The sequence below is a fragment of the Cryptomeria japonica genome, chromosome 11 (genome assembly GCF_030272615.1).
Source record: "Cryptomeria japonica chromosome 11, Sugi_1.0, whole genome shotgun sequence".
Taxonomy (NCBI): Eukaryota; Viridiplantae; Streptophyta; class Pinopsida; order Cupressales; family Cupressaceae; genus Cryptomeria; species Cryptomeria japonica.
In genome coordinates this window covers 683757143-683829231 of record NC_081415.1, presented here as the reverse complement: position 1 = coordinate 683829231, position 72089 = coordinate 683757143, and positions in this window count along the sequence as shown.

Sequence of the window (72089 nt, the reverse complement as noted above, 5' to 3'; positions counted from 1 at the left end):
CCCTTTGTCATGTTTAACAAATGGATCCTTAAAGATTGTATGATTCGTGTTTGCTGAAATTTATCGGTATCAATCGTGATGTCACCTTGATCAATCATATCTTGGACCATATTTTTCAACTTATAACAACTCACCATTTTGTGACCTTATGTACAATGATAATCACAAAAATCATTATGATTCCACCATGTAGTTTTGAAAGGACCTGGTTCATATACTTTTATTTACGGCAAAGTGATCAATTTTGTCTGTATTAACTTTTTTAGTGCCGATTCAATAGGTTCCCCTAGAGGTGTGTAATTTCTTCTTGGGGCATTTACCATGGGGTATTTTGTGTTCACATTTTGTGCATCATTTACATTTGTTGAGACATTGTTGTTGGCATTATGTGAACCAGTATGAGGACATGATGACATTGTATGTTGTCATTGATGTCAATATGCTAAAAAAGAGAGAACTGGTATGTTACCAAGAACTGGTATATGTGAGAAACGGTATAACATTGTGAACCAGTATATGTGCCAAAGTGAAGTGGTGTGTTTGTTCAAGATGAACCAGCATGTGGTTATGGGAACTAGTACATGGAAGCTTTGTATGACTATCGGTTGGTAGTCTCAACTTCAAGGTTTTCGGTTGAAGTGCTCCAAGCTTGTGTGACTCAACCGGTGACTTTGTGTGATGAGTTAGCATTATAACAAAGAACAGATCATGTTGCCACATCAGCCTTGTGCACGTGAAGGATCTTGCATGAAGGAGATTGTTCCTATCTACCTCGGGAATGTGCGAAGTCTATAAACGGTGAAAATGCATGATGGGTTATCAGCCGCCATGAAAGCAGTGGAAAATGAATGATGGAGAACATCTTGAGATCGGTTCAAGACTGTTGGATTTAATGCAATGTGCTCAATGGTCAAGATTGAACTGTTTGAATTGCTTAACCTAAATAGGTTTAGGGTTTAGGGTTTATGCTACCAACCTATCTGTTTCCTATAAGGTCGATGTTGTGTTTTTTTCTAAGGCTGTTGGAAAAAGTTATGTGTGTGTATCCAATAGAAGAGATACGTGATTCTTGATAGACCAGAGGAGAGAAGTGATACCTGCAGAGTGTAAGTGCAGAAGGTGAAGAGGAGCCAAAGTGAATCTGCATTGGCATTGAGTGTTGTTACTAGATCATTATAATACTTGTTGATCTCTAACCACTTCAACAGTTGGGAAATCCCTTAACAGGGTAGCTTTAACTGGCTTACTATAAATCCTTTAACAGGGTAACTCAAAACCATTGAGTTCTTGAAATCCTGTAACAAGGTAACCTTTAACAGGGTTTAACCCTTAACCGGGTATTCTAGCCATCCCTTAACCAGGTGATCCCTAACAGGATCAGTTCCTAATAGAACCTATTGTATCAGTCTTTAATCGAACAAGGCTCCTAGCAGAGTGGAATTCTAAAGAGTTCAAAAACATCTTGTGGGTATTCATCCTCACCGTGGTTTTTTCCAGTTGGGTTTCCATGTGAAAAATCTATGTGTCATGTGTGGTGTTATTCATGTGATGGTTTAAGTGATTTGTGTCTGAAGGTAAATAATGTTGATCTAGCTGTTTATATATCTCTGATGATAGATTACCTATTCATGCACTAGGGTGAAATGGAAATAAAGTATTAGATTATATGAAAAGATAAGTGTCAACCGGTTTATGCTTGTCTCGGTTATTCTGGGTTTTGCCGGTTGTACTTTGTTTAAGACCAGTGTTACTATTTGTCTACCAAAGCATAGTGTTTACTGACAAACCGGCTTTAGGATTGTGTTTTTGTCTATATTGATTCACCCCCCTCTCAGTACTAGTTTGGTACTATCTGTTCATCATTGAGTTATCAATTGGTATCAGAGCGTCCTCCAGGTCCTTTGTGTTATAAGCTTAACCGCTTGAGGAAAAGATCCCAGTCTAATGATGAAGAGGGAAGGTCCGAAGTTCAATAGGGATAATTTTAGTATATGGAAAGACAGAATGAAGATATACATCAGAAGCATGGGTGCTCAACATTGGAGCTATGTTGAGAATGCTTATGTTTCCCCTACCAGTACTCTCACTGATGACCAAAAGAGAGAGACGCAGGAGAATGGGCAAGTCATGGAAGCCCTAGTTAGTAGTTTATTTGACATTGAGTTATTGATGTCCAAGATAAAGTAAATCCCAAAGAAGTATGGGATACTCTTGAAAATATATATGGCGGTGATGAGCATGTAAAAAAAGCTAAGGAACAAAGCCTTAGAGGAAAGTTTGAAGACATGCGGATGGTTGAAGGTGAGATCATTCAATAGTATGGAATAAGAATCAAAACTGTTGTCGAAGATATCAAGAGTGCAGGTGGTAAAATGAAAGATTCCACTATGGTAAGCAAAGTTTTGAGATCCTTATTACCGGTTTATGCAATAAGGGTTGCTGCTATTCAGGAGTTGAGATCAATAGACAAGACTAAGGTATCCCTAGACTCCATCATTGCAAAGCTGATAGCCTATGAGCTAAATAGTTTTGATGGCGGTGTTCAAAAGACTGAATCAGCTTTTAAAGCTTCTATTGTACCATCCAGAAAAGGAAAAGAAGCAAGCACCAGTGGTGAACCAAGATAGAGTAGAGAAATGGATGATGAGGAGATTTTGATGACATTTGAAGCTCTTCTTGTCAGGAAACTTCCTAAAGGAACTAGTAAATACAAAGGTAAGCTCCCTTTGAAATGCTTTTCTTGTAACCAAATAGGACATATTGTTGTAAACTGTCCTAATGGTGACAACAAGGACAAACTAGAAAGGTTCAAGAAGTTCAAAGGAGGAAACCGGAGAAACTATTTTTTGGTAGTTGATGAAGGTGTCACAGATGAAGAATCTGAAGATGAATAAAATGAAGATATTGTGTTTGTTGCTATCAAGGAAGATGTGTCAGACAAGAAGGCTCTTGTCTCCCGCTTTGATAATTCCAATGAGTGGATTATTGACAGTGGCTATTCTCACCATATGACTAGTGACCAGAGCAAGTTTCTATCCTTGAAAGAGTATGATGGTGGTGTGGTTCACTTTGGTAATGATGCACCATGTATGGTCAAAGGCAGAGGGTCCATCTCTCTAAATGGAAAGAGTAGTGCTGACAATGTGTATTGGGTTGATGGTCTCAGACACAACCTTCTGAGTGTTGCCCAACTGAATGATAGTGGTCTCACTCTAGAATTCAAGAATGGATTGTGCAGAATCAAAGGAAAGAATGGTGAATTGGTGGCCACCGACATGCAAACCATAGGTAACCTATTTCAACTGACTGCAAATATAAGTACATGTCTTATGGCTAAATTCGATGATAGCTGGATATGGCATAGGAGACTCTGCCATGTAAACTTTGATAACATTATGATGACCAGTAAGATCAAAGTAGTTAGAGGGTTGTCGGTACTGAGTAAACCAGAAAATACCTTGTGTGGAGAGTGTCAACTGGGGAAAATGTCTTCCTCAACCTTTAAAGGTAAACCTTTCACTGCTGACAATTTACTTGATCTTGTGCTTACTGATTTGTGTGGTCCTATGAAAACTAGGAGTGTGCAGAGAGATAGGTATTTTATGATTCTTACAGATAATTTCTCAAGAATGATGTGGGTAACATTCTTGAAAGACAAGTCTGAAGCCTTTGGAAAGTTCAAATCTTTTAGAGCATTAGTGGAGAAGGAAAGCGGTAAAAGGATCAAGTGCCTTAAAACTGATCAAGGAGGGGAATTCACTTTCGGTGAATTCAATAAGTACTGTGAAGAATGTGGCATCAAGAGGCAACTGTCTACCCCCTAGACTCCACAGTAGAATGGCCTAGCAGAGAGGAATAATCAGACTATGGTCAAAGTAGCAAGAACAATGTTGATTCAAGGAAAGGTTGCTCACACCTTTTGGAGAGAAGCGGTGAGCACTGCAGTCTACACAATGAACCAGGTACTCATCAAGAAAGGTAAGGATAAAACTCCTTATGAGTATTGGACCAGTAAGACACATGTGGTTAGCTACTTTAGAGTGTTTGGTAGCAAATGTTACATCAAGAGGAGTGAACACCAGAGCAATTTTGATGCGAAATGTGATGAGGGAATATTCCTAGGGTATTCCACCAAGAGAAAAGATCTCAAGTGTTTCAATAATAGGACTCACAGAATTATGGAAAGCATCAATGTAAGAGTTGATGAAACCTCTGAGAAAACTGAGGAAACCGACAGTGAGCAAGCGATAAATGAACCGGTTGTAACCTTCTAGGAACTAGTTGCCAGTCAACCAAGTACCAGTAAAAGTGTTCCTACACTAGTAGATGTAGATGAGGATGAAGAAGAAAAGAAAGAGGAATCTATTAAGACCATTCCTTGGTATGTCAAGCTGAATCATGATCCTAAGTAGATCATAGGAGATAAGGATGCAGGAATCATTACATGAAGAAAGGTCAGAGAAAACTCATGTATGATCTCTGAATTTGAGCCTAAATCATTCAAAGAGGCACATAAAGATGAAGAATGGATCAAGGAAATGGAAGAGGAACTTGACCAGATAGAGAGAAATGGTACATGGTCTTTGGTACCCAGACCGGAGCATAAAAATGTCATCAGTACCAAATGGGTTTTCAGAAATAAGCTGAATGAGGATGGCACAATGATCAGAAACAAAGCTAGACTGGTGTGTAAAGGATATGCCTAAGAAGAAGGAGAAGACTATGGAGAAACCTTTGCTCTTGTAGCCAGATTGGAAGGAGTTTGTATGCTTCTTGCAGATGCAGCTTTTAAAGGATTCAAAGTATATCAAATGGATGTAAAATATGCATTCCTAAATGGTGTTCTTGAAGAGGAGGTGTATATAGAGCAACTAGATGGGTTTTCCCTATCTAAAGATAGTGACATGGTGTGTAGGCTACATAAAGCCTTATATGGTCTAAAGCAAACACCTAGAGTATGGTATGAATGCTTGCACTCCCATCTTGTGAAAATTGGATTTGAGAGAACAAGCGAAGATAGCAATATCTACTTGAAATCTGAAGGAGATCAAATCCTGATCTGTGAGGTATTTGTTGATGACATTATCTCTGGTGGAGATGACAAGATGAGTCATGAGTTTGCAGATGAGATGAAGAAAGAGTTTGAGATGTCACTCATAGGGAAGATTAAGTTCTTCATTGGACTATAGATTGAACTGATGAAAGATGGAATATTTATCACTCAATCTAAGTGTGTCAAAGAGGTGTTGAAGACATTTGGCATGGAAGATAGCAAACCAGTTGGTACACCAATGGTGACTGGTTGTAAACTATCCAAAGAGGTTGACTCAGCATTGGTTAATGAGAAGGAATACCGATCAATGATTGGTAAGTTGCATTATGTAGTGCATATCAGACTAGATATTGCACATGTAGTTGGCATTACTACAAGGTTCCAGAAAAGTCCAAGAGAATCCCACTTGGTTGTAGTCAAGAAGATTCTTAGGTATCTGAAAGGAACTATTGATTATGGATTGTGGTATCCATATAACAAGGATTTCAACTTGAAAGTATTCACAGATGTTGATTGGGCAGGTAATGTGGACGATTGGAAGAGCACAATCGGTGGTGCTTTCTTTCTTGGTGGTAGACTGGTCTCATGGATGAGTAAGAAGCAGAGTTGTATCTCTCAGTCAACAGTGGAAGCAGAGTATGTTGTAGCTTTCATGAACTGCACTCAGACAATTTGGATGAAGCATGTATTAAATGGATTCAAAGTTCCTGTATCTAAACCGGTAAGTATATTTTGTGACAATACTATTGAAATTAACATCTCCAAGAATCCAGTTTTACATTCTAGAACCAAGCACTTTGAGCTTAAGTATTATTTCTTGAGGGAAAAGGTTCAGAACAAAGAGATTGCACTAGAACATATTTCCAGTAAGGAGCAGTTAGCAAACATATTCACCAAGCCTCTCCCAAAGGTTACATTTATGTACTTAAGAGGTGAATTAGGGGTGCTACCCCTTTAGGAGTTGAACTAAAGGTATATGCTCCACATTAGTCAAGTATTGCATAGTCAATTTTTTTTTTGGATTGATGTGTTGAAGGATGCTACTCCTCGGGGGGAGCAACATAATGGAATAGGGAAACTTGTGCCTCCACTTTGGCATTGTTGTCAAAGGGGGAGAAGAAGTTAAGCGGAGAAGATATCTACAGAAATTGGGGGAGAAGATGTGAAGTAGAGAGATATCTTTGTATATTGCCATCAATACCAAAGGGGGAGATTGTTGGCATTATGTGAACCAGTATGAGGACATGATGACATTGTATGTTATCATTGATGTCACCAAGAACCGGTATGTTACCAAGAACCGGTATATGTGAGAACCGGTATAACATTGTGAACTAGTATATGTGCCAAAGTGAAGCGGTGTGTTTGTTTAAGATGAACTGGCATGTGGTTATGGGAACCAATACATGGAAGCTTTGTATGACTACCGGTTCGTAGTCTCAACTTCAGGGTTTTCGGTTGAAGTGCTCCAAGCCTGTGTGACTCAACCAGTGACTTTGTGTGACGAGTTAGCATTATAATGAAGAACAGATTGTGTTGCCACGTCAACCTTGTGTGCGTGAAGGATCTTGCACGAAGGAGATTGTTCCTATCTACCTCGGGAATGTGTGAAGTCTGTAAATGGTGAAAACGCATGATGGGTTATCAACCACCATGAAAGTGGTGGAAAACAAATGATGGAGAACGTCTTGAGATCGGTTCAAGACTGTTGCATTTAATGCAATGTGCTCAATGGTCAGGATTGAAATATTTGAATTGCTTAACCTAAATAGGTTTAGGGTTTAGGGTTTATGCTACCGACCTATCTGTTTCCTATAAGGTCAATGTTGTGTTTCTGTCTAAGGTTGTTGGAAAAAGTTGTGTGTGTGTATCCAAGAGAAGAGATACATGATTCTTGCCAGACCAGAGGAGAGAAGTGATACCTGTAGAGTGTAAGTGCAGAAGGTGAAGAGGAGCTAAAGTAGATCTGCATTGGCATTGAGTGTTATTACCAGATCATTGTAATACCTATTGACCTCTAACCACTTCAACAGTTGGGAAATCCCTTAACAGGGTAGCTTTAACTGGCTTACTGTAAATCCTTTAACAGGGTGACTCAAAACCATTGAGTTCTTGAAATCCTTTAACAAGGTAACCTTTAACAGGGTTTAACCCTTAACCGGGTATTCTAGCCATCCCTTAATCGGGTGATCCCTAACAGGATTGGTTCCTAATAGAACCTATTGTATCAGTCTTTAACCAGACAAGGCTCCTAACAGAGCGGACTTCTAAAGAGTTCAAAAATAGCTTGTGGGTATTCATCCCCACCGTGGTTTTTCCCAGTTGGGTTTCCACGTAAAAAATCTATGTGTCATGTGTAGTGTTATTCATGTGATGGTTTAAGTGATTTGTGTCTGAATGTAAATCATGTTGATCTAGCTATTTATATATCTCTGATGATAGATTACCTGTTCATGAACTAGGGTGAAATGGAAATAAAGTATTAGATTATATGAAAAGATAAGTGTCCACCAGTTTATGCTTGTCTCAGTTATTCTAGGTTTTTCTGGTTGTACTCTATTTAAGATTGGTGTTACTGTTTGTCTGCCAAAGCACAGTGTTTGCTGACAAACCGGCTTTAGGATTGTGTTTTTGTCTGTACTGATTCACCCCCCCTCTCAGTACCGGTTTGGTACTATCCATTCATCATTGAGTTATCAATTGTTATTCTCTGTATGTGGATATAAGGATTGACTTGTGCCTAAAGATAAAACTAGTTGAGTTCTATTCATCATACGAGCATCTACAACACCATCGTTGGTCACATTTATGTTTTCGACCAAAACTCAAATTTATTATTGTTGTTGTTGTTGCCATACTTAATGAGACCTTGTTCCACTAGTCCTTTCTCACACTTTAGAGATTTTTATAGGATTTGTTTAAATGTGGTTATATTGCATTTGTATTGGGTATTTAATCTCTGGGATTAAGTTTTCTATGAACATATCCACTTGCTTTGTTTTTAGAATAATAGTCTTGCACCTCCTATAGAGATCTCTCCATCATTATATGAAGGATGCAAATGTTTCATTCTCATATTGTTTCACGGTGCATAAGTCCATCAAAGTAACTGGGGTTTCAATGTTATGTGAAAAAATTGGAATAAATTGTTTAGCTAATTCTCCCAGGATGTGATAGTTGGTGGTAAATGTGAGAACCACTCTAAGGCTGGGCCTCCTAGTCTTTTAGGAAACAACCTCATTAGGTAATTGTCTTTTGTTGCAACCTCTATGCATGTCATAAAAAACTCTTTGATGTGGTATCTAGGATCACCTCTCCCTCGATATCTGCCAAATTTTTACATTTCAAAATATGGTGGGAAAGGCGACATGTATAATGTGTGATCAAAAGGATAAGGATGCAAATCCTGCATTGTGTAGCTCTTTTTCTGCATTGTGTAGCTCTTTTTATCATGACCGGTTTGCATAGTCCTCACCTGTTGTTGCAAATTATATAATTGTTGTGACAAAATATCCTTTTGAGTCAAAGGTACACTTTGTGCCTGTGTATGTCCCACAAAAGGATTCATGGTAGCATAACTAGGAGGTTGTTGGAAGGTACCATGATTAAAATTTCGCGTGTTGCATGTTCCACTAGGTATTGTGAAATAAGTGATATGTGAACCCATGTTTGGATGAGTTGTACTCATTGTATTGGCAAGACCTAGATTTGCATTTTGATGACTATATGTTGATCCCATAGAATAGGAAACCAAAGGTTGGGTTGCGCTTGTTGTATGAGAAATATGTGTTTGAATAAGTGCTGATACACTTGATATTATTGGTATGGTCTATGTTGGTGTGCTAGCATTTATCATTGAAGATGATGTAGTTGATTGAGAGTTCATTGTTGTATTGCCATTTGTTTGTATAGGTGCATTTTGAGAAAAATTGGAGGTTATTGTTTGCATTTGTGTTATATGTGGTATTTGACTATTATCTTGACCTAGAGTATTTTTTAGGGGTAAGATTTTTGTGACATCAAATTTTTTAGGTAATTTCGCCCCATTTTGTAATAACAACGAGAGATATTTGTCCCTATCACTATGTATAACTGCATCTAATATCATAAGGAAATGTGGATCTTGCTGAGCTGATTCAATTTCTTCTCGTGTTAAACATTGTTGTAGTTCATGTATTGTAGACATTGTCTGAGAATCTGACTATTAACTAGCTGATATGTCCATATTCTAAGTTGGGTTTACTGACAAGTCGTTGTTTGGGTCCTTTATACCTTTTACCTTCTGTGACCTTGTGATGGGCATTTAAGACTTCTATATGAGGATGATTTTAGAACCTTATGCAATACGACAACTAATGCTAGACTCTAGACCTAAATATGAGATATGCAAGACTAGACTAGACTCTCTATTGGGGATTTTGATCTAAGACTTGTTGAGTATCTCGAGATTTCTGCAACGCAAGTTTTTCAAGTTATTCTCTTAGACATTTTGCAGCAATTTCTCTATCAATCCTATGGGAAATTTTATACTTGATATTTATCTCATACTCGACTCCTATATACTGGGGTACATTTCTCCTTGATTCCCACACTAAGTTAGCTATACCTTCAATGATTTCTCATTGACCACCATTTGGCACTAGATTAGGTTGCTTGAAGGGGAGAAAACCATCACTTGAGAGACCCATTAAGACGCATGCTATGACTTTGTAAGATGATTATGCAAATGATGATGGACTAAGACAAACATATATGAGGTCTAGACAAGGACTTATATGAGGATGATAATAAGGACATGAATGAAGACTATGAAATGACTTAGGATGATAATGAGGACGTAAATGAGGACTATGCAAGGAATACCTATGGTCACAAGTATGTAAAACCTTGAGTTTGAAGGACTGTCTGACGTTTCAAAATGGACTTTATTTTTATTAATTCTGTGTGTAGGACAAGTTTTGTGGTTTTCCAAGTCTGAGAACAATTGTTTGGAGGTAGATATAGTTGACTGAACTAGTTTTTCAAACAATCTCAGAGAATTCAGAGATACGCAGGATAGGGCTTGAAATAGCCCAAATAACTGACTCAATACTGGTATGATACAACGACATAAAAAGACATGAAAGATAATCTTAGGCTGGAAATTGGAAACCATTCAAATGAGGCCCTTACAATAAAATACTGAAACAAAATGAACAGATAGTGAGTCTGGTAGCACTAGCTCCACTCCATGGCACACACTTCTCGGACATGCCAGTCTCTCTTACCCTGAAAATCTGAAGATCTTATAACTGGGGGATTTCTATATCATAATGCAAGGTACATGAAGGGTATCTATGGGGTATGATCCACACTCTCAGAATCATTGAATGTAGGGTTTTGGGCTACTAAGTTGGTTCTTATTGTAAAATTTTGAGGGATCTCGATCTAATGATGGATTCTCAGAGCAAACCACTTAAGACTTTAGTTGAGCTTATCGGTGCAGTGAAGGCCCCATATACTTTGAATTCACTCAACACTCTAGCCGCCTAACCAATATGTTTATATAGCGGCTCCAAAAACCCACTCGAGAGTACGTTGGGAGAGATGATATCCCCAATGCATCCCAATTTGAAGTACCTCTATGGGGTGATGAAATCCCCAGTCAAAGATACCCCTCTCTACTTGAAATAAAATAAAATTGAGTGTTGTTGTCACCTCCTTCCTTTCTCCCAAGACCCCGAAGGTGGGTGGAAAGGTAGTTAATACAATAGTAGGTGCACCCCAAACACGATAAAAGATTCTTTCCTTTAAGAAAATTAAATGTGATTTAATCTATGTGTAGCTTGATTCTGGGTCATTTTAAATCCCAAATTGAGGTGTTGAATACGCATGTGCATGTCAATTTTAAACACCAAACTAAAATGTGAAGGCATGCATGCCTATTTTAACCATTGTTGATTTTAAGTCCAAACTCAAGTGTTATACATGCATGTCAATGTTAACCATTGTTGATTTTAAGCCCAAACTGAAGTGTTATACATGCATGTAAATTTTAACCATTGTTGATTTTAAGCCCAAAAAATGAAGTGTTATACATGCATGTCAATTTTAATCATTGTTGATTTTAAGCCCAAAAAATGAAGTGTGAGAGCATGAGTGTTTATGATCTAATGTTAATCCGATTCCCTCTGTAAATTCACCACAGGATGCAAACAGATGATTAGTAACCCAGTAAAACCAACAGAAAATAGAGAACTCAAATATAATAGAACTGAATGCGTGATGATACCCACGCGATTGCGTGATTCTGCATAGGCAATTGCATGATTTTGTCAGAGCGATTGCATGATCCTGACAGAGTGAATGCATGATCCTAACAAATCAATTGCATGATGATAACAAGGTGAATGCATGATTCACAAGCAGACAACACAAAAAATAAAGATTGAAGATTATTTTGACCAGAAACCTGCAAAACAAATTGTGAGGCTCTAGCTAGGTCTCTCATAATCCATTCAATGTTAACCAAATCATATTTCACCCGATATGAGAGAACTAAGATATTGTATCTATCGATGGTTAGTTGGTCTTCAAGATCTTGTGTCTACTTTTCCACTTTAAGAATTTGCTGATGGCATCTGGCTTGTCTTCTTTGCTCCTTTGTCCTCCTGACACTTGAAATTTTGAATTGTACCTTACGTGCCATAAAATTTTATAACAAAAACATGCAATAAAAATAATTGATTTCTAGATTTACCCAATTTTATGCAGAATTACATAGATTAGAGAACATAAAGAAAATAAGAACAAAAATAACAGAACAACAATATTCCTAACGAATGCGTAATAATCTCAAAGTTAATGCATGATCCTATGTAGGCGATTGCGTGATCCTGTAAGGGCGATTGCATGATGGGTTCTGCATGAATGTCTAACCATATCTTCTCGATTATGTGGCCCTATCTATGTGATTGTGTAATGATGTAAACGCAAATGCATGATGAAGAGATCTGCTTTGAAATCCGTGCAAAACCTGCAAAAAAGGAAAAAATCCGTACAATCTGCAAAAAATAACACAGAAAACAGAGAATGTTAATTAGTTGTTGTTCATGTCGGGTTCACCAAAACATGCTATGCTCAAATTCATCATTGCTAAATAGGAAATAAGGAAAATCACAAATACCTTAACTATCTAAGCAATTCGAACACAAAACCAATGAAATAGATGCAAAATAGACTAAAATTAAACAATATAAAACTCCCTATTGTGCATCATGGCTTCCATTGTTCTTCTCCTCTTTATGGTATGGTGTCTCTTAGATATTATGCTGGCAACCTGCAAATGACACAAAGATTCAAAGTTCATGATTGTTGAGAATGGAGATTGAATGCTCAATTTATAGATTTTTGGAGAGGATTGATTGAAAGGTAGAACAGATTGGTCAAGAGGTGGAACTCAAGTGAGCTCACATATTGATTGATAGTTGAACTAGTGATTTACAGGTGAAACATAATAGATTGAATAGATAAATTGAGTTAACTGATTGAGAAAAAGCTAAATGAGGGAAGAAAAAGAATGATTGGAGTAAATAAAGAGGATGACATAGTTAACTGATTGAAAGATTTTTGAGAGCTTTATTTAGAAAAAGCTAACTAAAAGATGGAAATAGGAATTGAAGAGATAATTGAATTAATTAATTACTTTAGCATGTGCTTGCCCTTTGACTTAGATTTCCAATTTAATCTTTGCATGAGATTTATTCAAATATTGAATTTATTTTAATTTCAACATATTATTTGTATATATTTAGAACTTGACTTTGATTTTTGTAATCATGCACATGTATTGAAATTAGAAGAAATTAGAAATTAAATAAAATTAGAAGAAATATGAAATTAGAATTTGAAGAATTAAATAAAATTAGAATTTGGGGATTTGGAATTTGAATTAGAGGAAATAATTAGTTAATTAAATTATTTAAAGAAACTACTTAATTATTTAGAAATTGAATTTAATTAAATAATAAAGATTATTTGAATTAAAGGATTAAAATCACAATTAATTAAATAATTTAAAGAAACTATTTAATTATTTAGAAATTGAATTGAATTAAATAATAAAGACTATTTGAATAAAAGGATTGAAATCACAATTAATTAAATAATTAATATTTAGAAGAGGGCTGAATGATTAGATGATTAGAGATAGAAATTGAAAATAAATTTATATAAATAATAAAGATTACTTAAATTGGGGAATTAATCAAAATTAATTAAATAATAAATATTTAATTAATATTAGAACATGGTTAAATGATTAAATGATGAAAGAATTAGAAAGAATAATTAGTAAGATTATGAAGAAATATGAAATTAAAAGAATAAGATTAAAATAAGATTAATTAACTTAATTAAATAATTTAAAGAATTATTTAATCAATTAGATGAATAATTTGTACATGATCAATGAGACATTTTAAGGTGTCTACATTAGTTGCAATAGTCCAAGCTCAAGCTAGTCAGGACTTGGTAAATTCAAAGAATGAGGACAAGAAGTTAATTCAAATGTCTATTAATGTTCTATAGAAGGTAGTATTGGACTTGCAACTAGATCCCAATCATAACCCCTCTGATAAATTATTATAGTTGATTAATAATGTAAATACCAATTTTTAATCACTGGAGAAGTCTACTACCAAGCGAGTATTAGATAGATTTAAGGAGGTTCGTATGTAGACATTCTAGAAGATGATAGAGGAAGTGAGAGTGAGATTAGACAAGGGTCTGCAAACAATCTCTGAGGCACTGTCTGAAGGTGGAAAGATATATAAGTCTTGTCTTATTTTGCCCAAATTCACAGTTGATATAGACAAGAAGATTGGTATTTGTTAGGGTAAGCTAGCTGGAATTTCATAGTCATTTGACTTAAATATAGCCCTAACCAACAACATAGAGGGCAATTAATGGCTCTAAATGATCAAATCTCAAGCCTTAATGCAAATAAAGACATAAATTTGAGGAGAGTTGGTAAACTCTAGAACCTGATTGTCCCCCAGATGGACATGTTAAGTAATAAAGTAGATTGTATGAAGGCTATGGAGCAACATGTTCCAACTGAATTGAATGATGTGGAGATACATGCCTATGGTTTCAGTGCATTCATCATAGTTTTGGACAACTTGAAGAATGGGTGCGATACTCACCTAGGATTTTCGAAGACCATTTTTGCTGATTTCTTCAAGTATGTATAATATATTCGATATACACTCTTGTATATAAGTTTTTGAGGAGCACCCCATCTTTCGCATTACTGTCAAAGGGGAAGAGTAGAGTGAAAAATGTACAGAAGGATGCAAGTTTTTGGGTTGATAGTTTGATACAGGTTTAAATTGATTTCTTTATCTAAGGGGGAGCCTTAGAAATTTTGATTCTGTGTACAGGTTTCAATGCTTAGTCTATTTGAATCCAAGAACACTGTAAGGTGGGGGGTGGGGGGTGAATCATTTTTCTACCAGAATGTTCAATTTTAACCTTATTATAATATGCATTCACCAATCGGTAAATCGGTACATATAAAAATGAAACAAGTAAAGTAATCAATAAGCCAATCACACAAATGAATACCATAACACAGAGAATTATGCGGGGAAAATATCAAAGAGGAAAAACCATGGTGGAATTTGTGACCCACAATATCAATGCACTGGCCATATGAAAAGATATTACATAATATGGGGGTCTGCACATCCAAGAAGGCTTACAACCTAGAGCACACTGCTCAACACAAAGGAGTCTCATTGAATACAGTCAATTTGAATAATAAAACATAAGTCTGAACTCATTTAATGCATCTGCTATGCCTAATTGAGTTTCGATTCAAGCTCTAACTGTTCTGGTTCTGAAACCCTATACCCTTACCAGAATAACCTTTGCATCCAAAATCATCTACAGATCATTACATAATATCCTCATTACATTCATATCTCTCATATTCTAATATATCATAAATTGACTTTTAATCAATTGACCTATATACCCTTAGAATCCTTCACGACTCATGTCAGCTTACATAGATAATTATAAAATGATTATACATGTCAGCTCATTACATATATACATGAATTACACAATGAATTATCAATTGCTGGATCTTAGAATGATGTCAGCCTCCTATACCAGTATCTTGTATGTGAATAATGTCAACCTTCAATGTTGGTACCCATAGAATCCTTCCTACCGGTGAAGATACCTTTCAGTGCCGGTGAAGGTTCCAGTGAAGTGTCTGCCAATGAAGAACTAAACCAAAGAATGAAGTCAGAACATGTTGCCATCAATGAAAATATATGAAACCAATCAAATGAGTGTCAATTGCCAAAAATCTCCCCCTTTGGCATTGATTGTAACACTCATGTGAAAAATGATAATGGTTTCCATCTGTTGGTATCACCTTGAGACTGCTCCCCCTTAGCTGAATATCCATCTGCGATCATGATCTGTATAAATAATCCATATATCCTAATAAAAAGAATATATTTTTCACCTATACCTCCCCCTTTGACATAAATGCCATAAAAAATACCAAAAACTAGGACGAAGAATGACATTCTGTACAAAGAGTGTGTCCCAAAATATCTTACCGGAGCTGAATATACTTGAAAATTTCCAGATAGGCTTTCCCCAAAAGCTCTAGATAAGTGTCCCAACAAGATTTGAATATGTTAGATATTGATACAAGTCCATTAAGCATATGAGTATATGATTCTTTCTCTTTAAACTCTATCGGTATGAGCTTACCAACCATATCAATGCATTCCTTCTTATTTACACTCAAGGAGTCCAACCGGGGACTCACCAATCCTCTAAGCCCTTTAGCTCTCTTAATAATTTTGTCTTTTTCCCTTTCAAGAGCTGAAACTTGAGCTTCTAATACCAAAATCTGTCCATTAATAGATGTGGTCAAAGAATTGGAGCCATCAAAAGAATTGACTATACCGACAATTTTATCCTGTGAATTCTTAATCCCTTTATCTATATCTACAGTAAGTAACCTTGTATTACAACATAATCTTTATATATTAGTACATTGCCTTAAAAAAATATCAATTAGCTTCAATTTGTTAGTAATTTCTTTTTTCTCTGTTTCAATCATCTGATCAAAAGTGGCTCTCTTGGCTTGTATGAATCTCTCCAATGCTTGTCGGTTAGATATATGATGCAGTCATTGAGAATCCTTAGAAATGTGCTTAGTAATTATTTTGAGCTTGTCAGATGGGCTTGCTCCTTTGTCAAAATGGCACTCTGGGACAAGTCTATGAAAAATTGGAATTGATTGATCAATAATTCCTTTGTCAACTGATCCTTCCTTCATCATCTTCTGAGAAGCCATCATCATGAGCTCAGTAGAACTCATCTTCGTTATGCTCTTCTGCTCTACCTGGGAGGTGTCAATTGACAATAATGATGTGCTCACTACAGGCTCCCTATCAGATTCCTCTCCCTTCTCCTCTAATGATTAAATACCTTTATTAACATCCTATATTGTAGTGGTGGCTTTGTCACTTGCTGTAGTATCAGTTACTGTCAGTTCTACATGAATTGTATCTATCATGCCTAAACTTTTGGGCAAAAACACAACAACAATAATTTTTTATATATCACTTAATTACTTGTGACCTATGTTTAATTAGGTGATAACTTAATTATTTCACACTAAAGGTTTTCTCACGTGACATTAAGAATGGTTTCCTAAAGAGAGCGATAGTATATTTAACTTAATTAGGAGACTTAAGTCATATCTCAATCTCCTTAGATGGATAAATAACAAAGTAGAATTAAATTCACTCATCAATTACCATTACTTAAATTGAATCATTTAACCCTATAAATTCATCACATCTCTATTTATTGATTAATTAATTAGCCCAAATAAATCTCCAATTTTTAATTAAGAGATAATACTAATCCCTAGTAGTATTAAAATACTTTCAAATATTTATAAAATTAATATTAATACAATTCAATTGTATTAATAATAATTAATTGATTAATAAGACTAATGTTTCAAATTCGTCTTTTAAAATTAACTATTTAATATTTCTTAACAATTAACCTTCCACTATTGTTGAAACAAATCCCCCTCCAATATTTACTACTCATTATCCCTTTAAATTAAACTATTCATTATACCTAACAATACCCATTAATAAATAAATGTTAATAAAAAGAAATTAAACATATAGATATATATACTTGCATATATATATATATGCAATATTCCATTTACTTAGAGCAGGTTATTATCATTATTATTATTTTAAATAGAATAGATTGCTCAATAACATGTAGTTTTTTTTTTGAAACAAGAATGCATAGATTTAATATTTGCACTAAATGTGTATTTCCAGATTTATAAATTTAACATAAATGTTTTATTTTACAGCAGCATTAATCTGTCAAATTTCTTATTTATTCATTAAACAACAAGATGCAAACATGGAATAAGATTAAGACTAACTCTAAGAAGTATTTTTTTTTTGTTTAATCTATAATTAGAAATAAACATTTCTTCCGTATTAATAGCTATACAACTACATAACTCAATGCAGAAAAAGATAAGATTAATTAAATATTTTGACTTAAATGTTTATCTTTTTTTTTTCATTTTAACATGCATTTCTTTTCAATAGATAATAAAAACAGAAAACAAGATTACCATTCCTACTCTATTCCAAAGTGATAAATAACAATATAGGAATAAACACAAATGCTTTTTTGTTGATTTCCTTGCAATGAATATACTCAAGGTAAATATACTTTTTTTTAAATTCTTTTACACATCAATAAGAAAGTTAGAAACTCAAGTCTCTTACATATCTACAAGAATGAGGGCTTGTTACAAACATATTTTCAAAATTCTAAATAAATCTAATAGGAGATCTTGCACACAATCTTAGATTTTCTCCATCCTTAATCCCAACGAAAACCTACAATTAAAGCTTATAGGTTGTGACCATGGAGGCTCACCTCCCAACCTAGGCTTACATGAAGCTACCCCCAAGCTAGGAGAACCAAGGATAAACGGGTTACAAAAAAACTCAACCACAAGCAAGTAGAAACTCAACAACACATGAACTCCCAACCCAAGGATAAACAATGTCACCAAGTGTCTAATTTTTTTGTGGGGTGAAGGTGGACCAAGTACCTAGAGGAGATCTGCAAGAAAACTAACACATGTCTTCACAAGGCTACCAAAATACAACCATCTTAAGTCACATACTTGACCCAAAACAAACCTTATGTCCTCCATGGCTTAAAAGCCCATATCTCCCCTTATGACCCCCTTTTGTATAAGCAAATAAATATTGCAACAAGGGTCCCATAACCCTTGTGTATCTCTCTCTTCCAAGAAGAGAGTCTCTACACTCATAGTCTATCAAGCAACCCTTCACCCCCAAGGCTACTCTACCCTCCCAAGGGTGAGTATAGCCTTGAAACACCCAAAATACATAAACCATACAACACATATAAAGAACAAAAGGAAGAACTCCAAAACTAAACTTTCCAATCTACATAACAACAAGCAAATGCACATACAATCTTTCCTTCACAATGGCAATAAAATGCAATATGCAAGAAATGAATACTACCAACCTTGATCCTGCAAATGGAATGAGGAAAGGTTGAAGGTGATCTACCCAATCTACTATTCTTTTCTTCCCAAAAACTTAGAAAAGCAACTCCAAAAACAAAAACTTCCAACAAGAATTCTAAGTCTCCAAAAATGGAGAGTGGGTGATCAAAATCCTAAGTCTGAATCCCTTCCCTAAGTAGACTCTTCTCACTATTTCCAACCTCTTGGAAAGGGTGTGAGATCTCATAGGTTGGTCTTCCCAACCTCTTACAGGCTTTTAAAAAATGGCAACTGAAAAAGGTAATAGAGAATGGGGAAGAGAAACTATCACTCAAATGGAAGGTTGTCTAACCTAGGAGAAATCCTCAAAAGTTGAATTTCGTTCATCTTGGAAAACTCAACTTTTGAGGTGACTAAAGAGTCACATGGTTAAAATTGACCTTTACCCATAGGTATAACATATGGACCTTTAAAAATACCCCTAACCTAACCTTAGGAGTTAGTTTGACCCTCTACAAACTCACCTAAAGTTTACCTACGGGTCAAACTTGAGTTGACCATTCTAAAGGCTCTCTATCCAAGACTCTTTTGGGACCACACTAAGATATTTTGAAAAATGCATTGTTTATACAAACTCCCTGCAAGAGACATGTCACTGCCAACTCAGTTCACAACACAAGTGTCAAGTGACACCATAAAAATTACACAATACTTAAATACATATGGCAATGTCCCTTTTTGGAATTAACAAATTTAACAAATTCAATTTAACACACATTCAAGCATTCACATTTACAAGTAAAACAAATTACACACGATGTATTGTCTCTCCAAATAGACAACCGTTGGCTTCACAAACGCACATAGGTTTAGCTTGATTCTTTGAATAGTTTCCATGGTCACATGGATTAGTTTTCCTACACAACTCACTTTGCATATTAGTAATTCCCAAATAATTATATGCAATATTAATATATGAAAAGAATACAAATCAGACACTTTGCATACACCTTAAATCATAACAATCAAATTATCAATTCATCCAATAAAATACACACAAAATAATATACTCAATGACATCATCATAATCATCATAAAATTCAATCATCCATAAGGCATGCATGTATGTTTTCTAACATCATAATGTAGTACTGCAAATTCAAAGATAAATGACATACATCATATCAAGGTTATATAATTAGTGGATTATATAGGATCTAAATCCATAACACATCAAAATGTGCACCACAAGGTAAATTGATTCCATAACATGGTTCAATTACTTTTCTCACTAATTTATCCGTCTAACATAGCCCATCCTATTGAATTATAGCATCTATTAATAAGGTCAACCATGGTCAAACTAGGTTAACCAGGGCTTGATTGGGGAGGGGCTCTACAATATCCTTAACATGTACATTCTGATCTGAAGGACTATTGTCCTCAACATTTGTAACCTATACATTCCGTGAATATGTCAGTATCTCTACATTTTCTGGTATCACCTCTGTGTCCTATACATTAGATTCTACCAGGGGCTCTACATCCAATGCCTTAATATCTTTCAAAATTTTGGATGAGGTACCTGTAATACATTTGCCTTTCCCTTCAACCGAGATGCCAGTAGTGTCTGTTTTAGCTTTCGATGAAGTGTAGAAACCAGGATTGTCAATAAAGAATTGAACCCATGCCTTGTGGGTCTCGGTGACTATTTCATTAACACTACCTAACATAAGACTAACTATCTTATGCTTGCTTCGAAAGATTGTTATGTCTGCAACTTCAAGTGTCATATCCAACTCATTTGGAGTAATAGATCCACAAGTAGTTAATAATTCTTGAATTTTTATGTGCTTATCCTCCTCCATAGCTATAATATCCTAGCATCTAGGTTGTCATATAGTTGAGCTAGTATTTGCTTCTCAATTTCTAACAAAGCTTTCTTAAATATATCCAGATACAACAAAACTGCTTCCTCAATTTCTCTTTGCTCATCATCATCTAAGTGCTCATAATAGAATTGTACATTTTTCAACATACCATCCTTAGTGATTTCATCTACCAATTTTGCACAAGTCTTGGGTGGGATTATAGTTACATTACCCAATACAATTGCAAGGTCTGTGTCATCCATCTTCTTTCTTCTGGCAGAACCAAACAATGCAGAATGTGTATAAGATGTTTCCTTTGGAGATCTTTTCTTTTCAGGTTTGCTTGTCGATACCTTGATTGTGACCTTCCTTACCGGTTGCTTCATTTCTTCCTCCTTAGACTCCTCACCTTTCTTCCTCAATACCCTCTTAAATGCTAAAGGTGTGTCATCTTCAGTTCTAGAGTCTGATGGAATAGGCTTAATGAAGATTCCAGGCTCTTTTCTCTTCCTTCCTTTTACCAGAGCAACATCCATTAAGGATTTGATATCCTGAGATACTTGTTCAACAAATTTTCTAGCCTTGCCTTGTTGGTTCTCCCTCTTCTTCCAGTTGATTTCAGTTTGAACCTATTGCTTCTTCTATTTTGTAGTACCAAAGGATTTTTCAGCATCATTAATAGGAGCATCAATCAACATCTTGGCATTAGTATTGATAATCTCAATATCAACTTCATATCCCATCTCCTCTATCCATATCTTTTGGGGTTTAACTACTACCATTAAGGTTTCATCCTTTTTCACCATAAAGTAGATCTCGGTTGAGTATTTCTCAATAATGTGTTTTGGAAACTCTCTCTAGATTTCATTGCTTTCTGGAATGCCTTGAAATAACCCCAAACCTTATCATCTAACTGACTACCCGAACTAGAAATAGATTGCTCCAGTTGTTTTCCTACCGAGACATCAAATTCTCATTGTCTCTTCCCAAAACCAAGAGTTTCATTAATGAAAAATAGCATTATATAGACAATAAGATTCCCATAACAGAATGTCCCCTTTTTCTCTCCTTTGATCTTCCCAAGGTTAATTAACAACTCATCTAACATCCATCCACAAAGATCTATCTTCTCATTTTCTCTCATAATCTTATGTGCAGCATATATGCAGGTGCTAGAAAAATAATTGAGATGATTGGATTGAGTTACCTTACACCCAATGATCATGCAGCCAAATTTGATGTCTTTATCAATGATGTTACTGATCCTCATCGATCATGGGCCTGAAGTTGTGTCGGTGAGTTTGTTAACTTGATCATTTGAAATATTTTTCTCTAGACCTTGACCAATCTGCAACAAATCAGTGATGGCCCTAATGGCCTCCTTCATGATCTAATACAACCTATCCAACCAAATGAACTCTCCATGAACTCTTCCTAATACATATCTGATGATCTCATCTTCGAATTCAGGGATATCCAGAATGCCAGTAAAGCCTAGATCCTCAATATGCTTATACTCAAGCTTGATCTTTCCGGTGTCTCCCATCAACTCACTCATATACATGCTCTTGATATCACTGGTATCCAGATCCTCAATGTGGCAATGAATGTATGCTCTGATATATTCCACATAAACAACTCCTTTTAGAAAATGGGAAAATGCACCAATCGAATTATCCAAGGTGGCAATATGCGATCTTTTCTTGAAAATTGGCTAGGGACGATCCTTAACCTCGATAAAAGTAGGATTTGCAATGAAAGTAAGTGCAGAGGATGATCCCACTTCCATTATGAAAGATGATTTCAGTAAGTACTTGAGAAATGGTTGTCGGTGAAACCCTAAAGAACTCTTTCGATCACTGGTGAAATCTTTGAAGAAGATATCCAATCGCACCAAATCACCTTAGACTCACTCTGTATTTCTCTTAATCACTTTGAATGCAAGGTGAAAAAAAAAAGTGGATTCAACCTTTTAACCTTCAAGAAACCCTAATCCATCATTGATATGAATGACTTTCGGTGGAAGATACTAGATCTTGGTCGAACATCTCCATGCCAGATAAACTTTTCCAATGTCTGGAACATCTTCCAAAACCTCTTCCCATGGCTTATGCAATATTATCATGAAATTTTCCTACCCCTAAGTCATTTGCCTCAGTTACCATATGAGATTCCTGCTAGTGCAGGAGAAACCACCTCTATCAGTTGAGTAACCAGAACACTTCCATCTGCTGATTTATCATCCTACTTGCTAACCCATTTCTTGATATGTGATGGTATGATGAAAGAATAAGGATTCAGTCAACTACTGAGAGGGGGGGTTAATCAGTAGATAGAAAAACTGATAAACTTTCACCTTTCTCATAAATAACTTCTCAAGTAAACTTAGAACTATCAATGCAATATCTCTGTCAAGATAAAAATTGGCAAGCTAAATCGGTTGACTATTACAATAGATAACAATAAACAACTTGAAACTTACAATCATCCAAATACTTTTACTGACATAAGTAAAACTTCATTTCATATTGTTGTCAGTTAACATGACTTATCAAAGTGAAATAAGTAGTTAAGAAAATCAACCATAGAACCATAACCACAAAAACATTCACCACTTGACACAATATTTTGATGTGGAAACCCAAATGGAAAAACCACGATGAGATGAGACTCACAAGATAGCTATATGAACTCTTCTAAAGTTTGCCCTATTAGGAGCCAAGCCTATTAAAAATTTTACAAAAAGTCATGTTAAGAACATATCCTGTTAGGGACCACCTGGTTAAGGGATTGACTATAATACCTTGTTAGAAGCAATACCCTATGAGGAGTAACCTTTGTAAAGGATTTAGAATCCAAGATAATGGATCACCTTGTTAGAGGATTTGAATAACACCAAGCTTGTTAGAGCTTACTCGGATAAGGGATTTAACTGTTGTAATTGTTAGAAAATAACAAGAGTTTTCTGATCTATTTGAATAGCACTACACTTTCTTATTTAGATCCTTTTCATGCTCCTATCTACCTTTACTCAAACTGCAGATACATCATTCAGTTCGGAAACCACACACTCAATTCAACTTTTCCAACTCTAAACTAAAACAACTCATCGACCTTATAAAAAAATCAATTAGGTCGGTAACACAACAAAAACCTAATTCTCTTATAGAGATTACAAACAAGTTAGTTCAGGTATGACCATTGGATTACATAACAATCCCAACACATCATTCAAGAAAGCCTCAACCACTCCTTGATCACCACTTCATCGAGCTCAGTAACTCATCATGCATTTTGCATTACATGCGATATACTTTCTCATTCCCTAGATTAAAATCATTAACTCAACATGCCAAAAACTCTTTGAAACTCTCTTCATACAATATGCATACGTGTCATAATCATTACAACTCATCATTAGATCATAAACCAATATAACCAATTCACTAAACTTAATCGGTTAGGGTTTATCAAAACAACACGTAGTGTTTACCAATTCAACTCTCCAAACTTAGCAATACCGGTTCACACCACAAACTTACCTACTGGTTACAGTTCCTTTCACTTAGCTCTTCCTATCGGTTACTAAACAATATTATAACAATAACATTATTGGTTTAATTGACATCAATGACAACATAACAAATCATTAATGCAATCTTCATACAAATACCAACAATCTCCCCCTTTTGCATTGATGGCAATACAAATATCAATACCATTGATTGTTGTGATTGTGAATAGGAATCTTGGTTTACATTTTACCATGTACTCTCCTTGTCTTCAGTTTGTCACTGGTTCTTTTCCACATAATCACATAGTTCTTCTCCCCCTTTGACATTCAATGCCAAATTGAAACTAAAACATGCAATGTAAAACTTCATTGTTGAACATCAACAATCTGCAACTTGATGCTCCCCCTGTGGAATAACTACACTCCTACATCAATCCTGCTGAAAAATTCTGCAAGTAGCTTTGGGACCGATGTAATCTACATCATGCTAAATTAACCTCATGAAGAGGTACAACCCCTAGCTATCTTCTAAGATACTCAAAAGTAGGCTTAGGTAGAGGTTTAGTAAAGATATCTATGAGCTACTCCTTGGTAGAAACATGCACTAAGATCACGTCTTTACTTTGCACTTTTTCCCTCAAGAAATGATAATTCAATTCAATGTGCTTTGTTCATGCGTGCAAGATAGGGTTATTTGAAATATTTATGGCACTGGTATAGTCACATAAGATCTTTACAGGTTCAGTAAACTTCATCTTGAAATCTTCTAAAATGTGCCTCATCCAGATAGCCTAGGTACAATTCATATAAGTAACAACATACTCAGCTTCAGCAATAGACTGTGAAATACAAGTCCACTTTTTACTTCTCCATGAAACAAGTCTTCCTCCTAGAAAGAATGCTCCATTGGTTGTACTTTTCTAGTCATCAACATTACCTGCCCAATCTGCATCTATATACACCTTCAAGTCAAATTTCCCTTCATATGGATACCATAATCCATAGTCAATAGTACCTTTCAAATATTTGAAAATCCTCTTGGTTTCTATCAAATGTGTTTCCTTAGGATTCTTCTGAAATCTAGCAACTAGACCAGCTGCATGAGCTATATCCGATCTACTATGAACAACATAGTGCAATTTCCTAATCATTGACCTATACTCCTTCTCATCAATAGATGTAGCCTCATCTTCCTTAGACAACTTACAACCTATAACCATTAGTGTCCCAACTAGTTTATAGTCACTCATGCCAAATGTCTTTAATACATCTTTCACATACTTAGACTGTATGATGAATATACCACTCTTCATTTGTTGTATTTGTAAACCTATGAAACTTTTTATCTCTCCCATTAGAGACATTCCAAACTCAGTTTTCATTTCATTTGCAAAGTCATTGCTCATGTCATGATTTCCTCCAAATATGATATCATCCACAAAAAATTCACTAACTAGTATCTTATCTCCTTCAGATTTGAGATATATGTTACTATCTTCACTGGTTCTCTAAAATCCTATCTTCATCAGGTGTGAATTAAGCCTTTCATACCATGCTCTCAGTGCTTGCTTTAATCCATATAGTGCCTTGTGCAACTTACATACCATGTCCTTCTTATCAGTTAAAGAATAACCATTTGGCTGCTCAATGTATACTTCTTCCATTATTCCATTCAAAAATGCAGATTTCACATCTATCTGATATACTTTGAATCTTTTATGAGCTGCAAAAGCTAGTAAAGTTCTAACACCTTCCAATCTAGCCACTAGTGTAAACGTCTGACCATAATCTTCTCCTTCTTCTTGTGCATAACCTTTGAAAATCAATCTAGATTTGTTGCGAACTACAACACCATCTTCATTCAACTTGTTCCTAAAAACCCACTTAGTACCTATTACATTTTTATTCACCAATCGGGGTACTAGAGTCCATGTGTTCTTCTTCTCAGTTTTTTCAAGCTCCTCCTCCATATATTTAATCTAATGATCATCACCAAATTCTTCCTCATCAGTTCTAGGCTCAATAGTGGAGAACATGCAATAATTTTCTTTGATTCTTCTTTTGGTTAGCACTCCAACATCCTTATCTCCAATAATCTATTCAGGATTATGATTGAGTCTCACATACCTTAGAATAACATGATCATTATCTTCAGGTTCATTTTCTTCATTATCATCATCTTCTTCTGAGTCTACCTATTCTAGTTGAACTGTTACATCAGTATTTGCTATATCGGTTTTAGGTTTCATAGGTTCTGGTTCCAAAAACAAAATGCAATGGTCTTCATCCTTTTTCTCCACACTGGTTTCTCCTGAGACTTCAAGATACTCATCCACTCGAACATCAACATTGTCTATGATTCTCTATGTCTAGTTGTTAAAATATTTGTAGGCCTTACTCTTGGTGGAATAACCAAGAAATATACCTTCATCACTTTTAGCCTCAAACTTACTAATATAGTCACCTCTTTTTAATAAAACATTTGCTAACAAATATCTTGAAATAGCCAACATTAGGTGATCTACCATACCAGTATTCATAAGGAATCTTGTCCTTACCTCTTTTTACCAAAATCCTATTAATTGTGTAGACAGTTGTGCTGACAGCGTCTCTCCAGAAATTTTTTTCTACACCTCCTTATATCAACATCATCCTAGCATCTTCAACAACTGACCAATTATTCCTCTCTACAATACCATTGTATTGTGGTGTCCTTGGTGCAGAAATTTGTCATTTGATACTATTCTCTTCACAATATCTAGTGAATTCCTCAGAAGTGAATTCTTTGCCTTGATCAGTCCTCAGACACTTTATCTTCTTTCCACTCTCCTTTTCAGCTAAGGCCCTGAATGCCTTGAACTTACCAAATGCCTATATTTTATCTTTCAAGAATGTGACCCACATCATCCTTGAGCAATCGTCAATGAAGATCATGAAATATCTATCACCTTGAATACTTTTAGTCCTTATTGGTCCACAAAGGTCTATATGAACCAAATATAAAAGATGCTCTGCTAAAAAAGACTTTCTCTTGAAAGTTTAGGATGTCATCTTTCTCAATTGACATTCCTTACATAAAGCATTAACCAGTTTGTCCAACTGAGGCAAACCTCTCACTGTCTTGGACTTACTCACTTTAACAATGTTATCAAATTCAAATGACAAAATCTCCCATGCCAAAACTTACTCACTTTAACAATGTTATCAAATTCAAATGACAAAATCTCCCATGCCAAAACCAACTTTCATCTATTTTAGCATTTAAGCAGTTGCTGACTTTAGGATTCTGGTGAAACGGGTTACCTTTAGTTTGCTTGCCATTTGAAATCAGTTCACCTTTTCTCCCATAGATTTTGCACGTACCATTATTAAACTCCAATGGGTATCCTTTGTCATTGAGTTGTGAAACACTCAAAAGATTGTGTTTTAGACCTTCAACCTAGTAGACACCATCTGCACTGCTCTTTCCATTAAGATAAGCTCCCTTACCTTTAACCATGTAGGGTGAGTAATTACCAAATCTTACAACTTTGCCATCAACTTCTTCGATGTCAAGAAAATTTTTAAATCTTCATCGAAAGTCGAGCAAAAATCTTTTCAACTAAAGAAAATCAAATAAGACCTCATCGCTAGGGGCATCTCAACTTCATCGCTTTATATCAAGTCGAGATCTCTCAATCATCTAAATCAAATCAATCTGTAGGGGCATATCAGTTTCATCACTTCATATCAAGCTGATATTTGTCTTTTATCTGAATCAAACTCTTTATGTTAATCAGTTCCATCGCTTTTAATCAAGTTGATTTTTCGTTTAAACTCAATCAAGGGTTTAAAGAGTATCTTCGATCATGCTAAATCTAAACATGTGTTACGTTTTATTCATTTCTTGATCAAGCTGAACAGTTTATCTTCATCGTATCTTGATCAATCAAGTTCAAGATCGATTTTTATCATCACTCACAGTATCTAAGTTCAATCAAGTTCTAGATCAGTAGGATCCGCTTCTTGATCAATCAAGTTCAAGTTCAGTATCTTTTGTTTTCTACTGTTCCCAAGTTCAATCAAGTTCTGGAATGGTATCACGTTAATCAGACTTTATTCAGCTTTGTCGCTTCGAATCAAACTAAACACCTCGCTTTTTTATTTAGTTCATGATCAATCAAGTTTAGAACTAACATCTCCTAGACATCAAATTTTCTTTGAACCAATGCGCTGCTTGCACACTAATTCAAAGAGGGGCAAATGTAATACCCTAAAAATGGTCATCTAAACCATGGGCCCCTAATCTCGACAACATCACCAAGGTCCCAACCAAAGGCAATTAAATAAATCTTGAGCACACAATTAATTCCTAAAATCATCAAATGTCACATGGCAAATCAATCACTCAATATTAATTAAACATTTATTTAATTAATTAATCATTCCAAGTAAATCATTTAAAACAATTATCTTATTTATTTTAATTAAATATCCTAGCATATTTAATTAAATAAATCAAATTGCCATAAATCTTCAAAAAAGGAAACGAATCAAGAAAGAGGAATTAATTCAATTAAATAAATCAATTGAGCACAAATCTTCAAAAATGGAAATAAATCAAAAAAGGAATTAATTGACAAAAAAGAATTAAAATTTGAGAAAATAAATCAATTGGAGATAATCTTGAAAAAACAAATTAAAAATTGATAGATAATCTCAAAGAAAGCAATTAAAACAAATAAATATTAAAATTGAATGAAATAGAGAATAAATCAGTTTTATCTTGATTTTATCTTAATTTTAGTTCAATTTCCTTTAAATCAGTTTTTTCTTGATTTAATCTTAATTTTAGTTCAATTTCCTTTAAAATTGAGAAAAGCATCCAATCACATCAATTCACCTGGATTGTGCTTCCTCTCGGAAAATCTTGACCGCTCATCATCATTTGATCTCAACCGTTGGTTTCTTTCTGAATTTTCTATAAATTCAGGCTCATCTCTCATTCAAAGAAAGGTTGGAGAATATATTATTATTATACTTTTTTTTCTCTAGATTCATTGAGAATATTGCATATTAATTATTTCATATTGATCAAATCATTTAGTTTAATATTGCAAAAATGTTGTTAGATTAATATTGCATCCATCTAGCATTCATCATGTTCATATAGATAAAATCCTTCATCTTGATGTTGTCTAGTCACTAGTATTGCTAAATAATCTGACAGAAATCTTATACTCGCATCTTTTAGAAGGCAATGGGTTGATTTGTTATGGTTTATTTATTCATTGATTATATGTGATTAACCATGCATGTAATGACTTGATTGAAGTGTTGTGTATTACAGATACAGATACAGGTCCACTTTCCACACACACATTTCTGGCGCCCACCATGGGGCTCAAACCCACAACTACAAGATTTCTAATGTTTCTTGAACAAATTTAATGTTTGGTTTTTATAACTAATAAACATGTCTGAAATTTGCAGATAAAAATCTTTATTTTTGTTTGTTCTTCTATGACAGTCAAAAAAGGGTCTCGATTTGAAAAGCATAACATTTGTTTTAACTGTTGGATCTCAACCAATTTCTGATATGTTGTTGAAAAAAAAAATTTCTATAGGTTCACTGAACGGATTTGCTTAAATATGTTGGTTTTGAAAGTTATTATTGACAGAGTGCAAGACTGTCATTTTACCTATTCTTCTATGACAGTCAAAAATGGTCTCGGTTCGGAGGGAATAACTTTTTATTGAACTATTGGATCTAACCCAAATTTTAATATGTTTTGTAAAACTAAGTTTTCCACATTTCCACTGAAGAGATTTTCCAAATTAATTCTGGTTAAAAATTTATAAACGACAGAGTGCAGTACTATCAAAAATTGTCATAACTAGGATAGTCATAAAATGGAAATTCTTGTTAGATTAGTTTAATTTACAGTTTACATGATAGAATTTTCTTTTGATGATTTTTTTTATGTTATTTTGGAAACTAATTTTGGGCTTTTAATGTTTACAGGATGCTTGTCAAAGAATCTATCAATCAAACATACACTTGCCAAAGAATCAAGAAGAAAATGACTACTGACATATTGGTTTTGTAGGTTAACTAAGGAGAATCGACTAAACATTGTGTATTCATTTAGTATTTTCTTAGGCACTTAAATTGCTATCTGGTTAAAGAAAAAATCTATCTTTCATGTTTTCAGAAAAATCTAAGAGGCAGGAGAGTATGCTCTCGTCTTTTATAGACAATCAGAAATCTAGACCCTCGAAGCTTTTTTCTAAGTTTTGAGATTTGTGTACCTTTAGTGGGCCTGTCATAGTGCGAAAAAGTAATCACCCTATGAGAATGACCCAAGTGAGTATAGCTAAACTTGAGCATTCCAACTCACTATAATAAATAGGCCTCTAGTGATTAAAGTCTCAGAGGATGGGATTATTTGAGTTTTCTCTTTGAGATCTCTCATATCGAGTATTTTTAGGGCCTCGCGGTCTCAATCACGTTTACGTGACTACAACTTGTTTTGGTACCTATAGGCCTCAATCATGCTTGCATGACTTCAAGGGGTAATTTCAAATGGAATTCCTGACTAAGAACTATAAGATAGAAGCTACCAGATTCACCTCCGAAAGGTTGATAATCTTTGTGCAAGAGAGATAGTAACTCTCCCAAGACACTTGCCATATCGTGCCCCCATTAGCATTTGGAGTCGGCTAATATGGTGTTGAGAATCCATTGTGTGAGACTCAACGACCGTATTCTGATTAGCTATTGGGTGTGTACCTAAGTCAGCAAGCAAAGGTTTTCTTCTCTAAGCCAACTTCCATAGGGTTAGTGTGTTGTGATTGAATTATTATATATCTTGCATGTTTTCTATGTTTTCATCTCTAAAACTAAAACTGAAATACTAAAATTGGAGAAAACAAATGAAACAATATCAAACAATTCAATGATAAACTCTATCCATGTCCAAACTGGTCTTTGTCAGTCATCAAAACATCAATCCTTATCAAAAAATGGTAGTCGTCAGTCATTGAAACTTTGTCTGTCAGAATCTCGTCTCTATCCAATCCTCTGTCATACGAATTCCTAATCTTGTCAGTCAAAATTGTCAAAATTGTCTAAAACAGTCTACAATGAGCTTAAAATTGGTTACCATCCTCTTGAGCATAAACAACCTTGATAGTGTACCCTTGCCACTGCGTTGCACGATTTTGTCGATCATCTCTCAGCTAGTTCAAACAACATCTTATCAAACCTAAGTTAACTTAGATAACATCTTACACAGGATAGATCATTCCTAAAACCAAACTAGATCTTTAGTTACTTCTCTCAATCAATACATTAAATGAACTACTAGCTACAATTTGATCTTGACTTCCGCAACACATCTCGCTCTCGGTCCTGTCGGTTAAAAATGCCTATTCAAACCAAAAGCTCTTCTAATTTTTTTGAAAAAAGTAAGAATCTCATGGATACCTTAGCTCCAATTCCCATGGCTGCCTATGCTCAAATGCTTCAAGATATAAAGAAAAAAATATATGACATGGAAATCCAACAAAATATATCAATGACTCCATTTGAAAAACAAATTAATGATATCAAGTGTGAGAAACTTCAAGAAGTTCTAAAATGATTATGTGATTTGTCAAGCAAATACCAACAAATGATTGACAATCAAAAGCCAAATCTCAAACAAGCTCACAAGACACCTTCACCAAGACAAAAAGACATCTATTCCCTAGATAGACAGTTTACACCTTTGGGGCAATCTATTGAGTCTGCTTTGGAAGAGCTTATTAAGAACAATCTTATCATATTGCCTAAAAAGACCACATGGGGATGGGAATTTATGAGTAAGTATTGTGCATATCATAGACAAAATGAACATAAGACTTCGCATTACATTGATAATGGTGTCATTGAAATTGAAGATTCTAATGACTCACCTAAAGAAAAAGAAGGAACTACTTCTAAACATAATCAAAATCATGAACCTATGTCTAGCAAGGCTCCATATGCGGCCTCCATCCCTTCCATGATGCCTTCATCTCCTAAAATGTCTCAACAAAAATCCATACCATCTCCTTCAAACAATGAAACTTCTCATGTTGACCTTCAAGGGCTATCTCCTATGGAAATCCAAGTTAATGCCAATATTGATACAAGTTCCTCTAAAGATTTAAAAATCCTAGATCCTATGCCATCATACACTTCAATTCCAAACATACCCACTCCAGAAGGCCATTTCCAAAATGCTTCCCCATCATGTCAAAATATGGAGACCTTCCAAGAATCCCCTATGCCTATGAAAAATCCTATCCCTTCCTTAGAAGTGACTCCATGTCAAAAGGATAATCTAGAAAATAAAAAAATAAGTCCTACCATAAATCAAGATCAAGACATCAAAACTCTTCAATCCCATCTAATTATTGAAAGAGATCCTATTCTCCTAGAATCCCATGATGATCCCCTTACACCTTTCCATTTCTTCCAAGATGATCCCCTTCCATCTCAAGAGCAAAGAATCCTTTCAAATCCCATTCTTGATCCATTTCCTAAGCAAGATCATGATGCCTCTTCCACCTTTTCAAATGATCCTATTCAAAATGAAGAGTCAAACACCCTTCCTACTTTATCCAATGATCCTATTCCATGTCAAGATCAAAGTATCCCTTCATCTCCTTGTCATAATCCTCCATGTTCACCTCAAGAGTCCATCATGCCCATAAAGCCCTCTCACGATCCTATTATTCCTTGCAAGACACCTCCACCTCAAAATGACTTGCCTCTAGCATCCAAAGTAAGAAGAAACCCTTTGTTAAAAAGATCTTTCAAAGCATGCATTATCAAAGAAAAGGGTTAGACATTCATGAACAAGGTATATTAGAACCCCCTACTATTAAAGAAAATGTTAAAGGTCATGGCCTCAGGGAAATTTCTCAAGATGTTGGTAACTCTCATAAATCCTACATTTCTCCAGTTAAATCCAAATACACACTTTCCCCATCATCGTTTTCATCCATTCTAGGTCCCTATATCCCTCCATCCCTTATGAAAGATCAACAAAGGCACACATCTTTGAGTACCTTCCATCAATATAAAAGATCTCCATATCATTCCTATCTATCCATGCATCTCTCTCCAAGCAATTGGATGCCAAGCAGAAAAGTCATAAGTCAATCAATCCACATGTATTGAAGGATCAACATGTCCCATCTAATCGACATGTCAAAACAAAGAAAAATATGATCCAAAAAGAAAAAGAAAAATACAAAATGCCACAAAGGCCCACAAAGAAAGAAGAAAAGTCAAAATATATATGGGTTCCTAAGGCACTTGTACAAGCAATGTGCTCCAAGGAACTACAAAAGAATCAAAACTCAAAAGCCATGTGGATCCCTAAGCGGCTACTTGAAGCACAACAGTCTAAAAAAATATCAAAATTGGCATCCAAAATTGTTGTTCCTCCATCCAAACCTTCCTCTATCACCTCCTTCATCTATTTTGGGTTCTTATGCCCCAAAATATGTAACCTTTGCTCCATCCAAATCTCAAAATTTGAGATTCACTTCTCCTCCATATGTCCACCATCCCTTAGGGCGTGTGCCAATGTTGATCTTTCCAGCATTTCCATCTATCAATACACAATTCTTCCAACATCCCATCCATTATCCAACACCTCTTTTTCACCCTTCCATCCCTCTTATCCAATCCTTTGCATAAATCCTTGGCCTAGTTTCATTTCATTATCCTACCAACATTTTTGAGCATACCTTCATAGCCATGGTCTATTGCAACTCATATTCTAAAGGTACCATCCAAAGCAGTGAGACATTGGGGTCCTTCTTCCATATCCTCTCATGCCTCCATTATCTTCCAAAAGAAAAAAAATGATGAAAAAAAGTGAAAAAAAAAGAAGTAAAGAGAAATAAATTCATCTTTGTGTGAAAACCACTTCTTGTGGTGCCTTGGGCAAGTACCATGATGAAAACCTGGTAAACAGGCATCATGCGTAATCCATTATCCTTTTGCACTTTACATTGGGAGCAAGTTCCATCCATGTGCATCCATCTATTATCCATCTTCCTCCATTATCCTTCATCCTTCATTATCCCTCATTCGCTCTATCTACATTCATATCCGTTTTCCACCTTTGATCTTGACAAGGTTAAGGATCTTTATAGGTTTTGTATGTCCTATATATTGCACTTGATCCAAACCCTTTAGTTCCTATCCATTGCTTGCTTACATCCTTCATTACCACCTTTGATCTTGATTATCTTATTTGCCTCCTATCCAGATCTATTCCTTGATCTTGATCAACACTATGGACAAAATGCAAAAACATGCTTTCCACAAACCTCTTGACATGGCCACTTCTTTGGACCATATGGATTAGTTATGCTATATCATTTCTTTGCATTGCTAAAATCCTTGGTTTATATTGCTATATCTGGAACATGTGCTTGGATTAATGTTGTGAGATAGTCCTTGAAAGCGTCCACCATCATTCGCTTATCCATTCATGTACTCAAAATCCCTTTTGCCTTGCTAGACACTAGGGGAAAACATTAAAAAATCATAAAATGTCTCGAAGAAATCCTAAAAATCAGAAAATGTCCTGAAGAAATCCTAAAAATTAGAAAAAGTCCTAAAGAAATTCAAAAAAAGAAAAAAAACAGAAGAAAAGAAAAAAAAAAAAAGTAAAAGAAAACCAAAAGAAAAAAAAAAGGAAAAAAGAGAGAGAAAATGCCCTGGTGAAAACCTAGTAAACAGGCACCTTGGTAAAAAAAATAAAAATGAATCTTTGTCAAGCAGGTGAAAACTTGGTAAACAGGCACCTTTTGTACTCAAGCACTCCATCTATCAACGTAACGTTGGCATTCCCGCTTTCACACATCTTTGCTTTCGCTTGTACATATTTCAATCACTTTTGTGACATCCTAGTTCATTGGAACCCTCATAGCTTGAAACTGATCATTGCCATAGTCTTAGGTTAATCGAAAAGAGCACATTACATGTCCTAAGTAGTGCCAACCAAGTCAATCTTACATCAGTGAAACCTGGTCGTCCACTATGAGTCAATTACCTGTCTCCTGACTACTGAAGAGTTTTATCACTGAGTTAACAAGCAAAAAAAACAACAAAACTGAAAACAATCACTAAAAAGTTTGAGCTATGCATGAAAATTTTCTTTGTGTGTTGTCTTTTATATTGGTTTTTGATTATTATCCCTCTGAGTAACTCGAGGAAGTCTATCTTGACTAAGAGGAGCAAGGATTGGGGGCATACTATTTTCTTGTTTTCTGCTTGTAGGAATGATCCCAATGATCTGGAAGCATCTAAATTAGCTGGGTGTCTGTGATAAGAGCCTTCACATCAAGGTGAAATCACCACACATACCTTGACTCCGCTTATTTGAATGCTACAGGGAGGTTCCCATCATTTCTTTGTCTGTTTTGAGGAAATTTCTTCATTGTGCAATCCACATCCATGCATAATTTGTCCAAGGATATGAACGAGAAAAAAGGGTCATTGCGGACAAGATCATTAATATTACACATGAAAAGCAAGAAACTCTACTATGCCTGCTATAATTGTAAAACGCTCAATGATGAAGATTAAGCTTTTCAAAGTCCAGTGACTAGGTTTAGGGTTGTATCTCATTTTGCATATCATTCTTGCATTTAATTCTGCATCTCATGCATTTCGAATGATTTTTGTATAGTAACAATGCTTCCTCTTTGTCTGCTGAATGAGAGTTGGAGCGTCATCATTTCTTCGCTAAGTGGTCTCTTTTCATCATTTCTCTAATCGAGTACTTATGTTTTGAGATGTTTAGCTACATACATAAGCATATTATATAGATTCATACATTCACTATCATTCATTTGCATTCATCTTATTGCATAGAAAAAAAAAAATTGCATTACTCATTCTCATTACTCATTCACATTCATTTATTTGCATATGAAAAGAAACAAAAATAAAAACTCATATTCCATTTGCATTGCATACATTCATGCTGAAAAGAAATGTATACATATAGAATAAAGCATATAGAGCAACATCTCATAATCCATCAACACAAGTACGATGAAATCAAATAACGAGCTTGTAAATCGGCTGTCCTGAGTCCATTTTCGAGATCAAAATAAAAAATCAAGATCATTTTGCTAGTCAATTTCAAAATTTGGACCACTTAGTGCTTTTCATCAAAAGTTCATTCTCTCTTCTAATTGCGCTCAATTTCTCATTAATCAACATTGAATCTAAATTTAATTTCTGCAAATCAACTTTGCGCTCAATTTCTCGCTAAAATTTCAAAAATTCCTCTAAATCATTTGTGCTCAAAACAACTTATCATTGCTCAAAATTGCCTATAATCATCATGAACCCTCGCTATCTTTCGATTTCGCTTCTGAGGGGGCATACTTATTACCTTATGACCTCACATTCTTCAATTTCGAGAAAAATTTTAAATCTTCATCGAAAGTCGAGGAAAAATCTTTTCAACTAAAGAAAATCAATTAAGACCTCATCGCTAGGGGCATCTCAACTTCATCGCTTTATATCAAGTTGAGATCTCTCGATCATCTAAATCAAATCAATCTCTAGGGGCATATTAGTTTCATCGCTTCATATCAAGTTGATATTTGTCTTTTATCTGAATCAAACTCTTTACATTAATCAGTTCCATCGCTTTTCATCAAGCTGATTTTTCATTTAAACTCAATCAAGGGTTTAAAGAGTATCTTCGATCATGCTAAATCTAAACATGTGTTATGTTTTATTCATTTCTTGATCAAGTTGAACAATTTATCTTCATCGTATCTTGATCAATCAAGTTCAAGATCATTTTTTATCATCACTCACTGTATCTAAGTTCAATCAAGTTCTAGATCAGTAGGATCCGCTTCTTGATCAATCAAGTTCAAGTTCAGTATCTTTTGTTTTCTATCATTCCCAAGTTCAATCAAGTTTCAGAATGGTATCACGTTAATCAGACTTTATCCAGCTTTGTCGCTTCAAATCAAACTAAACACCTCACTTTTTTATGTAGTTTGTGATCAATCAAGTTCAGAACTGACATCTCCTAGACATCAAACTTTCTTTGAACCAACACGCTGCTCACACATTAATTCAAAGAGGGGCAAATGTAATACCCTAAAAATGGTCATCTAAACCATGGGCCCCTAATCTCGACAATATCACCAAGGTCCCAACCAAAGGTAATTAAATAAACCTTGAGCACACAATTAATTCCTAAAATCATCAAATGTCACATGGCAAATCAATCACTCAATATTAATTAAATATTTATTTAATTAATTAATCATTCCAAGTAAATCATTTAAAACAATTATCTTATTTATTTTAATTAAATATCCTAGCATATTTAATTAAATAAATCAAATTGCCATAAATCTTCAAAAAAAGAAACAAATCAAGAAAGAGGAATTAATTCAATTAAATAAATCAATTGAGCACAAATCTTCAAAAATGGAAATAAATCAAAAAAGGAATTAATTGACAAAAAAGAATTAAAATTTGAGAAAATAAATCAAATAGAGATAATCTTGAAAAAACAAATTAAAAATTGATAGATAATCTCAAAGAAAGCAATTAAAACAATTAAATATTAAAATTGAATGAAATAGAGAATAAATCAGTTTTATCTTGATTTTATCTTAATTTTAGTTCAATTTCCTTTAAATCAGTTTTTTCTTGATTTAATCTTAATTTTAGTTCAATTTCCTTTAAAACTGAGAAAAGCATCCAATCACATCAATTCACCTAGATTGTGCTTCCTCTTGGAAAATCTTGACCACTCATCATCATTTGATCTCAATCGTTGGTTCTTTCTGAATTTTCTATAAATTCAGGCTCATCTCTCATTCAAAGAGAGGCTGGAGAATATATTGTTATTATACTGTTTTTGCTCTAGATTCATTGAGAATATTGCATATTAATTATTTCATATTGATTAAATCATTTAGTTTAATATTGCAAAAATATTGTTAGATTAATATTGCATCCATCTAGCATTCATCATGTTCATATAGATAAAATCCTTCGTCTTGATGTTGTCTAGTCACTGGTATTGCTAAATAATCTGAGAGCAATCTTATACTCGCATCTTTTAGAAGGCAATGGGTTGATTTGTTATGGTTTATTTATTCATTGATTATATGTGATTAACCATGCATGTAATGACTTGATTGAAGTGTTGTGTATTACAGATACAGATACAGGTCCACTTTCCACACACACAACTATCTGCAGAATAGAAACCAGATTGGTTCAGGTCAGACCAATTAAGGTCATACAATGTTCTTCACCAGAACAGATCCTGTTAGGAATCTAGATCTCTGTTAGGAGATAAGTCTTGTTAATGACTACCTTGTTAAAGGATTTCAGATCCATAGTTGTGAACCACCTTGTTAGAGGATTTGCAAAGGCTTTGTTGGGCCTACCCGGTTAAGGGTTTGAGACTTGTCGAAGATATTAGTAATCAACAAGTGAGTGATCTAGCCGATAGCACGGTCTTCTTAAATAGATCCTTGATAGATCATTGTTAATGCATTTCAGTATTACTTTAGTCTTCAATATCTCCACACTCTATCTCTTCACACAAACTTAATCTTCTCTGCAAAGATTGCACATAACCTTTTCTATTCTATCTCTCATACATCATACATACCCTAGACATGATGTCCATATAAAAGAATTTAATTCCATGTCGGTCCAATAGGATTAGACTACAAGTTCCTAGGTTTAGTGCATCTGGACACATTTGGTAACATGACACAAAATCACCGTCAAAGTGTCGGTGGATAATAACTCATCACACATTACAGAAATACCAGTTGGTAACTCACCACAAAGTAATACCAGTTAATACAATATATCAATTACTGGTTTGTCAAAAATGAAGACTGGTAGATTGAAGTGTTCCGATCAAAAGTTAACTACCGCTTGGTTCCTTTGTATAGCTTGATCTCCTTGAACCACTTTGGGTCTCCATACTGCTTGAGCTCTTCAGTCAATATGTGACCAGTAAACATCTTCTGCAAAATACCAATAGTCTAAAGACTATACATTGAATAATACATAATACCGCTTGGAACAATTACCGGTTGAGTCATAACTCATACATCAAGAAAGTGTGTGTCCATCAATGACAATCAAAAAATTATCTAAATGCCAACAATCTCCCCCTTTGGCATTGATGGCAACACTTAGGAAAATTTTGACATCTATGTGTTTTTACAATAAAAATGCCATAATCAAAATTACTCCCCCTAAGCATATACGCTATCCCTTTTGCAGAAATTACAATGTACACTACTCCCCAAAGTAGTAACATGAAAGTATACATGAAATGGTAACATTCGCCAAAATTTAAATGTACACTACTCCCCCTTTGCCAACAATGACAAAGTAATGTAGAATAACCCTTGTTTCTTTATATATAAAAAGAGTAAATGTTCATGTCAATAAGGAATGAAATTTATCAAAAACAGATTTGAAGTCCTGCATAAAAGTTTTCATGGCCAATGTCCACGACTCAAGTATTGAGGTAGCAACCTCACTTTCAGTCTTCATCTGGAATACCAGTTCTTCCATTGCATCAATGGTACTCATCTCTTGAGTTACCATGATAGCTTCCAAGTTGAGAAAACATTTCTGAAGAATCTGCAGTCTTGGCAATAAGACTAGTTGAAGCTCCTGCAAATCTTTGGTCCAGTTGCTGATCTCTTAGTCCATCTTGGCTATTTTTTGCTGATAATAATGAACCATTTTCCCATATGTAGTGAATGAATCATATGGCATCTTGAAATTGTTGATATAAGCCTATAACTCCAATTGGAGTTGAGCTTTCTATTTAAGCACATCGTCAAAAAATAGACGAGGTTGGTAGATTTTACTTAACAGTAATTTACCTTCACCCATAGCAACATTGATATCATTCTGTTGTTTGAGTAGTTGTGACCAGAGCTCATTCAGTTTCTTGACTAAGGCAGTGTTGAGTTCCTTTTCATGATTCTTCTTGGTAGTGGCTTCAACAACATCTTCCAAGCATTGTACTTGGTCCTCCACTATGGTACAAATAAGTTTAAGCTTGGACAGAGAGGAATCGGTACTGGGGAGGTTGGTACTAGGAATCAGACTAGTAAAGGTGTCAACTGCTATTTGTATGACATCCTATTCCTTCTTCCTTCACAATTTTTCTAGTCTCTCCTATGTAAGTTTGATTCTTTGAAGCGCCTCAGACTCATCTGCAGATTGAAGATCAATAGGAGTGGTGGTATCAACCTGTTTGGCTTGACCACTGGTTGCCTTAGGAGTCTCCACTTGTTTGGTCTTCTTTGCTACCTTCTCCTCTTCTGCTCTTTTCTTTTCCTCTTCTTTCTTCTTTTGCTCCTCTTTTGCCTTCTCCATTTCTTCTTTCTTCTTGTCCTCTTCCTACTTTTCCTTTTCTTCCTCCTTCTTCCTTTATTCTTTCTTCCTCTTGTCTTTTTCTTTCTTCTTCTCCTCTTCTTTCCTTTTCTCCTCTTCTCCTCTTCTTTCCTTTTCTCCTCTTCTTTCCTTTGCTCCTCTTCTTTCCTCTTCTCTTCTTCTTTCCTCTTCTCTTCCTCTTTCTTTTTCTCTTCCTCTTTTCTCTTGTTTTCTTCTTGCCTTACTTTTTCCTCTTCCTCTTTGTCCTATTTCTCTTTTTTAGCTTTTTCTTTGTCCTGTTTCTCTTTCTCTACTTTTTATTTATCCTGTTTCTCTTTCTCTTTTTCTGGAGTGACATCCTCACTATCTAATGCATCCACATCAATAGGATCAATTTGTTCTGTGACTCTTTCCCCTTCACTATCAAATGCCTCATCTGGTTGACCTGAGGATAGATCAGGTGCTTTATCAGCCTTCTTAGTAGCTTCAGATACTCAGTGCATTCTGACACCAACTTTAACATGTACATGTGTGTCCCTTTCCACTTTAGAAGTTCTACCTTCTAGTAGCCTGAGTCTTCTCCTCCTCATGAAGAAAATGCCTTTGTGTGTATCCATTATTTCAAATAATTCATAATTCGAGGCATCGGGAAAGTATTGTGCAAAATTTTTCTCCCTAATCTCCTGTTCTTTCTCAATGGCAATGTGCCATTTGTTATCTAAAGAATTGTACAAAGAATCTATTGTAACCAATCTAATCTTAGATGGTGATCGATCATTAACACACAAATATTTAATGACTTCTTGTTCTACTTCTTCTTTCTCATTATCAGTAAAATCATCAAAATACTCTTTTAAATCATCAAACACTTTTCTCCTAATATTCTTAACTATCCTCTGACAATGTGTCATCGGCTTATAAGAGGAAATATCTATATCTACCAGTGCTAAAGTTACAGGTACATTACTAGTAGACTTTGTCTTCTTGCTTGATTGCCTTGTCTTCTTTGGTTGAATTTTTGATTCAGTGTCCTTTGATTTCAGTGAGCTGGTTTTCATTTTCCGCTTCCTCTCAAAGACTTTGGCTGGAACAACCTCAGGTTTCTTCTTAGCTAGTGACCGCTTGGTCACTTTTGGACTAGTAGAGGTAACTGGTGCAAATACCAATGGCACTGCTTTGCCCTTTTTCTATTTTGGGTCTTCAACCGGTGTGACCCTTACCAAGTAGGTACCGGTTCTCTTTTTCTTAGCATCTAGTGGTGAGGCAAGTAGGTAGAGGCATACCCGATCAATAGGTCATTCACCAATTCATAACCCATAGGTTCAACTACTTCCTTTCTCGGTTCCACCACTTCCATTATGCATTCATCTACCTCTATTGTGAAGTAGATGTCATCTTTATATTCCTTCACAATATCATCAGATATCCTCATTCTTTGGTTCATTTTCCGCTTAAATTCATTGAAATATTTGTTTAGAACCTTAGGATATCTAGTACCTACTACTTGTAGACTTTCCTTGATTTGCCTGGATACCAGTAGGTCAGCAAACCATTGCACATCACCTACTCCAAGAAAATAACCTTGAAAGTAGAAGAATAAACTGACCAGAAGTTGTCCAAACCTAAACCTTAGAGCATTGTCCTGTTTGATGGAATTTAGGTTCAGTAGCAATTGCTTCTATAGATAGGTACATAGGTCAAATGTAGTGTCTTCCTTAATTATTCTATAAGTGGCATTCACTACAACAATAGGGACATAATTCATTCTGCTGGCATAAAATATCCAGTAGCCAATTACCATGCAAGCATATTTCACCAGATCATCTTTGATGGTGTTGATGGTCATCGCCCATTGGTCACTCATAAAACCGGTGAGCTTTGTCATTTCAGTTTTGGTGACCTTCCTTAGAGTTGGTACCTCTCCAATATTGTAGAAACCAGTGATGGCATGAATTGCTTCCGGTGTGATGTCATGTGTCTGCTCGAGATACATCTTATCATCATGTACTTTGTTGAGGATGATGCAGATATGTTCTTCTGTGAACTCTTCTAGAAAGTACACTGCATTGTGCAGTTTCATCTTCTCAAGGATATTGTACTCAAGTTTGATCTTCTTATCATCCCCATAGAATAGACTTAGCTAGGAATGAATCACTAGGGATCCTAGGTCTTCCAATTTACAATCAATATATCCTAAAATATCTCCCTCAACAATAACTCTGGCAGGTATTTAAGATAGGGCATTGTATTTTTCTTTCTTTTGAAGAAATTTAGCTGAATCTATAGGTGCACTAGAACTAGAGTGAGATGCAGAAGCCATGATAAGAAAGAAATTCAAGAAATACCTTCACAATCAGAAATTTAGGGTTTGCCAATGTCTCCCACAATACACCACTTTGATTGCAAGATGACCACTTAGTGTTCTTCACTGATAGATTGAAAAAGAGCTCTGGATTCCTCTACAAGTTTTTTGAATTCACTTTGAATCGCTAGATGAATCACACTTTGTCGCTCTACTCATGAAATTTCTTCTCTCAAAAACTGATAAGTGATAATGACGATGAAAATCCCTTTTAAACAAACTTTCACCTACCATAATAAATGCATCATCATTAGGGCACAAACCCCAATTTTTCCTTTTACCACTTCAAATCTTTTGCCAATTGACAGGTAACATATACCGGTTAAGGTCTTTATCGATATAAACTGGGGGTTTGAAATATTTCACCGATATGTTCCCCCTAAGCTTTTGTGAAGCTCAGCTTGTCGGTTCAAAGACTTCCACACCAGGTGCAAAAACTGGTTCATCCTGTGACACTTCGTCTGGTTTCTTTTTCCAAGTTTTATTCATTTCCGTTTGAACGGTTTCAACATCAATCTTCCCTTCTAGAGTGATTGGTATATCATCTAATAGATTCTTTCTCAGTTTGCAAGTTCTGGTAGTGTGTCCCGGTTTGTTGCAATGATAGCATACCATTCCAAGTGTTCTCCATGGTCCATTATTCATACTACCATTCTTCCTTCTGCATGTTGTAGCAGTGTGACCGCTACCATGACAAATCAAACAAGTTTCTCTCCAACTAGTTGCCACTTGATAACCACCTGACTGATGGTCATATGTATTGTACCCATTGGGATTTCGGTTTACAGAGGGTTTTGAGATAACTCCTTGAGTCCTTGGAGGATATCTCCCAGTGTTGTGCAAAACAGACCTGCATTCAAATGCTCTATTCCCAAACTTGTTGCATACATAATAGTTTCCATTGACTCTATTAGATCTAGGCTTAAGGTAACATATACCGGTTAAGGTCTTTACCGATATAAATGGGGGGTTCGAAATATTTCACCGATATGTTCCCCCTAAGATTTTTTGAAGCTCAATTTTCCAGTTTAGAGACTTCCACACTAGGTGCAGAAACCGGTTCATCCTGTGACACTTCTTCTGGTTTCTTTTTCTAAGTTTTATTCATTTCCGTTTGAACGGTTTCAACATCAATCTTCCCTTCTAGAGTGATTGGTATATCATCTAATAGATTCTTTCTCAGTTTGCAAGTTCTGGTAGTGTGTCCCGGTTTGTTGCAATGATAGCATACCATTCCAGGTGTTCTCCATGGTCCATTATTCATACTACCATTCTTCCTTCTGCATGTTGTAGCAGTGTGACCGCTACCATGACAAATCAAACAAGTTTCTCTCCAACTAGTTGCCACTTGATAACCACCTGACTGATGGTCATATGTATTGTACCCATTGGGATTTCGGTTTACAAAGGGTTTTGAGATAACTCCTTGAGTCCTTGGAGGATATCTCCCAGTGTTGTGCAAAACAGACCTGCATTCAAATGCTCTATTCCCAAACTTGTTGCATGCATAATAGTTTCCATTGACTCTATTGGATCTAGGCTTAAGGTAACATATACCGGTTAAGGTCTTTACCGATATAAATGGGGGGTTCAAAATATTTCACCGATATGTTCCCCCTAAGCTTTTTTGAAGCTCAATTTGCCAGTTTAGAGACTTCCACACTAGGTGCAGAAACCGGTTCATCCTGTGACACTTCTTCTGGTTTCTTTTTCCAAGTTTTATTCATTTCCATTTTAATGGTTTCAACATCAATCTTCCCTTCTGGAGTGATCGGTATATCAACTGATAGGTTTTGTTATCATTGTTTTAAAAATGGATATTCTTGTTCTGTGATTGGCTAAAAGTTTGCAAAAAATTGAGTCTGGTATAGCCTTGTTGCCTCTGATTGTCTTAGGTCAGATGAGGGTTTAAGGCTTGAGTTCTAACCCTTTCAATTTTTGAGAAAAAACCTTATGTTCTAATTTCGCGTTACTTTTATCATTTAAAAAAGGGCCGGTCTATCATGAGAAGTGTCCCCCCATTAGTTATTTCCCTAGGCGGTCCCTTAAATTTTTAAATTTATGCGCCTCTACTTTACCTTGTTCTAATGTTTGTCGGGCCCCGTAAGTATTGTGTAACTCTTTGTTAATCTAGCGATTGTCGATGTTTCATTAAGAGAAGTTGCTAGAAGGTTAATGTTCATGAAGTAGCAAAAGGCATAGGCGGGCCCAACTAGGTGGATTGACCATCGGATAAAATAATTGCATCTTGATTATGATCTAATGGCTCGCATTGATTCGCTAGCCCGAGATGCACATGGTATAAGTTATGTGAAACAGCGAAAACATGTGGCGGGTCCCAGAGATGAGTGGCTTTCCTTGGTTAAAGGATGATTAGGTTGGAAAAGGATCAACGGCTCATGTTGATTTGTAGCTAGAAGATGCACATGTTCTACCTATCGCGAAGTAGCGAGAAGGTGGTGGGCCCAGGCGAGGTGGTCATAGAAAGGATAAACAATAGGCAAGTTCCTGAGATCTAACGGCCCATGTGATTTCGTGAAGACAAGATGATCACAAGTTAGTCTCTGCAAAATGGTGAAAGACAGGTGGCAATCACATGAAGGCATGATGTGGTAGGATAGATGGTTTGTTTCGTAGAGTGTAATAGTGACATGTTGAGTACACGTGGCTCTGAAGGATAGTTGAGGGCCTACCTTGATTTCAACTGGTAGTTTTGTGGCAAATAGTGCAATAAAGCACGTTACAGTTTCATAATGGAACCCGATGGAACTTCTTGGGCAAATGGCTGACTGCCACATGGCGTTCGTTAACCGATGATGAGGTAGAGCAAGTGATCTCCAAGTTAAAGGGCCCACTTGAAAGGTTTAAAGCCTATTAAAAGATATTCATCTCATGGTCGATCCAACAACCATCATTGTTTCGTGGTCCGAAGATGCTTGTAGCTTAATCTCTGTGAAATGGTGAAAACCATTAGCCGTCAAGGTGAGGCACGGTTAGTTAGTGAAACTGACGGTCATTGTTGGAGTTAAAGACCGAGCAGTTAGAGCTTCATCTAATGCCTGGCATGGCTTCATAAAGGAGAAGTGCTCGAGTGTTAAAGCTCGTGAAATAGCAAAAAGAAGGTGGGGCCCGACACTAACACAAAGAGATCAGATGGAGATAAAGGTAGTGTAAGTTCTTGTAATCCAATAGCCAATGTTGCTTCATGAAAGAAAAGTGCAAACATTTTATGTTTTGCGAAATAGCGAAAGAGCAAAACAGACAAAAATACTCAGAGAAGTTATGACCTGTTGGAGCCTATTTTTTGAATTTAGTTTGTGAATTCAATTTTGAGGTGATGGTCGAAGCATGCGGGGTTAATTCCTAAAATTCAATGCCAAATTTCTATATTAGAGGTCCACATCAACTTGGACGTTAGTGTCATTTCACCAAAGTCTGTTGCAGAGCAATTGGTGCAGAGCGGTTTTCTTCAAGCAAATAATAGGTTTTTGTGCCATTTCTTGATAATTTTGGTCTGATTTCAATTCTTGCTATGTGATTTGTTTTATTAGAGGTCTATGCTAGTTTCAATTGGTATAGTTGCATATTCAAGATGGCACCAAGAAGGGAGTTGACAGGAAAAGTGAATTACCAGGACAGGAACATTTGTGATGATTTTTTAAAACAGTTAACCATGTCTACCAATGTTGGGGATAAGGCCAAAGAATTAGTACCAAAGAACCCTTGTTTGAGAATTGGGGATGGCCTATATGATAAAGGTAATTGGTTAAGGGATCCAGAAATAGGGATATCATGTTTAGGATTATTCAAAGTAGGTTTTGGTCAAAGACATTCTCTCGCCCCTTTGAATAGTATATGGGAACTGGATGTAGGGAAGCTTGTGGTTCCTGGTGTATTCATGGATGTAGATCTATTGACCTTGATTGCACAGAATTATGACCCTATAGGAAGATGTATCAGGAGTGTGAAGGGATCAGCCTTGATTGAAATAAAACATGATAAATTCAGAAATGTGTTTAAACTCAGTGAGGCTTCCAATTCATTAGAGCCTATTGACTTTGAGTCATTAGTCTAGATCTACAATGCACAAAGGGATCATCTTAGGAGTGGCCCATTGAAAGAGTTTTTTGTTAAGATAGGGGGATTAACCGTTGTAGGCCCCACCACAATGGAACCATTCTCCTTCAATTTGTTTACTCTGAGAGCTAAGGGTATGTATTGGGCACTATGTCAGATCTTTGGAGAAGATGCTGAGAGAAACATGCCAACCCATTACATGCTAATGATTGCACAAATTTTGAACCCCAATTTGGTAATAACATTTGATTATGCGCCATACCTGACTAATGCAATTCATGTAGGGCTAGTAGGGATAAAAAATGGTAAGGTGGATAGGCCGTTTGGATGGTACTCCCTGTTAATGCACATGTTTTTGTTCAAAGGTGCTAACTATTTTGCAAAGGAAATGGAATTGGTCAAGGTAAAGGATAAGGAAGAGATGCATGTCCAGCTTTGGAGCACTGTTTTATCCTGGGATAGAGAAGATGCTAGTTTTCTAAATTTTGATAGATACTTTGCATCTAAGATTAGAATTCTTTGATGCACAAAAAACCCTAGGATTCCTAAGGCTCTCTTGGAATTCCTCAGACCTAAAGAGTTTGTAGAGGGTATTAACATTGTTCACAATTAGGGAAACATGTATTTGTACCCTGTTTCTACTATTTTCAGAGTGTATGGTTTTAAAGGTACTCCCTATTTACTACCCTATCAGGTCCCATTGAAGATAGGAATTGTAGAAGTATTGAGACAAATTGGAGGAGTACAAGAAGCAAAGTTGACCAATAGAGGTGTAGTTTCAAGATGTGCAGACCCTAAGGAATTTTCAACGGCATGTTTAGAAAGAGGGCAGTGTGTAAAGGTAGGCCTCACCAATTTTAGTTCCCTGAAGATTTAATTAGGAATGAATTCAACTTAGATAAGTAGGAACTGAGGAAGGAGAAGTGGGTTGCATATAAAAGGGAACTTGATTTTATTCATCAATTCGATAGTAGCTATGACCCTCTTTCTAGCTTTAACCCCTTTGAGGAGAAAGTAAAATTCTTAATTCTCTATTTTGAAGACCTCATGCAGACCTTAAAAGAAAAAAGAGAGGCTATAATGAAAAATGATCCTAACAGGGTTGAATTGGTCCTAGCTAAGCCTACCTTTGCTAAGGCTATCCCACTTGGTGACTATGTAATGCATAAGAAATCAAAGTACACTATGATGATGCCAGTGATAGGTGAGCCTTCCACTTCAAGAGGGAAAAGAGCAATTGAAGATGTCATTGACATCCAAGATTCCCCTAAAAGGAAAAGAGTGGGAAAGGAAGTTGAAACTGATGAACCTTAGTATTCTCCATCTTAGTCCCCTATCCACATAGGAGATAAGCAAGCGATGGCTAAACAATTGTTATAGTTAGGGAGTCTCGGTGAGATTGCCTATACCTATGAGGAGACCCAAGAGGGGATGCCAGAAGAACCACCTAGTGCTGAAATGAACTTGACTGATGGTGAGATAAAGGGCAAAGAATTAGACATTACTATTAAGCAAGCCAGTGAGGAATTCCTGGCTGACAGTAATTTTGTTACAACCAGGGTTTTCATGCAATTTGTGTGGAAGAAAAACATGGAACAATTCAAGGTTAGATGTGAGCAGAGGAAGAGTGAACAACCTCTCAGAGATGCAACTCAGTTGGAAGAAGAAATAAAGCAAGAAATGATGGAAGAGTTTAAGACTATTACCCCTGAGAAAGGAAGAGAGATGGTGTCTAAAGTTGGTGTGTTAACCCTCCCTGAATGGGATATAGCTGATGCTCTAGTTCTTGAAGCAGTGAGGAAGGAAACAAAGACAATGGAAGGAGTGACCTTCAGCAAGGATAATGCTACTCTAGTCATGTGGTCACTAAAGAAGGATGAGAACAAAAGAAAGAAAAGTGCATCAGATTCTAGTCTCTTAGGAGGCATGATTGTTAAGAGAGTCCAAGATACAGGGGTAGTGGAAGCTGCAAGAATAGTTTTGGAAACTGCAAATTTTAGTGTGGTAGTAGCAGAGAAACAGGCAAAAGAAAGAGCTAATTTCCAATTAAAATTGGAGACCATCTTAAAGGCCTACAATGAGGCCAAAGAGGGAATAGCCAACAGGGACAACATTATCACTAGACTTCAGAGTCAGTTGGTAGGTCAACACCATCCAGGTGAATCCTCTACACTCATGATAGCTTCCTTTCCAGCAAGACCTCCACCTTCTAACCCCATTATAGAATATCCCCCTTCTCTTATGCCTTCTGGTTTCCAGTCAGCTGAAACTGTCCAGCATGAGTTGGAAAAGTTGAAACAAGCTCAAGCCTTGTTTGCAAACAAGTATGAAGAAAAGGTGAAAGTTACAATCTTGAAGTTTGCTGATTCAGTCAAGGCCTCCATTGTATACATTAATATGAAGAGGATTCTGGATATTTTGATCAAATTCAGAGAGGATGAAACCACTTTGGAACCAATCCTTAATAAGTGGATGCCTAGAGGTAAGGAGTTAGAGCTCATGTGTTCATCCCATGCAGATGCAGATGAGAATGACAATCTAAGGTCCTCCAGTTAGTTAATAAAAGAGATGAATATACTCTCAAAGGAAAGGGCAGGTGTAAAAAGAAAAGCCCAATTATATAGAAAAGAATATTCGGATCACAAATTTGAATTGTTTCCAGGGGGATTTGTTGGTCCAATTCAATTGAAAGAGGAGAAGACTTGGCTAGAAGAGATGGACCATAAATTGTCCTTAAGGGTTAATGAAATTATTAACAGCGATGACACATCCCTATTTGTCCAAACAATTGAAGAAATTGAAAAAGTGAAATCACATTATGGTTTCATAGAAACAGAGATTGGGCAGTTAAGGGTCACTTGGAAGAGGCTAGAAGGAATAAAATAGAAGATAATTAACTTTGCTTGGCCAGGTGATGGCATGTTCTAGGCATGGAAGGGTAAATATGTCGGATAAAAGGAAGATGCTCCAGAGCAAGTAGAAGAGGTTGCAACAGAACAACAAGTAGAAGAGCTTGTTGATATTGAGAAGGACTTGTAACTGTTTATTGGAGAGTATCACGGTTTGTAACAACTTTTCTTAGGAATGTACGAAGCTTGTAAGCATCCATAATATTATAAATGGATATGAGGACTAGTGAAAAAGGGATCACAAGAATTTTGTAAAGAAACTCTGCAAAAATATATCTGGGTTTTTCTAGTTATTACAAAGAATACTTTGAGTTATGTAAGATTTTTTCAAAATGAATATCAATATATAGATCAGAAACTTTCAAGCCTAAAACTGTGTTGTCTTTTGGTGTGATTTTAGTAATTTACTGGTTTCATTTGAGTAATCTAGGGTTATTCAACTGAAAATGGATTGTAATGCAATCTCTATGGATATGTTTCTTAGCTTTTCTCTTCAGGAGAGGAATTAAATACGCATGAAATATCTCTGTCAGTAGTTTAATTTGTTTGAAGCTTTGAATCTGATAAACACTATTTATTTTAACAAGAAAGAACTCTTATATATGTCAGGCATGTATGGGGTTAATAGAAGCTAAAGTGATGAGACGTATGGGGATGTTTAATTGTGAAATCTTTGCTTAATTTAGATGACTCTATAGCCTGGATAAGGCACTAGTATCAGTTGTAGTTTTCTTTATACATCTCTTGAGGATCAATACTGAAAATGAGCATAAGTTTTCCTTTATTATTTCAGTTTATGTTGAGGCAATAAAATCCACTGGTTTTTGGACACTGGTTTACTATGGATCTCGTTTAAAAGTGTGAAATCATTCACAAAAGGTATACCCGCCTGAACTTTGGATAAGTTCAAGTGTAGAAGGTTCTCAAAACCTTGTCATATGTTACTCTAAGATTCTTTTTCCTTGATCTCTTCATTTGCAGACAGAGTTGTTTATTTTCTTATAGGGGATAAGAGGGAATCAGAATTTGAGACTAACAAAAGTGGTGACTCTGATGGGGATAATCATAGTGTGTATCCATGTCGAAGATTGGTGCCTGAATTAGTTTAGAAGTTGCTCGAATATCTATGTTGAAAACTTTTGCATGATCTTTGATTTGTGTTGTCTCTCTCTCTCTCTGAAAATCTTCATGATTTTTGTTTTAAAAAATCGGCAAGTATCCTGTAAAGCTTGTTTTCTTATTTCCCATAGTTTTTGTAGGTGGTGACTCTGACAATCATAACCAGTCCTTTTAAATAAGTGAAATATTGTTTAGAAAATGAGCATAATGCAGAGAGGAAGGAACACCAGGTCTTTCATGAAGAAGCATCCTCATGAGACATTGCAAGAGGGACTACCTAAACAGTCATAGAGAAGTCAGAAAAGATTAGTTGTACATGAGTCATCTAGTGCAGCTTGGGTACAGAAGAGCATCAATATAGGTAAGTCATATGAGAGACCAGTCTATGCAAATTCTAATTCTTCTTCCCGTGAATCCGAACATGATATTTTAGGTTTCCATTCTGGTTTATTTAGGAATATAAAAGACGTCCAGGTTTTAAATCAGGGGATATCCCATGCTAGTTTTTCTAGCAAGGATAGAAGTAGTTCAAATATTAAGAGAGATTCTATACCTAGGAAAATTGATGGAAACATCAATTTAATTGATACTGACCAGGTCAATATGTCAGACTCTGAAGAAATATTCCCTGAGGATGATAAGGTATCCCAAGAAATTGAAATCCTGAATAGAAGAATCCATTATTTAATTTTCTCAAGATCACAAAAGGAAGTAGATAAAGAGAGAGAAGTAAAGGAAAATTTGATGGAGAGAGAGAGGCTTCTAAGACAAATTTCTGACCTTGAGTTACTTGCCCAAGAAAAGGCCAAGAGTGAGGATGAAGGTCCAGTGGTTAGGGAAATTTTAGTTCCCAAGACCAAACCTGCATACAAGTCAGTAGTGCAACCAAGTAGGGAAGTTCTTAGTGACCCACAACATGTTAGAAATGATTTTAACAAAGGAAAGAAGAAATGCATGGTAGGTGGGTCTGGATCTAAGTCTATAGCTGAGATCACTCACATGTTATCTACACATGAAAGAGAGATGGAAAGGATGAGGAAAGAGAAAGAAGATTTGCAAATGGAATTAGAGAAAGCTGAATTAGAAGTAGCTAATCAAGAAGTTAAGAGAAATATTAGTTATCTGAAGGCTCCTCCTATCATGTTTCCTTCAGTAGATCTAAATAAACCTGCTCCTCAGCAAGCTTCACTCCCTCTTGTTAAAATTCAGCCAACTCTACCTATTAGCACTACCACAGCCAATCAAGCCCCTATTGCTAACCAAAGTAATCAGATCTCTATGACTCAAAGCCCCAATGTAAGAATGAACATGGGAAATAACCATGTTGCTAACCAATTCCAAAGAAGACCTATTAACCTAGAACTTTATAAGCAGCTCTTTTTTGATGGAATCCCAGGATACCCCAACCATGTTCCTATTGAATTGAGAGATAGACTTCACAAATTTTCTAGGAATAATGCAATCAGTATAGAAGAGGACTTAAAATCTTTTGGTGACTTGATAAATGATTATGAAATTGTGGATGAAGATGTCATCATGAAATTATTTGTATAGTCTTTGGTAGATGATGCAAAAGACTAGTATAGAGGTCTCCTTGTGAATAGCATTGGGTCATGAGAAGATTTTAAAAATTGCTTTCAGGAACAATATGGTGACAAGACTAATGTGAGCTTCATGCTCAATGAGTTCAACAATATCATAAAGTCTGACAATGAAATTGTCACACATTTTAATGCCAGATTTTAGAAAGCAATGCATAGGCTATATCAAGTAATGAGGTTAGATGACAATATGTGCCTGAATACTTATTACAATGCCTTTGATTCTAAAATGGTCTATATTCTGAGGGATAAAAACCTACATAGCCTGAGAGATGCATTTATAATTGCCATCAATGTAGAGAGAAATAGAAAAGCATTTGGGAAACTAGGGAGAAGAACTGATGGTAGGTTGTGGCAAGAATCAAAACAACAACCTAATAAAGTTGCTAAAGAAGAAGATAGAATAGAGAAATTAGTGACTACCATGAAGGATCTTACTGCCAAGGCAAGTAAAAATGATAAGCCTCATTATAATTGACAAGACAGACCTCTTAGGTTGCATGACATGCCTTACAACACTACTTGGAAGGATGGTAAGCCTCAAAATAAGAAACCAAAGAATACTCAGAACCAAGATACCGCAGATCCTTTAAAAGGAGGAAATGTTCATAACATGGAGAATACTCCTTGGTGCATGGCTTGTGATGGACCACATTCTCCTCATTAGTGTGTTGTAGCTTAAGCCCTTGAAGATTCCATGAGACAAGAAGCTGAGCCTAATATAAATATGTTTGAAACTATCATAGAGAGTGATGATGAGTCTTTACAAAGTGAATTTAGTGAATGTGATGTGCTAAATAGTAAGAGGTCTTACCAAGGATAGTTGTCACTTGATTGGCATCCCACTTTGAATGTGGTAACAATTGAAGATGAAGAAGTTCATCTCAAAAGGCCTAGTGATGAAGAAGTAAGAAATCTCACTAAGGCTACCATAGCTAAAGCCAAGCACAACTACAATTTGAGAAGTACTAAGAAGGATGGGGACCAAGGTGAACCTGGTTCAATGTTTATAAAAGAAATATCTCAGAAGAAATCAGCAAGTAAAGATACCTTGCTGCAAGATAGTCAAAAGGGGAATGACAAATTAAAGGATACAGCTAAAACTATGGATGATAAGGCTGTTGGTGATATAAAAGGAATTGCTGCAATAAAGAAGTCAAGTCAGCCTAAAATAGAGAAAGTTAAAGCTACTATTGAGTTGATTAATAATTCCACATTTGATATGACTCAGGCTCTCACCCAGATGAAGGTTATTGTCCCATTGATAGAATTATTGAAAATAAAGGAACATAGAGAAGCTTCTCTATCTTTGTTTTCTAAGATACCTGACAGTAACACATCTTCACTTTCCAGTTCAACTAAGGATGAAAAGGATCAGGAGCTACAAACCCCAGAGGTATATGTTGGAACAACTATTACACAATAACCCTCACAGGCTGATCCTTTCTATGTTACTTTATTAGTAAATAATTGGTTAATTAAAAACTGTATGATAGATTTTGGTGTAGCTGCAAATGTAATGCCTTATGGTGTCATGAAAGAATTAGGACTGTCAGTGAGTACAGTGTATGGGAAGTGTTATGCTATGGATAACAGAGAAGTGCCAGTGATAGGTACAATGAAAGATGTTAAAGTAAAAATAACAGCCTTCCCTGAAGCAACATACAAGATGGATGTCATTGTAACTGACACTAAACCTCACTATGGCATGTTGTTGTCTAGGAAGTGGGCTATAGCAGTGGGTGGAAATGTTTAGTTAGATCTATCATACGCTACTATCCCTATTAATGGAAGCCATGTTAAACTGTATAGAGAACCACGTGCCCCTAGGGTGATTGAGAAAGTAGACCCTAGTATGTTGAATTGTATGATTGATGTGGATCTAAACAATTTTAGAATACAACCAATCTTGCCTCAATTGAAGAATATTGATTCTATTGTAATTGAATTGGAATCCCACCAGCATGATTTGTGGCACATGTATTTTGATGGTGCTTGTTCAAAAGAAGGATCTGGAGCAGGAGTTCTCTTTGTATCCCCATTAGGTGTAACTTTCAAGTATTCGTTCTTGTTAGCCTTTCAATTTACAAATAATACTGTTGAATATGAAGCCTTGCTATTGGGGCTTGAAGTTGCAAAAAGGCATGGGATTCAATTGTTAAAATTGTTAGGAGACTCAGAATTGGTTGTTTCTCAAGTTAGGGCTAAGTATGCATCTAAGAATGATAGATTGAAAAGATACAAGCATGCAGTATGGGATGTCATTGAGCATTTTAGTGCATTCTCTATAAATTGGATAGAAAGATCTAAAAATATCATGGCAAATTTCTTAGAAAATGTTGCATTAAAGAATGATTATGCAACACTAACCGGCATATCCACAGTTGAGGTAAAAGCTAGGCCTGCCATTCCTGACAATGTATATAATTGACATGTGTTTGCTGATGATGAAGATATTCTCAGGTTTATACAATGCATTGATGACTATGACGGACAAAAAATTGATTGCAATGCCTTGGTGGAAGTGGTTGAAAATAGAGAAACTGTGTTTGGAAATGACTTAGTTCAGTTAGAAACTAATGAAATACCTAAAGGGTTGGTAGAACTGGAAGGTATGTTTAGTTACAGTGACAGTCATTTGCACCAGCAATCAACCACTAAGTTAGAGGAACTAGAGGAAGTAAACTTAGGGATAGACTCATCCCCTAAGTTGGTATATATTGGAAAAAATTTGCCTCCTCATGTCAGAATAAATCTTATTAATTTATTAAAGAAATCAAATTTCGATTCCCTCTTATCCCCTATAAGAAAATAAACAACTATGTCATCAAATGAAGAGATCAAGGAAAAAGAATCTTAGAGTAACATATGACAAGGTTTCAAGAACCTTCTACACTTTGAACTTATCCAAGTTCAGGTAGGTATACCTTTTGTCAATGATTTCACACTTTTAAATGAGATCCACAGTAAACCAGTGTCCAAAAACCAGTGGATTTTATCACCTCAACATAAACTGAAATAATAAAGGAAAACTTATGCTCATTTTCAGTATTGATCCTCAAGAGATGTAGAAAGAAAACTACAATTGATACCAGTGCCTTATCCAAGCTACAGAGTCATCTAAATTAAGCAAGTATTTCACAATTAAACATCCCCATACATCTCATCACTTCAGCTTCTATTAACCCCATACATGCTTGACATATATAAGAGTACTTTATTGTTAAACTAAACAGTGTTTATCAGATTCAAAGCTTCAGACAAAGTAAACTACTGACAGAGATATTTCATGCATATTTAATTCCTCTCCTAAAGAGAAAAGCTAAGAAACATATCCATAGAGATTGCATTACAATCCATTTTCAGTTGAATAACCCTAGATTACTCAAATGAAACCAGCAAATTACTGAAATCACAGCAGAAGACAACATAGTTTTAGGCTCGAAAGTTTCTGATTTGTATATTGATAATCATTTTGAAAAAATCTTACATAACTCAAAGTATTCTCTGTAATAACTAGAAAAACCCAGATATATTTCTGTAGAGTTTCTTTACAAAATTCTTATGATCCCTTTTTCACTAGTCCTCACATCCATTTATAATATTATGGATGCTTACAAGCTTCGGACATTCCTAAGAAAAGTTGTTACAAACCATGATACTCTCTAATAAATAGTTGCAAGTCCTTCTCAATATCAACGGCCTCTTCTGCTTGTTGTTTCCTTTTGCAACCTCTTCTACTTGCTCTGGAGCATCTTCCTTTTATCCGACATAGTTACCCTTCCACTCTTGGAACATGTCATCACTTGGGAAAGCAAAGTTAATTATCTTCTATTTTATTCCTTCTAGCCTCTTCCAAGTGACCCTTAACTGCCCAATTTCTATTTCTATGAAACCATAATGTGATTTCACTTTTTCAATTTCTTCAACTGTTTGGGCAAATAGGGATGTGTCATCGGTGTTAATAATTTCATTAACCCTTAAGGACAATTTGTGGTCTAGCTCTGCTAGCCAGGTCTTCTCCTCTTTCAACAAAATTGGACCATCAAATCCCCCTAGAAACAATTCAAATTTGTGATCTTAATATTCTTTTCTATATAATTGGGCTTTTCTTTTTATACCTACCCTTTCCTCTGAGAGTATATTCATCTCTTTTATGAACTCAGTGGTGGACCTTAGATTCTCATTCTCTTCTGCATCTACATGGGATGAACACATGAGCTCTAACTCCTTACCTCTAGGCATCCACTTATTAAGGATTGGCTCCAAAGTGGGTTCATCCTCTCTGAATTTGATAAAAACATCCAGAATCCTCTTCATATTAATGTATACAATGGAGGCCTTGACTGAATCAGAAAACTTCAAGATTGTAACTTTCACCTTTTCTTCATACTTGTTTGCAAACAAGGCTTGAGCTTGTTTCAACTTTTCCAACTCATGTTGGACAATTTCAGCTAACTGGAAACTAGAAGGCATAGGAGAAGGGGGATATTATATAATGGGGCTAGAAGGTGGAGGTCTTGTTGGAGAGGAAGTTATCATGAGTGTAGAGGATTCACCTGGATGGTGTTGACCTGCCAACTGACTCTGAAGTCTAGTGATAATGATGTCCTTGTTGGCTATTCCCTCTTTGGCCTCATTGTAGGCCTTTAAGATGGTCTCCATTTTCAATTGGAGATTAGCTCTTTCTTTTGCCGCTTTCTCTGCTACTGCCACACTGAACTTTGCAGTTTCCAAAACTGTGCTTGCAGCTTCCACTACCCCTATATCTTGGACTCTCTTAAGAATCATGCCTCCTAAGAGACTAGAATCCGATGCACTTTTCTTTCTTTTGTTCTCATCCTTCTTCAGTGACCACATGACTAGAGCAACATTATCCTTGCTGAAGGTCACTCCTTCCATTGGCTTTGTTTTCCTCCTCACTACTTTAAGAACTAGAGCATCAGCTATATCCCATTTAGGGAGGATTAACACACCAGCTTTAGACACTATCTCTCTTCCTTTCTCAGGGGTAATAGTCTTAAACTCTTCCATCATTTCTTGCTTTATTTCTTCTTCCAACTAAGTTGCATCTCTAAGAGGCTGTTCACTCTTCCTCTACTCACATCTGACCTTGAATTGTTCCATGTTTTGCTTCGACACAAATTGCATGAAAGCCCCGGTTGTAACAAAATTACTGTTAGCCAAGAATTCCTCACTGGCTTGCTTAACAGTAAGGTCTAATTCTTTTCCCTTTAGCTCACCATTAGTAAAGTTCATTTTAGCACTAGGTGGCTCTTCTGGCATCCCCTCTTGGGTCTCCTCATAGGTATAGGCAATCTCACTGAGACTCCCTAACTGTAACAAGTGTTCAGCCAGTGCTTGCTCATCTCCTATGTGGATAGGGGACTGAGATGGAGAATACTGAGGTTCGTCAGTTCCAAATTCCTTTCCCACTCTTTGCCTTTTAGGGGAATCTTGGATGTCAATGACATCTTCAATTGCTCTTTTCCCTCTTGAAGTGGAAGGCTCACCTGTCACTGGTGTCATCACAATGTACTTTGATTTCTTATGCATTACATAGTCACCAGGTGGGATAGCCTTAGCAAATGTAGGCTTAGCTAGGACCAATTTAACCCTGTCAAGATCATTTTGCATTATAGCCTCTCTTTTTTCTTTTAAAGTCTCCATGACGTCTTCAAAATAAAGAATCAAGAATTTTCCTTTCTCCTCAATGGGGTTAAAGCTAGAAAGAGGGTCATAGTTACTATAAAATTGATGAATAAAATCAAGTGTCCTTTTATATGCAACCCACTTCTCCTTCCTCAGTTCCTACTCATCTAAGTTGAATTCATTCCTAATTAAATCTTCAAGGAACTGAAATTGGTGAGGCCTACCTTTACACACTGCCCTCTTTCTGAACATGCCATTGAAAAGGTCCTTAGGGTCTGCACATCTTGAAACTATAGTTGGCAACCTATATGGCTTAAATAATTCTTGAAAATATTTCTAGCCACCTTTAGTGATTAGAAAATGGTGGGCCATGGTGATAGTCGGGAAAATGGTCCCTTTACCTCTTTTGGTCAACTCTGCTTTTTGTACTCCTCCAATTTGTTTCAATACTTCTGCAATTTCTATCTTCAATGGGACCTGATAGGGCAGTAAATAGGGAGTACCTTTAAAACCATATAGTCTAAAAATAGTAGAAATAGGCTACAAACACATGTCTCCCCAATTGTGAACAATCTTAATACCCTCTGCAAACTCTTTAGGTTTGAGGAATTCCAAGAGAGCCTTAGGAATCCTAGGGTTTTTGTGCATAAAAGAATTCTAATCTTAGATGCATCAAACTTCAAAAAACTAGCATCTTCTCTATCCCAGGATAAAACGGTACTCCAAAGTTGGACAGGCATCTCTTCCTTATCCTTTATCTTGACCAAGTCCATTTCCTTTGCAAAATAGTCAGCACCTTTGAACAAAAATATGTGCATTAACAGGGAGTACCATCCAAACGGCCTATCCACCTTACCATTTTTTATCCCTACTAGCCCTGCATGAATTGCATTAGTCAGGTATGGTCAATAGTCAAATGTTATTGCGAGAGAGGGGTTCAAAACTTGTGCAATCATTAGTATGTAATGGGTTGGCATGTTTCTCTCAGCATCTTCTCCAATGATCTGACATAGTGCCCAATACATACCCTTAGCTCTCAAAGTAAACAAATTGAGGGAGAATGGTTCCATTGTGTTGGGGCCGACAACTGTTAACCCCCCTATCTTAACAAAAAACTCTTTCAATGGGCCACTCCTAAGATGATCCCTTTGTGCATTGTAGATATGGGCTAATGACTCAAAGTCCATAGGCTCTAACAAATTGAAAGCCTCATTGAGTTTAAACACGTTTCTAAATTCATCATCTTTTATTTCAATCAGGGTTGATCCCTTCACACTCCTGATACATCTTGCTATAGGGTCATAATAATGTGCAATCAGGGTCAACAGATCTACATCCATGAATACACCAGGAACCACAAGCTTCCCTACATTTAGTTCCCATATACTATTCAAAGGGGCAAGGGAATGTCTTTGACCAAAACCTTCTTTGAATAGTCCTAAACTTGATATCCCTATTTATGGATCCCTTAACCAATTACCTTTATTATAGAGACCATCCCCAATTCTCAGACAAGGGTTCTTTGGTACTAATTCTTTGGCCTGAGCCTCAACATTGGTAGACATGGTTAACTGTTCTAAAAAACATCACAAATGTTCTTGTTCTAATAATTCACTTTTCCTGTCAACTCCCTTCTTGGTGCCATCTTGAATATGCAACTATACCAATTGAAACTAGCACAGACCTCTAATAAAACAATTCACATAGCAAGAATTGAAATCAGACCAGAATTATCAAGAAACAACACAAAAACCTGTTATTCACCTGAAGAAAAACACTCCACACCAATTGCTCTGCAACAAACTTCAGTGAAATGGTACTAACATTCAAGTTGATGTGGACTTCTAATACAACAAGTGTTGGGAAAAATGGTGTCTCAACCTTGCATTTATGCGAGGTTACTATTTATAGTAAGTTTTCATTTGAGCACGAAATGGTGCGAAACTCTCCTTGAAGCTTCTGGTTGGCTAGATAAGCATTCCGGTAAAGTTGCGTCGCAAGGTCACAGCTAGTTTTGAAGATATTAAAGTTTTCATCTTGGAGGGGTGCAATAAAATGTTTAAACTTAATTTTGGGGACTTTAGAGGCTCCGAAACGCCCTAAAAAGTTGCCATAACTGGTGAAGCGGGTTACGAGGTGATAGAGCACTTCGCGAGCTTTCCGGTGCTTCAAACGGTTCGTCAATCAGACACCCGGTTCTCAAGTTATGGCCTCCGGAAGTTTGTACTCCTGAAATAGGAAAAATAATTTGTATCGGATACATAAATGAGCTATAAAAGGGAGCAACACGTGTTGATGTGTGCTTTAACATGTCATAGGGCATCTAGAAGGGAGATAAGGTCGGCTACACCTTATTGGGTGGTTTTAGCCCATGGTTTTGTAATACCGTTTGACGGTTTCTTGTATTGTATCTCCTATTTATGAGGTGTGTGAGATAGAGGTTGTGTGTAAGAGTCTTATGGCTATTGAGTTGCCTCTGAATCTCTGATTAGTGGTACTCCTGCGAAGAGCTTGCTCTGCAAGTATTTTGTAATCTGTTTTGATTGCTGAATAAAATATTGAGCTGCTTTTGGAGGGTGGGGTTTTTCTCCCGAAAGGGTTTTCCCCACGTAAATCATTGTGTTATGGTATGAATGCTATTATATCTATTTCTATTTTATGTAACTGTTGTAATGATCTGAAAAAGTTTTGCATTACCCTCCTCTCAAGGTTAGTGTAGGAAGTTGTTTCCGCTACTTAACTTCCTTACAAGTGGTATCAGAGCCTGATCACCTTTGGTTTCAATTGTGGGCAGTTGGGTTTTTTGAACTAATCCAGATTTGAGTGGGAGCTTGTGCAGAAGACACTTTTTGATCTTGTTGCAGGAATATTCAGATGGCGAGTTCGTCAGGGAGAATAGAGGTGGAGAAATTTAATGGAAGTAATTTTGAGATGTGGAAGCTAAAGATGGAAGATCTGCTAATAGATCGAGATCTTTGGGATGCTGTTGATGCGAATGTCCAAAGGCCCTCAGATCCTACTGCGGCAGCTCAGTATGATGTTATGGACCGAAAAGCCAAGGGTCTAATCAGACTGTGCCTGGCAGACTCTGTTCTAATCAATATCCATGAAGAAAACTCTGCAAAGAAGCTATGGACTAAGCTTGGTGAGATGTATCAAGTGAAATCTTTATTAAATCAAATTTTCTTAAGAAAGAAATTGTATTCCTTGAAGATGGAAGAGGGTGGACGAATTGCAGACCACCTAGAAGCATTCAATATGATTGTGGCTCAATTAGTATCCGTCGGTGTTAAGATGGACGAGGAGGAGAAATGTCAGATCTTGCTTTGTTCTTTGCCTGATTCGTGGGATTCTCTTGTTATGGCTATCGGTAGTACTTCTGTTGTTTTGAAATCTAAAGACGTGGTGGGTGCCCTACTCGGTGAAGAGATGCGAAGGAAGGTATCCATCAGTTCAAAGGAAGCCCTAACCGTTCGTGGAAGACCTAAGGAGAAAGGCAAGAAGAATGAGAAGCGCGACAAGTCCAAATCCAAAGGGAGATCGAAATCTCCTGGAAAGTCCAAAGTCATTTGCTGGAATTGCGGTAAACCGGGTCACATCCGTAAGGACTGCAAAGAAGAAAAGAAGAAGAAAAAGAAAAAGTTCGATTCTGATTCTGAGTCCGACAAGGAAGATGGTGATGCATTTATTGCGGCTTTGGCGACTCATGCAGGTAATGATGCCTGGCTAATTGACTCAGGTGCATCTTTTCATATGACTTCCAATAGAGATTGGTTTTCTGAATATGAAGGATTTAATGGAGGTAAGGTGTACTTGGGTGATGATTCACAACTAGACATTGTTGGTCGAGGTAAAGTTAGAATCAGGTTTTCTGATGGTAGAATAAAAAGGATTAATGGTGTGCTGCATATCCCTGGATTAAAATGAAACCTGTTATCTGTGAGCAAACTGATAGATGCAGGTGTGCAGGTAGTCTTTTCTGAAGCAGGATGTAAGATGATTAAGGGTGCTATGGTAGTTGCTAGAGGTGTCAGGTTTGGCACTTTGTATAAGCTTGAAGCATACACTGTTGAATGTAATAGCACTTCTGTAAAAAGCAAATTTGCGGATACTTCACTAGAAGATTTGAAGGTTTCACCTTCAGCAGATGGAAATGGTTTTTGGGTACCTAAGGGTGCTCTTTCGTCTGAAGCAAAGTTACCTGTAGAGAAGACTATGTTATGGCACCAGAGACTTGGCCACATGTTGAGTTGCAGACTGGAAAGAAAATAAAATGTTTGAGAACTGATAATGGCGGTGAGTTTTGCTCTAATGATTTTGATAGATTCTGTAAAGACTGTGGAATTAACAGGCATAAGACAACTCCGTATTCTCCACAGCAAAATGGAGTTGCAGAAAGAATGAACAGGACACTGATGGAGAAGGCTAGGAGTATGTTGAGTGGTGCTAGTCTCGAACAAAAGTTTTGGGCTGAAGCTGTTGCCACTGCTTGCTACCTAATTAACAGGTCTCCTACATCAGCTCTTGTTGATAAAACGCCTATGGAAGCATGGTCAGGTCACAAGCCTTCATTGAGACATCTTAGAGTTTTTGGTTGTGAGGCATATGCACATGTGCCAAAGGAGAAGCGAACAAAGTTGGAGAACAAGGCTGTGAAATGTATCTTCATCGGGTATAGTTATGGTGTGAAAGGATACAAGCTTTGGGACCCTGTTGCACAAAAGGTAATTCACAGTAGAAGTGTTATTTTTAGAGAAATTAAGTCTCCTTCTGTTACATTGCAGCCAGAACAGACTAAAAAAGAAGATGTGATTCAACTTCCTTCTACACCTGAAAGAGTTGAATCGAGACCCCTAGATAGGCAAGAATTTGAGGAGAGCTCGTCTAGCTCTGAATCTTCAGAAGAGGAGGAAGAACCTCCAACTCAGCTTGTTCGAAGGTCTACAAGACATAGACAACCACCTGAAAGGTATTCACCTGATGATTGGAGATGTATTTTTGCTCTGAATACTAGTGTGGATGAACCGAAATCTGTAGAAGAGGCATTGGGTATGAATGATGCAGAATCCTGGAAGATTGCTATGGAGGAAGAAATGGCAGCTTTGAAAAAGAATGATACATGGGATCTTGTACCATTGCCTGAAGGACGAAAACCTGTTGGTTGTAAATGGGTGTTCAAGAAAAAGATTGGTTCAGATGGAAGCATTGAGAAGTATAAAGCAAGGTTGGTTGCAAAAGGCTACTCTCAGGTTGAGGGTGTTGATTACGGTGAGATATTTTCTCCTGTTGCAAAAATGACGTCCATTAGATTTTTGCTTTCTATTGCTACTGCTTATGATTTAGAGGTTGAGCAAATGGATGTGAAAACTGCTTTCCTTCATGGTGATTTGGAGGAAGATATTTATATGACACAGCCGGAGCACTATGTGGTGAAAGGCAAAAGTAATTTGGTCTGTAAATTGAAGAAATCTTTGTATGGCCTCAAACAAAGTCCTAGGATGTGGTACCAGAAATTTGATACATATGTGTTGAGTTTGGGATTTGAACGTTCTAAATCAGATCACTGTGTTTATTATAAATCTTATGGTGATCATTTCTTATTCATTGCATTGTATGTTGATGATATGTTATTCATTGGTAAAGGGAAAGGTATGATTTCAGAACTGAAGTCTCAGGTCGCTGCTAAATTTGAAATGAAAGATCTTGGTGCAGCAAAGCACATTCTTGGGATGGAAATTAGAAGAGATAGGGTGAACAAAAAGCTATGGCTAGGCCAGAGTAAGTATGTGAATTCAGTGTTACAGAGGTTCAACATGCAGAATTGTAGACCATTGAGTGTTCCTTTTACAGTTGGAATGAAACTATCTGTTTCAGATTGTCCTACATCCCCATTGGAGATGGAAGACATGAGCAGAGTGCCTTACCAGAGTGCGGTTGGAAGCTTGATGTATGCTATGGTCTGTACTAGACCAGATATTGCCCAAGCAGTGGGAGTACTTTCTAGATATATGTCTAATCCTGGTAGAGTTCATTGGGATGCAGTCAAAAGAGTCTTCAGATATTTGAAGGGTACTTCAGAGTATTCTTTGTGTTATCATGGTAATTTAGTTGGAGACATGACTTCCCTTGATATCCATGGTTATGTGGATTCATATTGGGCAGGTGATATTGATAGCAGAAGATCCACCAGTGCTTATGTGTTTACTTTGTTTGGTGGTGCAATTAGTTGGATGAGTAAGCGACAGGCTGTGGTTGCTTTATCCACTACTGAAGCAGAGTATATGGCAGCTACTCATGCTTGTAAAGAGGCCATTTGGCTTAAGAGACTGTGTTTGGATATTGGAATAAAACAAGGAACAGTGACAATTTACTGTGATAGTCAGAGTGCAATTAGCCTAGCTAAGAACCCAACATTTCATGCCCGGACCAAACATATTGATGTTCAGTATCATTTTGTTAGAGATATGGTCGAAGATGGTAGGGTGAAGTTGGTTAAGGTGGAAACTTTGATGAATGTTGCAGATGCTTTAACTAAGGCAGTGAGCATAGATAAGTTCAGATGGTGTTCAGAGTCTATGGGCCTTATGGCCCCTAGCAATTGATTCATTGTGTTGACATTCCCTTCCGCTCATGCAAGGTGTTCGACAAGTGGGAGATTTGTTGGGAAAAATGGTGTCTCAACCTTGCATTTATGCGAGGTTACTATTTATAGTAAGTTTTCATTTGAGCACGAAATGGTGCGAAACTCTCCCTGAAGCTTCTGGTTGGCTAGATAAGCATTCCGGTAAAGTTGCGTCGCAAGGTCACAGCTAGTTTTGAAGATATTAAAGTTTTCATCTTGGAGGGGTGCAATAAAATGTTTAAACTTAATTTTGGGGACTTTAGAGGCTTTGAAACGCCCTGAAAAGTTGCCGTAACCGGCGAAGCGGGTTACGAGGTGATAGAGCACTTCGCGAGCTTTCCGGCGCTTCAAACAGTTCGTCAATCGGACACCCGGTTCTCAAGTTATGGCCTCCGGAAGTTTGTACTCCTAAAATAGGAAAAATAATTTGTATCGGATACATAAATGAGCTGTAAAAGGGAGCAACACGTGTTGATGTGTGCTTTAACATGTCATAGGGCATCTAGAAGGGAGATAAGGTCGGCTACACCTTATTGGGTGGTTTTAGCCCATGGTTTTGTAATACCGTTTGACGGTTTCTTGTATTGTATCTCCTATTTATGAGGTGTGTGAGATAGAGGTTGTGTGTAAGAGTCTTATGGCTATTGAGTTGCCTCTGAATCTCTGATTAGTGGTACTCCTGCGAAGAGCTTGCTCTGCAAGTATTTTGTAATCTGTTTTGATTGCTGAATAAAATATTGAGCTGCTTTTGGAGGGTGGGGTTTTTCTCCCGAAAGGGTTTTCCCCACGTAAATCATTGTGTTATGGTATGAATGCTATTATATCTATTTCTATTTTATGTAACTGTTGTAATGATCTGAAAAAGTTTTGCATTACCCTCCTCTCAAGGTTAGTGTAGGAAGTTGTTTCCGCTACTTAACTTCCTTACAACAAGTTGGCATTGAATTTCAGGAATTAAACCTGCATGCTTCGGCCATCACCACAAAATTGAATTCACAAACCGAATTCAAAAAATAGGCTCCAACGGGTCATAACTTCTCTTAGTATCTTTCTCTGTTTCGCTCTTTCGCTATTTTGCATAACATAAAACCTTTGCACTTTTCTTTCATGAAGCAATGTTGGCCATTGGATTATGAGAACTTACACTACCTTTATCTCCATCTGATCTCTTTGTGTTAGTGTCGGGCCCCACCTTCTTTTTGCTATTTCATGGGCTTTAACACTCGTGCACTTCTCCTTCACAAAGCCATGCCAGCCATTAGATCAAGCTCTAACTACCCGGTCTTTAACTCCAACAACGACCGTCAGTTTCACTAACTAACTGCACCTCACCTTGATGGCTAATGGTTTTCGCCATTTCGCAGAGATTAAGTTGCAGGCATCTTTGGACCACGAAACAACGATGACCATTGGATCGACCACGAGATGAATATCTTTTAAGAGGCTTTAAACCTTTCAAGTGGGCCCTTTATCTCAGAGATCACTTTCTCTACCTTGTCACTAATTAATGAATGCCATGTGGCAGTTGGCCATTTGCCTAAGAAGTTCCATCGAGTTCCACTCTGAAACTGCCATGTGCTTTACTGCACTATTTTCCACATAACTGCCGGTTGAAATCAAGGCAGGCCCTCAACTATCCTTCAGAGCCACGTGTATTGGACATGTCACTATTACACTCTACAAAACAAACCATCTATCCTACCATGTCATGCCTTCATGTGATTGCCACCTATCTTTTTCTATTTCATAGAGACTAACTTGCGATCATCTCGTCTTCACGAAATCATGCAGGCCGTTAGATCTCAAGAACTTGCCTGTTGTTTATCCTTTCTATGACCACCTTGCCTAGGCCCACCACCTTTCACTACTTCATGATAGGTAGAACACATGCATCTTCTGGCTACGAATCAACGCAAGCCTTTGATCCTTTTCCAACCCGATCATCCTTTAACCAAGGAAAGTCGCTTGTCTCTGGGACCCACCATGTGTTTTCATTGTTTCACAAAACTTATACCATGTGCATCTCGTTCTAGCAAATCAACATGAGCCATTGGATCATAATCAAGATGCAGTTCTTTTATCCGATGGTTAATCCACCTAGTCGGGCCCGCCTATGCCTTTCACTACTTCGTGAACATTAACCTGCTAGCAACTTCACTTAACAAAACAACGACAATCGCTAGATTAACAAAGAGTTGCACAATACTTATGGGGCCCAACAAACATTTCAACAAGGTAAAGTAAAGGCGCATAAATTTAAAAATTTAAGGGACTGCCTAGGGAAATAACTAATGGGGGGACACTTCTCATGATAGAATGACCCTTCTTTAAGTGATAAAAGTAACACAAAATTAGAACATAAGGTTTTTCTCAAAAACTGAAAGGGTTAGAACTCAAGCCTTAAACCCTCATTTGACCTAAGACAATCAGAGGCAACAAGGTTATACCAGACTCAATTTTTTGCAAACTTTTAGCCAATTATGGAACAAGAATATCTATTTTTAAAACAGTGATAACAGGTTGTTTCTCAGTCTGCAACTTTTGGCAGTGTGTCCCAGTTTGTTGCAATGATAGCATACCATTCCAAGTGTTCTCCATGGTCTGTTATTCATACTACCATTCTTCCTTTTGCATGTTGCAGCAATGTGACCGCTACCATGATAAATCAAACAAGTTTCTCTCCAACCAGTTGCCGCTTGATAACCATCTGACTGATGGTTATAGGTATTGTACCGGTTAGGATTCCGGTTTATAGAGGGTTCTGGGATAACTCCTTGAGTCCTTGGAGTATATCTCCTAGTGTTGTACAAAATAGACCTACATTCAAATGCTCTATGCCCAAACTTGTTGCATGCATAATAGTTTCCATTGAATCTATTGGATCTATGCTTATTGTTTAGAAAATAAGGAAAATTGTTGTAGGCCTTGCTTCTACACACATTAGCAGTATGTCCTTCTTTGAGACAATTAAAGAAAATAGGTTTAAACTTTTGCTTACCTTTATCCTTGGATGTTGGTTGCTTCTTTGATGCTTCAGCTTTTTTTCCTAAGGTCTCACCTTCCTCATACCCAGAAAAACCAAGTCCAGTGGTATTCTTTACTAGTTTTGTCAATTCTATCTTTTTCTCTAGCTTAGTAGTACTCTGATTGAATTTGGAAAGTATCTCCTTTGACTCAGTAAGTTCCTTGGAAATAGAAGCATTGGATTCCATCAAGGTTGCATTCTCAGAAATAGCCATGTTTAGTTCACCTTGCATTTCTTCTTTTTCCACTTTACTCTCTTGGAGATGAGTGGTAAGGGCACTGATTTCTTGCTTTAGCTTGGAAAATCTCATGATCTTTGTCTTTTACCAGATCTTCAGCTTTGCTTTTGTTCTCAATCTCTTGACACATTCCGATAGTCAGTCTTTCCAACTCCTTTTTCAGGTTGGCTTTAGATTCGTTCATTTTTTCAACTTCTTCAACTAGGGCATCCATATCTACTTCATCAAAAGAGCTATTTTCAGTAACTTCCATCAGTTTCTCAACATGCTCTCTTCTTTGGCCAAAGAGGCTTTATACTTGACTTTGAGTTCATCATAGGCTCTCTCAGTCTGAGTGAGATGATGAGTAAGTTCCTTCACACTGTATTCCCCCATATCTCCTTCCAAGTGGTTAGACTTATAGAAAGGTTGGCTCTGATACCAATTGATGAATACTAAGAGGGGGGGTGAATTAGCATACCAAAAATTACTATAAACAAACCTCTAAACAATTTAGCAGATAATCGGAATAGAAGATTCACTAAAAAACCGGTTAAGATAAATGCAAACCAAATAGCAAACAAAGCATTCACCCACAAGAGCACAATCACCATAACACAAGATATTTGTCTTGGAAACCCAAATGGGAAAAACCACGGTGAGAAAAAACTCACAAGTAACTATCTGTAGAATAGAAACCAGACTGGTTAAGGTCATACAATGTTCTTCACCATAACAGATCCTATTAGGAATCTAGATCTCTATTAGGAGATAAGTCTTGTTAAAGACTACCTTGTTAAAGGATTTCAAATCCATAGTTGTGAACCACCTTGTTAGAGGATTTATAAAGGCTTTGTTGGGCCTACCCGATTAAGGGTTTTAGACTTGTCGAAGATACAGTAATCAATAAGTGAGTGATCTAGCTAATAGCACAATCTGCTTAATTAGATCCTTGATAGCTCATTGTTAATGCATTTCAGCATTACTTCAGTCTTCCATATCTCCACACTCTATCTCTTCACACAAACTTAATCTTCTCTGCAAAGATCACACATAACCTTTTCTATTCTATCTCTCATACATCATACATACCCTAGACATGATGTCCTTATAAAAGAATCTAATTTCATGTCAGTCTAATAGGATTAGACTACAAGTTCCTAGGTTCAGTGCATCTGGACACATTTGGTAACACGACACAAAATCACCGCCAAAGTGTCAGTAGATGATAACTCATCACACATTACAGAAATACCAGTTGGTAACTCATCACAAAGTAATACCGGTTAATACAATATATCAATTACTGGTTAATACAATATATCAATTACCGGTTTGTCAAAAATGAAGACTAGATGATCGAAGTGTTCTAATCAAAAGTTAACTACCACTTGGTTCCTCCGTACCACTTGATCTCCTCGAACCACTTGGGGTCTCCATACCTCTTGAGCTCTTCAGTCAATCTGTGACCGGTAAACATCTTCTGCAAAATACTGAGTGTAAAGACTATACATTCAATAATACACAATACCGCTTGGAACAATTACCGGTTGAGTCATAACTCATACATCAAGAAAGTGTGTGTCCATCAATGAAAATCAAAACATCATCAAAATGCCAACATCATGATCCCACTAGGTGCAACATATTGAGTATTAACATGTTCTCAATATTGATTACCAAGACGTTTGATATAAATTTTCATTCTATCACTCCATATTTTGTAGTTCTCTCTTTTAAACTTCAGACCTTCCTTCTTCATCATGTTCTTCAAGATCTTCACCTCAAGCTATTAGGCTTAGACCTTAGAGGACCTAAGATGGGCTCTAATACCAATTGATAGTATGATGAAAGAATAAGGATCTGGGCAACTATTGAGAGGGGGGTGAATTAGTAGATATAAAAACTAATAAAATTTCACCTTTTTTAGAAATAACTTCTCAAGTAAACTTAGAACTATCAATGCAATGTCTCTATCAAGATAAAAACTGTCAAGCTAAACTGGTTGATTGTTACAATAGATAACATTTAACAACTTGAAACTTACAATCATCCAAATACTTTTACTGACATAAGTAAAACTTCATTTCATATTGTTGTCGGTTAACATGACATATCAAAGTGAAATAAGTAGTTAAGAAAATCAACCATAGAAACATAACCACAAAAAAATTCACCACTTGACACAATATGTTTGGCGTGGAAACTCAAATGGGAAAAACCATAGTGAGATGAGATTCACAAGATAACTATCTGAACTCTTCTAAAGTTCACCCTGTTAGGAGCCAAGCCTGTTAAAGCTCTTACAAAAAGTCTTATTAAGAATAGATCCTGTTAGGGACCACCTGGTTAAGGGATTGACTATAATGCCTTGTTAGAAGCAATACCCTATGAGGATTAACCTTTGTAAAGGATTTAGAATCTAAGCTAATGGATCACCTTGTTAGAGGATTTGAATAACACCAAGCTTGTTAGAGCTTACCCCATTAAGGGATTTAACTATTGTAATTATTAGAAAACAATAGGAGTATGCTGATCTATTTGAATAGCACTACACTTGCTTTCTCAAATCCATTTCATGCTCCTATCTTCCTTTACTCAAGCTGTAGATACATCATTTGGTTTGGCAACCACACACTCAATTCAACTTTTCCAACACTTAAAATAAAACAACTCATTGAACTTATAAACAAATCAATTAGGTTGGTAACACAACAAAAACCTAATTCTCTCATACAAATTACAAACAAGTCAGTTTAGATATGATCATTGGACTACATAACAATATCTGCACATCATTCAAAAAATCCTTGACTGCTCCTTGATCACCACTTCATCAAGCTTAGTAACTCATCACACACTTTGCATTACATGCAATATGCTTACTCATTTCCTAGACAAAAAACATTAACTCAACGCACCAAAAACTATTTGAAACTCTCTTCATACAATATGCATATGTGTCATAATCATTACCACTCATCATCAGATCATAAACCAATATAAACAATTCACCAAACTTAATTGGTTAGGGTTTATCAAAACAACAGGTAGGGTTTACCGGTTCAACTCTCCAAACTTAGCAATATCGATTCACACAACAAACTTACCTACCGGTTATAGTTCCTTTCAATTAGCTCTTCGTATTGGTTACAAAACAACATTATAACAATAAAATTACCATTTTAATTGACATATATGACAACATAACAAATCATTAATGCAATCTTCATGCAAATGCCAACAATATGATCTTACTGGATTTCATTGATCTTCTCTTTCCCTTTATCATTTGATCCATCATTGCTAACTGGTGAATTTTTGCCTCTACAAAACTTATCTATGTGTCCAATCTTGTTGCATGCATAACATGTAACATTGTTCTTTTGAATTTCTTTGCTATAACTGGTATAATTGCTTGACCTGCATTGATTAGCCATATGTCCAAATTTTCCACATACATGACATTTTACATTCATTCTATAATATTTTGTCTTATGACCATACATACTGCATTTAGAACATTGATCAGGAGTAGAATTATAGTTCTGATTTGCTCTATTTCTACATTGCCTAGCCATGTGACCAAATTTATTAAAAAAAAAGTATCTACCATTAAATTTGTAAGCATTAAGCTACCTTATTGGTGTCTTCTGGTTTTGATCTTCATTTGCAGTACCAGAGCTTTGACCTTGTTCAAATCCAAGTCCACTGGAATCTCCATTTTGTCTTTGACTTTTCAATAATTCATCAAGTTGTGCTAAACTAACCTTGAATTTGTCCTTTCAAGTTCTTGTTCATTGCTTTGGGATTGCCCTAAATCTCTTCTCAACATATCATTTTCATTAGCCAACCAGATGCATTCTTTAGATCTGTCTTTCATAGATCTCCTGAGGTTTTCTTCATTCATCTTCTGGTCTTCAATCTCCTTTGACATCCTCATAGTTAGGGTTTGCATTTCATTCCTCATGACCATATTCTCCTAACTCAGCTTCTGAAATCTTTCATTAAGGGCATCTT